This window comes from Schistocerca cancellata, chromosome 2 (assembly GCF_023864275.1).
Source record: "Schistocerca cancellata isolate TAMUIC-IGC-003103 chromosome 2, iqSchCanc2.1, whole genome shotgun sequence".
Classification (NCBI taxonomy): domain Eukaryota; kingdom Metazoa; phylum Arthropoda; class Insecta; order Orthoptera; family Acrididae; genus Schistocerca; species Schistocerca cancellata.
The window spans coordinates 381959046-382031134 of NC_064627.1; the positions used below are offsets into that span (position 1 = coordinate 381959046).

Below are 72089 nucleotides of genomic sequence, written 5' to 3' on the forward strand. Positions count from 1 at the left end.
TATTATTACTGCATATGAGGCACCTGCAATGTTAGCAACAATTACCAAATATTGTAAAAGCTTTATAGGAGATTTAAGATCCTGCACCTGTTCCCAAAATCCATGAGCACTGAAGACATAAGTTCAATCTGTTATAAATATGGACAAAATTCTCAATCGAAATCACAACTACTGAAACATGAGTTATAAAACAAGCAAACGAATATACCGCAGAAATACAATAAAAGATACACATGTAGAATAAACTAGAAACATAATTTACACCAGTTACTAACATTAGCACAGAGTGTGTCTAGAGACAATGAATGTAGCTCGGACTAACACGCTCTTACTCAAAGCAAACCTATTTTGCAAATAAACTGCGAAATTTTCACAGTTAATAGAAGACCAAATACTACAAGAATGTACAAGTTATTTAGAGAGATATTCATACTAAACAGTAATCATCTGGGTATTCACAAGCAAATTCTGGGCCTAACACAACTTGCAGTGTTTTTATACTGATCTGGAGATCTAAACCATAACAAGTGCTGATCATTCAGATAAATGTTTTTGTTAAATGGACTAATTTCTCTATGTTCTACAACATGTGCTAGTGCCCCACAACCATATACTGCTACAAAAAACTCTTCCCCCTTGTGTTTTGGTACATGCAGAAACTACTCCATTTGTCAAAATAACAATTTTACGTGATTGACTAGTCGAATATGATTCACACTGCCAAATCAGCATATTAGAGGTAGAAGTTTCATTTGGCTTGGAGTTTACCTATTTATACTCATATGATTACGTTTTGAACGAGTATCTCTCCAGCTATAGAAACAAGAGGATTATGTACAAGGACACTACAGAGAACAAAGATCGATGTGTTCGTATTTACTTGGATGAGAGGTAAATTCATACCACCTAAGGAAAATGTATTACGACAGCTGAGTCTATGTCTATACAACAGGCACTTCTGAAAATCAATTATCATCTGGAGGACCAGATCAATATCCTCTGATTCTAGATTGGTGCTTGATTTATTAAGATATTTCTGCAGTGGACAAAACAACGATCCAGTGGCATATGACATCATGAACCCTGTATTAAAGCTCACAACTGCAGAACATTGTGCAACAATGGCTGCATTCCTGGAAATGAAACAGCACAGAAGCTGACCAAGGCAGTCACCCTAGATGGACTGAGAGAACATGAGGAACACTGCTGATCGGTTATACCTCTTCATACCAGTAATTATGCATAAGTGGAATGTCAGTGGCAAGTCAGCCAAATAGATTGGTAGAGCGTATGAAAACATTTAACTCAGTGTTGGTATCTAAGATTTTGTAGAAGAAATATGTTACACAATTTTTGGATTATTCATAACATGACTAATGTTAACCATAGATGGCACAGGAAGCGTTTACATACTACTGGCTTACTACAACATCTAGTCAATATAGGCTGCCTCTGCTGAGTTCTTTAACCTTGCTGCTGTGTCTAAAATACTTTGGAATATACCTCCTATTATACTCGGTTTTAGTTGAACAACAGGCCTTATTCAATGTATATTGGTTCAGGTAGCTATATGTTGATCATTTATGAGTCCCTACTTCTATGATATGATAAATAAAAAGAGCCATTGCCGATTGCTTTACAGAAATCCTTGCCTATGACTGTCCCTTCAGAAAATTAATAATGATGTATTTGTTTTCACACTTTGTGTGGCCAATATACACAATTTTTGATCCAGTATTGGGTTAGATATAGCCAGCAGATGTATCTGTGCCTTGCGAGGTTACACCCCTCCATACAGAAAAGCTCTTCATTGTGAAATGTGAGTTTACTGAGAACTGTAACAGCCAGTGGGCTGACCAGCATTCTAACAAAGCAGCATTTCGACAAGTATGGACACACAGAGAACTAAACTAGGTATAGTGATGTTTAATTTGAAGCTGTTTGTACAGAATCTCGAAGGTCAAACTCCATCACAAGGCTAGTACTGTGAGAAATCTAGAGTTTTATAGTAAACTCAAAGCAGTCAGCATTCAAGTAAATTTTTCTTCTACAGAAGAATTATTCATCACATTTTTTCCCTCTGTGACACATTTTGAGCGGAACAGACAATTGCATCAAAATGTTCCACAATGTATTCAAATGGTGGCATTCAAACATGCCATCGATAACATGGAACAGAATGGAATGAAATGGGATGTCACGATCAAGGTTTCTTGGGAAGAAAGTTTTAATGTTGGTGTTGGTTGCCGTATGCCATTATCTATTAACATCTGAAGTCAACCTTTTTCTGTCACACTCACTCATGTTATAGTTGTAGATTTAGTACTTTTGTTTATTCTTAGTCTTTATTTTATTATTTTACCTTGCTTTTGCTACAAACTTTGATTGTTCCATAATGACTCAGATGTGTTTTTCCATTGAATGTTCGTCTATGAGAGATGCCAGATACCTGAAAGCGATAACTGATTTACGTGTTACAATAACTGAATAGAGCTGATGGCTATGCTATGTACAAATAAGAACATAAATTGATGTACCAATTTCATTAAATAACATTTTATTAAGTGAAAAAGTCAGCTCTATTGAAGGAGAAAAATGTAATTTTGTATGATGTTGCTTGCTGAATGTGGGAAAAAATATAATGGATAAGCAAACAACCTCATAGATAGGGCAACCACAGCTCTGAGCAATAATCTTGGGTATTAATAAATGGCTGCAGTTGTATTTGGTTGTTTATTTTTAGATCACTATATGTTTCGTGGCACTTAGAGCCACATCTTCAGGTGAACAATAACTGAAACATTAGAGCCAAAATGCACGGAACTTGGTACCAACATTTGTCGTCCATCAAAATAAAACCTCACTAAAAGGCAGAAATATCATTGAATAAACCAGTAGGATGCTTGGAATCCAATCCAAAATGGTGAATGGTGCCACTTCCAGCATTTTTTATTCAATGACACACTGTCTTTTAGCTGTGTTTCATTCTCACAGAGATAAAATGTTGAGTACCAAGTTCCAAGCTTCTTACCTCTAATGTTTTAATTATATTTTCACCCGAAGATGTGGCTCCTAGTGCCATGAAACTGGTAGTAATATAAAAATGAAAGACTAAATACAGCTGCAACTATATATTTATATGCAAGATAAAACATAAGGTGAATGGGCTATATGTATTCTCTTATAAATATTGTTTGATGTGTTTGCATGTCTTGTGAATCATGTGAACAGTGTCTGATGATGAATTTCGCAGTTCGAAACCGGTTACGACGCTATTTATTTAAATAAATAGCCTTATTAATAGTGGCTTTTTGCTGTCTTCTTCTGTGTAAGAATCAGTCTACATTAATTGTACACAGACACGTCTCACTATATCAGTTTTAGACAAAATAGCAGTGGTATTTCCGCAGTAGTTGCGATTTGTGATTTCTTGCATCTTTGAGAACTATAGATACCTAGTTCAATGCGGATAATGCAGGTGTTTGTATTCTGTCTTGTGTGAACACTTCATTTAATGATGACGAGTAAGACGTTTCGTTCCGTTAAGTTCTGTTGATATGTGAATCTGCGTTTGGGAGGCCTCTGGAAATTATATTTTACGAACTGAGTTCAACAAATTACTTTCAGTTCTATTTGTGAATAAAAGTTAAAGTGATATTTTATTTTATTTTTGTTTTTCGGTCTATCTGGTAGACGATCATCGATTCGTACACAGCTGTTCGACCACCATCGAGAAGTACGTTGACTTGGTATTATGTCGTTGACATTCACTTCGTAAAGACATACTTTGGATCAAGTTTAGCCATCAATAGGTTTCTTCTTCCTGAGTCCAATCGCGGACGTCATTCCTTGTTTAGAAGATGGCGGATTCTAAGTTGTATGATTTATTAGGTGTGAGTAGAAATGCATCTGAAGTTGAAATTAAAAAGGTAGGTAGTTGTAGAAATATAAATATTATGTTCTTCTTTTAAGGATCACCTGTCTTCTAGTACTGGGTGCTGTGTGGAATCGTGTTTTTGATACTATTTGTTCAGAGGCACGAACAAGTGACTTTTACGTTGGAATAATAATTTGTACCCACTTAATATTTTAAATTTAGAAATTTGTGTTAACGTTTGCCATTTACCTAGTGCTGGCCAGTTAAGCACTTTTTCATGTGAAACGCTTTATGTATTTATTGGACCCAGATCTTTTGTCAGACACGATGATTAATTAAATAAATCTGTTGCATCACATTGAATCGTGACATGCTGTTTCGTGAAGAAGTATTTGTGTTCATTGCGTGGTGGACCCTTGGTCGTACCTTACATATAGTTTGTAAATGCGTTGACGATCTAGAATTTTTTCATAATTGACACTGAAATTTCAAGTGGTTATTTGTGTGCCAGAGTTGCCTCTTAGCATATTACGAGAAAGGTTGTGTAGTGTTCTTACCTACGTGCAGGTGAATTTTATACTGATAGTTGTAAATTCTGTGGCACGAAGGCACCTCGTCGGAAGCTGATATTCCGTATGCATCCAGGTAGCGAAATTGCTTAACGAATGTGCAAATATCACATGGTCACGAAATGTTTATTTTTGAAAGTGCTGTAGTGCCAGTAATGCAGTTAGATCATAAATGAGCGTGGAACTACCACTGCCGGGTTTTACATGTATTTGATACATTATGATGAGGGACACTTACAAACCAGTTTCATCAGGGTTGGTTGAACTGTACCCATTTTGCCTTATTAGTGGAGAACAGAGCATTTGCTTCGACCTTTGTATGTTGTAGGCCTAACCAGATTCTGTGCAATATATCTGAAGAACAGATAGAGATATATGTTCACAATCAGGTGTTAATTTTCTTTGGTTGCACTTCTAATGGAGACAATAATTATCCTACTTCAACATGTTTAATGTGTTGAAAAACCTGTAGTGGCAGTGAAGAAGTCAAGTTTCAAAAGCTTAACTGAAGATTTGAGACTTCTTATACTTCACAGTAAGTGAAAGAAATGAGCAGAAAATTTAGGCCCATGTCAAGTCATTGCAACTTACATCTGCTATAAGTGGAATGGTAATTGCTATGAGAATTGAAGTTTTATGAATACATACCCATAAACTAAACATAAATTGAGAGATAAATAGGAATCAGGGACAAGATCTGTTGGCTGCAGTAGTTATCATTAATCTAGTGCAGTACTTCCACAGACTGTGACAAAATTAGCGCCGGCCGCGGTGGTCTCGTGGTTAAGGCGCTCAGTCCGGAACCGCGTGACTGCTACGGTCGCAGGTTCGAATCCTGCCTCTGGCATGGATGTGTGTGATGTCCTTAGGTTAGTTAGGTTTAAGTAGTTCTAAGTTCTAGGGGACTGATGACCACAGATGTTAAGTCCCATAGTGCTCAGAGCCATTTGAACCATTTGACAAAATTAGCAGAAAGTTACTGCTTTGCAGAATTAGAGTATCTTCTGAGAATGGTTTGCTGAGTTTACTTTTTGTACCTTTCAATTCTTCTTGTGCCACTCGCCTTAGCAATTGAGCAGTACATCAACTGCATGCGAAAATTAACTTTCCACATTTTTAAAAAGTGGCTATGGATCTCAACTAAAACTTAAACTGCCTTTTTATAGTTAACAGAACATTTGCATAGACAAGAGCAGCTGATGCACCCATTGAAAAAAATGAAGTATTAAGTCTTTTGAATGGATGGACAATAGCTACAGATGTTACGAATGATACAAAACAATTAGCTGTTCATATTGATATGCAGAAATGCAAAACCTGTCCTACACATAGATTTGTCAACACTGTAGGAAAAGATAGCTTACTTCTTATTTACAGATAACATGCTAAGCTGCAGACAGGCACAATTGACACTTACATGTGAGCTTTTGGCCACAGCCTTTGTCAGGGCAAGAGCTGCCAAACTTTGCAGCTATATGTGTGAGTGAATGTTTTTTCCTCCTTTTCTGATGAAGTGGGTAAAAGCTTGTGCAAGTGTGCGCAATAGATTGATCTGTAGTGTGACAGATGGTAGGTTGGAAGATGATTGTTAGGGAGTTGAAGGCAATAGTAATCTTTCATTATACACATCTTATTTTGTAGTTAAATTTGCATCCCTGGTGAAAATAATTTTTTTTTCCCAGTGAGGTCTGATATTTTAGTGATAACTGTTTTACTTAAAACATTTGACTTGGATCCAGTTATGGCGTAGTAGCCATATATTATCTAGGAAATTTATATTTCTGGTTTGCTGGAATTGGCACTTAATGTTTCTCGTTACAGACTAAAATAGGAGCAATGGAAGTTTCGACCCTTTTGCTCTACAGTACATAGGTTATTGTGTATTTTGAGAGGCAGATTATTTGTAGCTACATTGTCATGAAAGGCTACCTTAATTTGTAGCCACAATTCAGTATTTTCTGCAACTGTATAAGTGGAATTACGGTTGTTAAAAATTGTCCGCAGATAGTGGTCTAGTGACTAGTGTTGCTGCATCGGGGTCAATTCCCAGCCGGGTTGGAGATTTTCTCTGCCTGGGAACTGGGTGCCCCGGGCGTTCGGTAGTTACATTCTTGTTAGGATTTTACCCAATTGTTTCCTCACTGTCAACTGTCTGCCTCTTTGTCAGTTGTTACTGGTGAAAAGCTTGTAACATATCAGCTTATTCTCATAAAACCGCAGGGCAAGTGCACCACAAACACAACACTGCTCGTCTCTTTTTCATGCTTCTCATCGACAAACATGAGTTTCTGAATAATTTGGGTCCTGGGAATATAGGGGCTGGAACGGCACAAACTGCTTGTTTTTATGTCTGTGAAATAGATTTGTTGTTTATGTTGTATGTATTAAAATCCACGGAGAAGAAATAAAAACTTTAAGATTCACCTATGTCGTCATAATTCTGTCAGACGGCAAAGACGAGCAGTTAAATGGAATGGACAGTGTCTTGAAAGGAGGATGTAAGATGAACATCAAAAAAAGCAAAACGAGGATAGTTGAATGTAGTAGAGTTAACTCTGGTGATGCTGAGGGAATTAGATTAGGGAATGACACTTAAAGTAGTAAAGGAGTTTTGCTATTTGGGGATCAAAATAACTGATGGTCGAAGTAGAGAGGATATAAAATGTAGACTGGCAATGGCAAGGAAAGCATTTCTGAAGAAGAGAAATTTGTTAACATCGAGTATAGATTTAAGTGTCAGGAAGTCGTTTCTGAAAGTATTTGTATGGAGTGTAGCCATGTATGGAAGAGAAACATGGACGACAAATAGTTTGGACAAGAAGGGAATAGAAGCTTTTGAAATGTGGTGCTACAGAAGAATGGTGAAGATTAGATGGGTAGATCACATAACTAATGAGGTATTGAATAGAATTGGGGAGGAGTTCGTGGCACAACTTGACTAGAAGAAGGGATCGGTTGGTAGGACATGTTCAGAGGCATCAAGGGATCACCAATTTAGTATTGGAGGACAGCATGGAGGGTAAAAATCGTAGAGGGAGACAGAGATGAATACATTAAGCAGATCCAGAAGGATGTAGGCTGCAGTATTTACTGGGAGATGAAGCAGCTTGCACAGGATATAGTAGCATGGAGAGCAGCATCAAACCCATCTCAGGACTGAAGACCTAAACAACAATGACTTTATCGAATTTCCTCTGTAAGAATCAAACTGAGAAGTAATTAACAAGTTTTTCTTACAACAATAAATCCATATGGGATATGAGTTGCAGTTGCAGAATAGTTCCCCAAGTAGAGATTTTCCTTTCCTCTAGTTTTGTGGATGGGTGTTAATGGAGTGTGTTTTTGTTGGGAAATGTAACTGTCAGTTCAGTACTGTACAGTAACATAGCCAGAATAGTTACTAATTTTGAGCAATTTAGAATGTAGGATATGCATTTACCACTAGTCCTTCCCTGCTGTCATATATGTAGATATACTACTGAATGTTGTGGCCAGTAATTTCCCTGTCATTTGTGTCATGGAAACTCTGGAAATAGTTAAGCATTTTGTTCAAATTTTTAAATTCCATGGCTGTTTGATATTTCTTATGTGATATGGAATGAAGCCAATAATTTTTCACAGGGGTGATGTAGTTACCTATTTAATTTTACTCTGATCTGTTGTAGAGGAAAATATTAAATGTTAATAGAAATGGGTATTAAATGTGTTGGGTACATTTGTGAATTTCTTTGTAATGAAAATTTTTCATGATGCATGGCAGTGTTTTGTATTAGACCCATATTGTTTGTTGATTATGATGGGATAAACTGTTTAACCTCATTGGTACTAATTGGGTCTAAAAGCTATTACACAAAGAAGCACTCTTCTTTCATATTTCAAATCTATCATACGAGACATAAGTTGGGTTATATGTCCACTTTCTAATCTAAAACTTAACAACCATATGAAATGAATGGTTGTGAAGCAAGCAGATAATATTTTCCTGTGTAATTTAATGCAATGTTGCACCAGGAACCTGTGTGGTTATGTCAGATGAAATAGTTCAGTGGCTGTTGCACTGTTGTTTAACGCCATTCAGGATATTTACAAAATATAAATACAAAATAGAAATGGTCCTGAACTGTCATTGTCTTTAGTCAGTAATATCTCTTAAATGTTAGTCACTACAGACATAAAATCTCAAGTTGAGTGTGTAGCTGTATAGATAACCTGCATGGTGACACTGAAGATATTTTGCACTGGTGGTCTGTACATAATTTCTAGCAACTTTGCTTGCACATTTGAAAGTATACTGTTGTGGCACAACATTAAAGTTATTCTGTGTGATATCATTTAACTTGTAGGGTTTGAGACTCAACTATAGTCATTAAGTCTTTTCACTGGTTCTCCTGTAATAAAGTGCTCTTCACTGTCCAGGCTCCAGCCTTATAAGCTTAACGGGTATGTTGATATTTCATTGGTTCTTCAGTTTCACTGTGCTTTGAATGACCTGATGAAATTTATTGTTCTGTGTCCACAGCTTTTTTTTTCCTGCATTATTTTGCTATGCTGGGAGCATTCACATGTGTAATTAGTTTGCAACTCTTCCTAGAATTGTTTATCTTGTGAACATTTAGTGGAAATGTAACTAGTACAGAACAAAGGTCCTTATCAATGAAAGCTTCTGACGAATGGCTTTCTTTCAACATTCAAATGCAGACTGTACCATGTCATTGAATGAGGTGTGTCTGGATCTATCTATTATGTGTTTTCCCTGTTCCATCCTGATTCACTGCAAGCTTTGTTGCCACATGCTTCACTGTATACCTCTATCAAAAGCTCGTTAATGATTTTTTGCTCCAATTGGACTTTCTTTTAAGCAAAGTCAGTGGAAATGTGTCATGTGGTGATTTTTAATATGTGCTTTCAATCCTAGCGTGACTATCAATACTGCAAAATCTTACAATCTGCATGGTCTCATAAATGAGGCCACTAGAATAACACCAGTGTCCAAGACAGCTTTAGACCAAATTCTTGCAAATAGAAATTAACTTAGACTAACACTACAAATCTACAATGTAGGACTCAGTGACCACCGAACTGCCATACTGAATGTTGATGTAAACAGATACCTCAAACTCAATGTTGCCTAAGTTATTACAATCAAGAACTACATGTCTTTATAAGTAAATTGGAGATATGTAGTGAATAAAGTCAACAAAAAATTTGACATCTCTTGACACAGTGACTCACCATTTTGAAGAGGCATTTCCACAAAAATCACTAAGGAAAAATAATGGTAAGGGAAACAAGAACAATTACTCCAGCTGTGAAAACCTCCTCCAAAAATACTTCATGTGTTTTACATAAAACAGTGACTCCCCTCAACTAATCAAATAATATAAAACACACATAAAAGAAGGTTGTAATTATCCAAGCTTTTGGAGCCAATGACTTCTTATCAGGCAGAAGGGTTGATGGGGAAGGAAGAGGGGTGAAGAAAAAGGACTGGAGAGTTCTGGGAAAAGGGGGAGATATCAGGAAAGTCACCCAGAACTGTGGATCTGGGGAGACTTACAGCATGGGAAAGAGTCTTTCCTTCTCATCCCTGTGGTAAGTCTCCACTGACCTGCAGTTCTGGGTGACTTTACTGAAATTTACCCTTTTCTTAGACCTCTCCAGTCCTTTTCCATCAAACTGTCTGCCTGAAAGAGCAACTGGCTCTGAAAGCTTGCCTAATTACAACCTTCTTTTGTGTCTTCTGCTGCTGTTTGGTGAGTCGATTTATCACTCTAATTAAATAATTCTGTCAATAATTTTGTTGTTACAAATAATATAAAAGCTACACATGCCTCCTAAGAAATGATAATCCAGGCTAAGAGAATGCACAGTGAGTACACTGTTAAATCCAAAAACAGAGTAAGAGCAATGAGGACTACTATAAAAAGATGAAGAGGGGAAAACAGTTATATAAGTGAAAGTAGAATTTAAACAGTGATGAACACATTAGATTCTTTGCGGACATAGCTGAAAAATTGGTGAAACATAATCCAGGCACAAAATGTCGACTACCAAACCAACTAAAATCCACAAGTAAATATTCACTACCAGTAACAAGAAGAGGATGCAAAAGCTCTGAGTAAAAAAACTTATTCAGCTGGCATTGATGATATTCCAGCAACTCTCATCAAAAATTGCATGCATACTACTGCTCAACCACTAATTCTCCTCTTGACTGATTTTTCTGGGTAAGTACATTCCCAGAAGCACTGAAATTATCTGAACCAATCCGTATTTCAAAGAAAAGGTAATGATAGATGTGGATTGACAACTATATAGGCATATCACAATTTCATTAATTTCCACAACTACCCATACCCCCAATTATTACACTTATTCCAAATAGTCATTATTTAAAACTCTAAAATTGCAAATGTTTTGCATGGGTCACTGGTTTGGAAAAATTGTGCATAAAAAACTAGTGGGCTTCGAAGGTAAAAGGTTTATTGAGTTTATCCCAACATGGGTTTAGAGATAAGTCGACAGAAAAGGCAGTATATAACTGCATTAATATACTAGATCTGTTAGTTATGAAACTACAGGCATATTTCTAGATCTCTCAAAAGGTTTTGATGCAGTGGATCAAGAGATATTGCTGGAAAAAATTGAACAGTATGGTATCAGAGGACTTGTAGACAAATGAATTGCAATGTCTCAAAGCAATCCTGTACAGAAAGGCAGCATGTAGTACACTAACAACCAACTCAAACTTCTGAAATTGTCTACTACTAAAACTGTTAAACAAGGTGTCACAGTGCTGTATTGAGACTTTAACTATTCCTCCTGTATATTAATGTCTTGAGCCTGATCGTAGATGCACGCAAAACCACATTATTTGCAGATGACACAACTGTACTCCTCGAAGGAGAGAACAGAAGCAGTTCAGAAAGATGTGAACTTGACTATGGATTAACTCTGCCACTGGTCCGTATCAACAGATTAACCATAAACACTAAAGACACACTCTGTGAACTTTCACACCACACCAAATGCAAAGCACTGGCAACAGTTAGTAACCAACAAATAGTTAATCTACATTTATACTCCGCAAGCCACCCAATGGTGTGGGCGGAGGGCACTTTACGTGCCACTGTCATTACGTCCCTTTTCTGTTCCAGTCGCGTATGGTTCGCAGGAAGAACGACTGTCTGAAAGCCTCCGTGCGTGCTCGAATCTCTCTAATTTTACATTCGTGATCTCCTTGGGAGGTATAAGTAGGGGGAAGCAATATATTCGTTACCTCATCCAGAAACGCACCCTCTCGAAACCTGGCGAGCAAGCTACACCGCGATGCAGAGCGCCTCTCTTGCAGAGTCTGCCACTTGAGTTTGCTGAACATCTCTGTAACGCTATCACGGTTACCAAATAACCCTGTGACAAAATGCGCCGCTCTTCTTTGGATCTTCTCTATCTCCTCCGTCAACCCGTTCTGGTACGGATTTCACACTGATGAGCAATACTCAAGTATAGGTCGAACGAGTGTTTTGTAAGCCACCTCCTTTGTTGATGGACTACATTTTTTAAGAACTCTCCCAATGAATCTCAACCTGGTACCTGCCTTACCAACAATTAATTTTATATGATCATTCCACTTCAAATCGTTCCGCACGCATACTCCCAGATATTTTACAGAAGTAACTGCTACCAGTGTTTGTTCCGCTATCATATAATCATACAATGAAAGATCCTTCTTTCTATGTATTCGCTATACATTACATTTGTCTATGTTAAAGGTCATTTGCCACTCCCTGCACCAAGTGCCTATCCGCTGCAGATCTTCCTGCATTTCGCTGCAATTTTCTAATGCTGAAACTTCTCTGTATACTAAAGCATCATCCGCGAAAAGCCGCATGGAACTTCCAACACTATCTACTAGGGCATTTATATATATATTGTGAAAAGCAATGGTGCCATAACCTGTGGCACACCTGAGGTTACCTCAACGTCTGTAGACGTCTCTCCATTGATAACAACATGCTGTGTTCTGTTTGCTAAAAACTTTTTAACCCAGCCACACAGCTGGTCTGATATTCCATAGGCTCTTACTTTGTTTATCAGGTTATCAGGTGACAGTGCGGAACTGTATCGAACGCCTTCCGGAAGTCAAGGAAAATAGCATCTACCTGTATCTAATATTTTCTGGGTCTCATGAACAAATAAAGCGAGTTGGTTCTCACACGATCGCTGTTTCTGGAATCCATGTTGATTCCTACAGAGTAGATTCTGGGTTTCCAAAAACGACATGCAATGTTCTAATATTCTTCAACAGATCGACGTCAGAGATATAGGTCTATAGTTTTGTGCATCTGCTCGACGACCCTTCTTGAAGACTGGGACTACCTGTGCTCTTTTCCAATCATTTGGAACCTTCCGTTCCTCTAGAGACTTGAGGTACACGGCTGTTAGAAGGGGGGCAAGTTCTCTCGCATACTCTGTGTAGAATTGAATTGGTATCTGTCAGGTCCAGTGGACTTTCCTCTGTTGAGTGATTTCAGTTGCTTTTCTGTATTCACGTCAGTCAGTCCAAGATAACCAGAGTTAGAACAAAAATGCTGAAAAGGTAAATGTCAGAATGAGTACTGGCTGCTGTGCTATGTGTGTCCTGAAATCATGTGGTAGCCAGTAAACAGTAACAAATGCATACTTATTCATTCATACTGGCTCACTTAAAATATGGTGTGATTCGTTATTTGTACAATATTTGAATGATTGCTGCATCAAATCTTCAATATTCTGTAATTGAAATGTGTTGTGTGTGAAACAGTAGATGGTGCCCTTCAAAGGGTAGTGAGTTCAATGTTAACATGGTTGCAACTCAGATATGAAAGATAACACTGGTTTGTCGTGTCCTACAGGTGGAATACGTTAACACACAATCAGCATTAATGCAAGCTAAGTTGGTAGCAAACTTCTCTCCCCCAGTGTTTGTTAGATGTAGATTTACATACTTTTGCCTTACCTTAGATGCTTTTCAGCAATGTTAAATTTTGACCATATCTACTGCAAATTCAGTTGTCTTTGTTGAGAATAAAATTACTGATAGTTACTTAAAAGCACGAAGGAGCAATATGTAGAGTTCAGGAGTTGTTCATGTTGCTCACCTGTGGGTCAAGAGAAGTGCACATTGCTCTGCATGCTCATTCTTATTAAATTGCACATTTTTATCTGTGAAACAATTTAGCATAACATGGAATTAAATTTGTTTGTAGAGGTGAATAAGACATCATATAATAACCTGTTTTTAGTGACGGCTTGTTTCATTCATTCATAATATGCTGCTTGTCCATCACCATTCAGTGTTGTATTTGAATATTTTGTAGTGTGTTTTATCAGCAGTAAACAGGATTTTGATTTTTATTCCCAATGCATCACATCTTGAGAAATGTTTAAAGTGGTAAATTATATGGTGCTTCCTTGTCTTCAGTTTAATGATATAATGAATGCTTAATGTAATGAGATTTTTGCATCTTTGAACCAGAACCTTTTTCTTGTGCTTAAGGCTTCTTGTCATTCAGAATTCTTTTTATATAGGTACAAGTAGCATAAGTAAGGGAATGTGAAAGTTACTTTGACCAACTTGGTTATTTGTCAATAGATTTTCCTTTCTCGAGTTTGACATTTTGTAAGTGATCAGTAGAATTTGTTTGGAATTATGCAGTAAAAATCAATATGCTACACTTTAAAAATTTCCATTCTTTCAGTTAATGTTCGGCATTTTTCCAGATAACATTTGCGGAGGGATTGCAATTCTGTCTGGTTGGCTTCATACATTATTGACCAGGGATATATCTTTGTGTGTGCTTATGGGTCTTAAAAATATGCTGCAGATTGTAGTGGTGCAATTGTTTCCATTTTATGCCATGTTAAACTGCTCACAAGCTGCCTTAGTAGTTTGGACATCTGCTGTATAATTGTTTTCCTTGAAATGCTCTCCCAGTAATGAGAATGAATTTTCACTGTGCAGTGGTGAGTGGAAAAGTAATTGTGGAGACAATACTGCAAGCTGTGGCTAAGCCAAATCCCTGCAATATCCTTTCTTCCAGGAGCCCTAGTCACTTCTGTGAAGTTTGAAAGGTAGATAAGAAACTGTTGGAGCTAAGTGTGAGGACAGGTCATGAATAGTGCTTGGCTAGCTCATCCTGTAGAATATTTTGTGCAAAAAAGAAAAAGTTCCAGGCTAGAACCCCAGTTTGGCACACAGTTAAATCTAGCAGAAAGTTTTTGTTGTGTGCTTTCAGAATTAATCTTTTTCTACCTTAAGATGGTAACTTGGTCTGATTTTTTTTTTTTTTTTTTTTTTTTTTTTTTTTTTTTTTTTTTTAGTACTTGTGCAGTGTTCTCTAGTATTTAGGATTGTTTACACAACGAAAAATATTTGTGATTTTGTTTCCAGTGCTTTGTTGGCTGCAAAAAGGTACTATGTCTAATAAGTGGTCTTTGGGATATTCTTATATTCAACTGAATTTTTTTACAGCAAATTTCCTCATGACAGTCTCACTTCTGTCTTCAGTGTAAGAATAATCTGAGATCATTTTCCATTGTTTTCCTTGTTTTCTATGTCATGTAAGTAAATTTGAGATTGTGTGGATGAAATTGTACTAAGGGCATATGTAGTGGTAATTTTAACATTAAGGGAAGTTAGTTGAGTTGTTAGTATTTACAGTTGAGATTATTTTGGTCTTTTTAATTTAAACTTACAATATAATGAATATAATAGAGGGAAACATTCCACGTGGATTGGAATGACTCCTTACCCTCTCCCTTAAAACCCATATCCTTTTGTCTTTCCTTCTCCTTCCCTCTTTCCTGACGAGGCAACCGTTGGTTGCGAAAGCTAGAGTTTTGTGTGTATGTTTGTGTTTATTTGTGTGTCTATCGACCTGCCAGCGCTTTTGTTAGGTAAGTCTCATCATCTTTCTTTTTTAATTACAATATAATGACCAGCAGGAGAAGAAACTAAGTTTCTGAATGGGCTATTAATGTCTTTGGAATATATGGGCAGGAAGAACACAACTTGTTTAATTTTACACTTGTGATGCAGGTTTGTTGTGCTGCATGTGTCAAGTCATATATATGACTAAACTTTCCTCTGCAGAAATCGTGCTGAAAGGGAATTAACAAATTCTTGTTAGAAAAATGAATCAATATATTATATTTGGCTATAATCCCAACGAGTTAATTCCACAAGTAGAGCTTTTCATTTACAGTACTTAAACTTTATAGATGGTTCAGCAGGAAATATGTTTTGCCTGCCAAAGGTAAGTACTAGTCAGCCATAAGCCTCTTTGTGATTTTATAAATGAATGAAATCATCTTTCCAGGCATACAGAAAGTTGGCAAAGGAATTTCATCCCGACAAGAATCCAGAAGCTGGGGACAAATTCAAAGAGATTTCATTTGCTTATGAAGTATTGTCTGATTCCAAGAAACGTTCCACATATGACAGAGTTGGGCTGAAGGGCATGCAAGAAGGAGCCCATGAAGGACATGGCTTTTCTTCAGATGATTTGTTCTCACAGATATTTGGTGGTGGTCTGTTTGGTATGGGGCCTGGTATGAGAGGCAGAAGACGTCACAGAGGAGAGGATACCATACACACACTAAAGTGAGTGTGATTATTGATTTACTATGGGAAACAGTTAACTGTTTCTTTGTGTTGTGACAAGATTTACTTTAATTCATTGTGAAATACTCTTTTTTATAACAGTATCATTATTAATGTTGCTTCAAAGCAGTTAATATGCTTACACTTACATATGCATTTTGATCCTCCTTTCTTCAGCTTTAATTGCTAACAGGTCAGAATAGACATGTTAATTCATTGTAGAAAAATTTTGATATGTTGTTCACCTTGAGTTGTGATTGAGGTATAATGATAGCAACAAAACTGAGTTTTTGGTCCATATTTTGTGCCTATTGGTAACTGTAGTCATTGATCTTGAAAATAAACTGTTCAGAATTAACAAATGAATTACTGAACTTTTCTAGCATAAGAAGTTTTATGGACTTGGGGTAATAGACTTGCAGAGTTGTGACAGCCACATAAAAATACTGAAAAATTGCATAGAAGAAAAGTGATGTGTGGGTTTTTGGTATTTTAGCTGATGGACTTTATCCATAGGGATTTTTAGTTTTTCTCAGCTACTACTAAACCCCCTATTTAATAAATGGTGATGTATTATCACATACGTAAGAACATCAGTTGTTATTCACGGCAAAAAGTTAAGACTGTCGGATACACTCATTACGCAAAGATAGGGGATCAAAATTTAGAATCTTTTGAGCGTATCCACATTATTACATCAGGAATAAACATGCAAAAGTGAAGATTTGAAGCATTCTGTACAAATGTAATTAAAGGTGCCTTTTCAAATGTGGAGTTAAAAAAGTTCAAATATGAAACCAGAAACAAATTTTGCTGTGCTAATGCAAAGATTGTAAATATTTCTTTGTAAATAATTAGATTAGTGTGTGTGCTAACACAAAAATTTAACATTCCATTTGTAATTTCATTATTTTAACATCAAAAGCTTAAGTAGTTGCAGTATCTTAAAGAACATGAGAGAAAATACGGTGGAAGTGTAGATTGGTACTAATGATTTCCATAATGAAATGGTGTTCAGTACTTATCTCATTGTGATTTGTACTGTTACAGGGTACAGCTAAACTGTTTTAATTATTTTGGCTTGATGCATGGGATTTTTTAAAATCAAGATACAGGTTTAAGAATCTAATGATGGAAAGTCTAAAGCACATGGTCCTGCACTGATTTTAGATTATTGATGTAACTTCAAAGCACCTCTGCTGTTCTTGCCTGTAAGGTATTTTGTTATGCAAGTGTAATTTGGTAACATTAAAAATGATTAGTCTGGGGATGAGATTGCTGGTTTGGCAGAAGTTGAATCTAATTTTTAAAATACTTTATGATGGTGCCTTATCCTTGTATTTGAAGTGGAAAATGTGTGCTTAACCATGATTAAGTATAAAATGTGACTTAATTGAACAGTAAATTTGGTGAATAAGGGTTTCATTACAAAATGTTGCATACCAGGGTGTGTGTTGGTTAACATTTGCATAACAAGGTGATCGATATATAAATTCTACATTATAATGCTGTGTAATCTTTAGAGATGATGTGAAGTTTTTACATGAGCCACATCTTCTTGTAACTTTGTCTTTTCAGTAGGTGAATTGTACCATGTAATATAAATTTAAGTGAACTTTTCGGGCTGAGTTTGCAAAAATTGTGCAGAAAGGTCATTGGTCAGTTGGCTTGTCTAACAAAGGAAGTTGTGTGTGTCTCATCAAATTTGGCTGGATGGCAGTGTGCACTGCCATGTGCTTCACACAACTATGAAATTTGTGCCTGAGCAGATAATGTTTTTGGGTGAATGAACATCATAAATCAAATATCCTTGGTGATTTTCCATTCCCCAACAGGAAGTAAAGGCTTGATGTCAAGTAATAGCATTGGCAGTTTCCTTACTTTTTTAGTCTTGTTCCATCTAGCAAGATAGATTTATAATTTTGCTCACTGTCCTGTAGCTTGATCAGGTCGTCAGTGACAATGTCAAAGATTTTGTCAAACTTTAAAATAGTTCTAATTATAATTCTCCCAGTTCCCTGATGTTCTTCCTCAGTGAGTTTTTCAGTTTTGTCCTTAGTTGGCCAGTAGTGTTGTTTGCACTTGTCATGGCCAGTTATTGCTGGAATCTGCTACAATTGTCACACTTAAAGAAAACTTGACAAAGTACACTCTGCTGCCATGTTCATAAAACATGTCATTTGGAAATTAAAAAAAAAAATTAAAACTTCGCAGAAGTATGACAATCCTAGTAGAGTACATCTAAACCATAAATGTGTAACCAACACAGCTCTGAGGTGAGGTGAACTCAAGGAGTTTCTGTAATAACTAGCAACTAGCAACTAGAATTTTAGAACATGTCTGTTGTAGAATTTTAGAACATGTCTTTTGCTCGAGTATCATGTCGTTTTTGGAAACTCAGAATCTACTATGTAGGAATCAACATGGATTCCGGAAACAGCGATCGTGTGAAACCCAACTCGCATTATTTGTTCATGAAACCCAGAAAATATTAGATACAGGCTCCCAGGTAGATGCCATTTTCCTTGACTTCCGGAAGGCGTTCGATACAGTTCCGCACTGTCGTCTGATAAACAAAGTAAGAGCCTACGGAATATCAGACCAGCTGTGTGGCTGGATTGAAGAGTTTTTAGCAAACAGAACACAGCATGTTGTTCTCAATGGAGAGACATCTACAGACGTTAAAGTAACCTCTGGCGTGCCACAGGGGAGTGTTATGGGACCATTGCTTTTCACAATATATATAAATGACCTAGTAGATAGTGTCGGAAGTTCCATGCGGCTTTTCGCGGATGATGCTGTAGTATACAGAGAAGTTGCAGCATTAGAAAATTGTAGCGAAATGCAGGAAGATCTGCAGCGGATAGGCACTTGGTGCAGGGAGTGGCAACTGACCCTTAACATAGACAAATGTAATGTATTGCGAATACATAGAAAGAAGGATCCTTTATTGTATGATTATATGATAGCGGAACAAACACTGGTAGCAGTTACTTCTGTAAAATATCTGGGAGTATGCGTGCGGAACGATTTGAAGTGGAATGATCATATAAAATTAATTGTTGGTAAGGCGGGTACCAGGTTGAGATTCATTGGGAGAGTCCTTAGAAAATGTAGTCCATCAACAAAGGAGGTGGCTTACAAAACACTCGTTCGACCTATACTTGAGTATTGCTCATCAGTGTGGGATCCGTACCAGATCGGGTTGACGGAGGAGATAGAGAAGATCCAAAGAAGAGCGGCGCGTTTCGTCACAGGGTTATTTGGTAACCGTGATAGCGTTACGGAGATGTTTAACAAACTCAAGTGGCAGACTCTGCAAGAGAGGCGCTCTGCATCGCGGTGTAGCTTGCTCGCCAGGTTTCGAGAGGGTGCGTTTCTGGATGAGGTATCGAATATATTGCTTCCCCCTACTTATACCTGCCGAGGAGATCACGAATGTAAAATTAGAGAGATTAGAGCGCGCACAGAGGCTTTCAGACAGTCGTTCTTCCCGCGAACCATACGCGACTGGAACAGGAAAGGGAGATAATGACAGTGGCACGTAAAGTGCCCTCCGCCACACACCGTTGGGTGGCTTGCGGAGTATAAATGTAGATGTAGATGTAGAACCAGCAGAGCTCCATGATGCATACACGTGATGGCACGAAAATAGTGATACTTCCACAATTGCTATAGATGGAGTTACTTACAGTTGAGTGTCTATACTTTATAGTTCTGATTTTTATTAGTTTCCACAATTCACTGCAAAATTTCATGACGTTTATTATGTCACCTTGTGAACTTGTTCTAAGAGTTAAGAAAACAAAATTTTCTTGATAGTTGAACATTGTTACTTCATATTTTAATGGCTTTTATCATTGTTGTTCTCACAGTGTATGACCAGTGTAATAATCAGCAGAAATCACTGCTTCAGTCCAAATTAATCCATTTGATTGTTCCAGGGTCTCCCTAGAAGATCTGTACAATGGTAAAACATCCAAATTGCAGCTTAGTAAGAATGTCATCTGTACAACTTGCGGTGGGTAAGTACTAAAAAAACTGATCTGTGAATTTCATTTGTGTTAATGGTTTTATATTATCATGCTGTTTATGTTAAAGGAAAGGAGGAAGAGCAGGTACAACGCATACATGCCGAACATGTGCTGGTTGTGGTTTTAAAGTTACCTATAGACAGTTGGGACCTGGAATGACGCAGCAACTGCAGTCAAGATGTCCAACATGTGGTGGTGAAGGTAAGCACTCCAACCTTGTAACTGCCATTAATTGAAGCAGAAAGAAATTTACAGCTAATGCATTTAAAGTATTGCCTTTAAAGTACTGAACTCATCAGGAAAAAGGTCTTCCGAAAATGGTTGAAATTCTCTTTGTTACTTAGTGTAAAAGTTCTGGAAGTGGTTAACTATTCTAAACTGAATGGTGTATTTTATATTGATGGAGTATCTTCAAAGATTTCTGTATTGTATGACAATATATGAAAAGCCTTAGACTGGCCAATTAGTTTGTTATTGTGGTAGGACATATTCTTTGTTGCCAGTGCTCAACAGTATACTTCGTCTGCTTACTTCATAATTCAGAACTCGAGAGTTTGACACCCACCAGCTCTTTACAGGAATGGAAATTTGGACAAAATTGTAAGAAGGCTCAAAGTTTGATATTTCACACATCTGCATACATGTGATGGGCAGTATCCACAGAAGCACCACAAATTTTCTGCTATTTTCCTTTTAATCTGTTATATCAGCCTGTAAAATAAAGTGTGATTTTTAATTATGACAATACACGAATGTTTGTAATCAGTTGCATTTTACAGGTGAGGTCATACACGAGAAGGATCGTTGTGTAGCATGCAGGGGTAAAAAAGTTGTGAATGAAACAAAAATACTAGAAGTCCATGTTGATAAGGGAATGAAGGAAAGTCAGAAAATATACTTTCGTGGAGAAGGGGACCAACAGGTTTGTTATATAATGATTAGTAGCTTTTCTTATTTGTTAATGATATGACAATAATTGTTTTTAAATTTCTAGCCTGATGTTGAACCAGGGGATGTAATTATAGTTCTTCAACAAAAACCACACGATAAATTCCAACGAACTGGTGATGATCTAGTTATCACCCATGCACTTTCTCTTACTGAAGCTCTCTGTGGCTTTGAGATGACACTTAAACATCTTGATGGGCGTGATCTTGTCATAAAGCATCCTCCAGGACAGGTTATTAAACCAGGTTAGTAATGCTCCATAACTTTTCCCTGAGTATAAAAACAAATAAAAGCTGAATCAGTTATTAAATTGTTTGGAAGTATTAGGTTCTTGGACTTACTGTAATTCTGTATTAATATTTGGCACTGTAATTATGTATTAATATTTTACATAGTTGTTTGTATCAATAAAGTGAAAATGATTGTATTTCATTGACAACAAAAATTGTTTGCTGTGAACTTGACTGTAAATCATTGATACAGTTCTGGAAAATGTTATAAATTTTGAGATAAAACTATCAATATCATTCAAAGTATTGGAAGAAATCTTGGCACTTCAGTGTGGAACCGAGCGACCGCTACGGTTGCAGGTTCGAATTCTGCCTCAGGCATGGATGTGTGTGATGTCCGTACATTAGTTAGGTTTAAGTAGTTCTAAGTTCTAGTGGACTGATGACCTCAGCAGTTAAGTCCCATAGTGCTCAGAGCCATTTGAAGAAATCTTGATGCAAGAGAAAAATGAAATGCCAAGACAAAAAAGATTAAAAAAATTAGGATGATGGGAGCAGCAAACACTATAGTTTTTGGAACTAAATCAAATGTTCATAATCATTGTGTTGCTCTGTAATAAAATTTTCAGGTGGACCGCACGCATCTAAAAGTTTCCTCCTCCACTGTATTCTGTCCATTGCTGCTATCCACCATACATTCACATCTATTGACACGTAATTTAAATCTTCATGGAGTCCATCCCTCCAACTCTTCTTGGGTCTCCCTGGCAGTCTCTTTCCTGTAGGTGTGAAATCCAGGAGCTTCCGAGGCCATCTGTGATCCTCCATCCGGGCCACATGGCCGGCCCACTGCATTTGTTTGGCTTTGACAGTTCCCGCTATGTTGGGCTGCTGGTATAGTTCAAGCTCGTGGTTATATCTGATCCTCCATTCCCCTGTATCTGCATCCAGAACCGGACCAAAGATCTTCCGAAGCACTTTTCTCTCAAAACAAGGAGCTTATGAAGTTCTATTTCCAGATACTCCATGTCTCACAGCTATATAGAACAGGCTGGATCAGGGTTTTGTACAGTCGAATCTTGAATGCCTGGAGAGATATCTGGACCGAAGCAGTTGTGCTAGGCTGTGGTAAGATCGGTTTCCTGCCTGGCCTGCCTGGCATTGATCTCTGCTTCACATGACGAGTTCTCAGTGAAAAGTGCCCCTAGGTATTTGAATTCTTGCACTCTTGTAGGACTGGTCCCCAACCTGCAGTGATTGTAGATGATCAGCATTCTGAAAATGACCACGCGTCATAACGAGGTACTCTGCCTTGGCTTTATGTTTAGCCCAAATTTGCTGGCAGCTTCCTTTAGTGCATTGGTCATTTGCTCCAACTCCTCTTCCGACCTAGAGAGTAAACAGATGTCGTCTGCATAGGCTAAGTATGCCAGTCTCTTTCCTTCGATTTCAATCCCTTCGTTCTCTTGGAAGATCTCGCGTCAGACAGATCTTTATCAGATTGATGAGTTTCTGATTTGCCAGATCTTACAGTTGAGCAGGCTCTTGCAATGTATGCAATCATAGGCCTTCTTAAAATCAACGAATAAAATATGCAATCTTTACCATATTCACCCAGTTTCTCAGTGAGCTGCCGGAGACTGACGATGTGAGCTACTGTTGACCATCCTGGCCGGAAACCTCCCTGGTACTCCCCAATCACCGATTCTGCCACTGGCTGAATTCTATGTATGAGGAAATTGGACAGGATCTTATAGCAGACATTAAGCAGGGCGATTCCTCGATAGTTGTCACATTTCAGTTTGTCGCCATTCTTACGTATCTGACAAATCGGAGCTTTTTTCATTCTCCTGGTAGTTCTTCTTTGGTCCATATTGCATGTATCAGTTGGTGTATTTTTTCTGCAAGTTTCTCTCCTGTCAGGATCATTTCAGTCTGTATTCCATCTTCACGTGGACTCTTATTCTGTTTAAGGTGTCTGATTCTGGTTTTTCTCATCCAGGGTAGGTAGGGGATAGTCTGCATTGGCTGTAATTGGGGACTGGAAATTAAACTGCAGTTTGGATTAATCACAATTTAGCAGCTGTCGAAAGTACTCTTTCCATCTCAGCTATGTCCCTATCATTAGTCAGGATCTTATCATGGGAATCTTTGACAAATTTTACATACACAATAATTAAAATAATTAAATCTTCACTAATTGAACAGTTTTGGAACACATACACTGGGTTATCACAAGAAAACCCATTACAGTTATAGCACTAAAAATCTCTTCTTTCATCTTGTTATTCATCTGGCTATAGTAGTTCGGCATGAGAAGATCCCCGACAGCTAACTGTGCTGTTTTCAGCTTTCAGCAGAGAAGAAAGGCAGTTGCAGCCAGAAACACGAGCCACCTACAGGGCTGTGACAACACTGAATCATTGCTGTAGACTGTTTACAAAATAACATGTGATTGGTTGATGTAGCTGTGCTGCCATGCTCAGCCCAACTGCAGGTGCAGGGGATTTTCCTTATTACACTGACTTGTTTTGAAGTAAACAGTTAAGAGAGTGCTGTGTCTTTAAATTGCCGGTCAAATGGGTCCCCCTTCACCGCACTATGCCCCCCCCTCCCGTGTGTGTGTGTGTGGGGGGGGGGGGGGGTGCCTGAAGGTTGTACATACGTACACAACTGCTTTGTTGACCAGTGTCATTCTAGCAGTGAACAGGCATCACGAGTGTAACAGTGAAGTTTTGCGAACGCAATAATGGCAAGAGTGAGTTATTCAGTTCCACAACGAGCATGTATCTAAGATTCGTATATGTGTACAGTGTCCGCTTGTCATGTTTGGAGATTGTTGAAATGGAAGTTTCGAGGTGTTATGGTTCAGTCATGATGCAGTCACAAATTAGTGAATAAAGTTTGTAAAAAGGGAAGTGCTTAAGAACTGTAAACGGAAATGTACAGTGCTCACAGAAGCTTGTCTCGAAGGCATTGCATATCACCTGGAAAATTCCCCTAAAGTCTTGTAGATGTCTTTCACAACAAACGCACGTCGTGCACCTCTGTACGAAGAGGTGCTAAGCTGCTAGTGTTAAGGCCTTGTAAAGTATCAATAGTACAATTTCAACCTGGTGATCCTGCACACAGTTAAGTTTTTCGAATGGGTTTTAAAACAAGTGCATGATTGAGAAATGGATCCTTGGCTCATTCTGTTTTCAGGTGAGGCGTGTTCCATTTACCCGGGTATGTTTGTTCTCAAAACTACTGGCATTGGAGTGCAGATAGACCTGTGGTGCTTTGTGAGGAACCCTGTCATGATCAGAAAAATGGGTGTAGTGTGCAGTTAGTGGTGACAGAATAATAGGCCCATTTTTTTACTGACAGTTAACGTCAAAGATATGTGCAATACAATTTGCAACTGTTTTTTTTAATGGCTGAGAGAAAGAGAATGAAGCTTCATATGTTTTCAACAGGATTATGCAAGGGCTCATACTGCCAATGTTCCTTTGCACTTAATTCTTAATGTATTCAATGAGAGTGATTAGTAACAATATCTGGCCCACTAGAAGTCCTGATTTACCTCCATGCGATCTTTGTGATGTGCACTGAAGGACAAAGTGTACACAACAAATCCTCACCCTATAGAGGAACTCAAGGATAATATCCATGAATCAGATAATTCAGTATCTTGGAGAGTATTTCATCGTGTGATTAATAATACCTTCAGTAGATGTAAGAATTGCTTGGAAAAAATAGCAGGCAGTTCCAGCATCTCCTTTGCATGATATGGACGAGTACAAAATTTGTTTGCTTATATTGTAAATTTAGTCGTCCTACCTCAGCAGTAGACAGGTGACACGGCCTCTAATCGCTGGCAATGGAGCGCTTGCTGCGTGGTATCTACTGCACTGCATAAGCAGTTGTCAGATAAATAGAACATCCAGTATATGCATTGTGTGTTTGTAAGTTGTGCACAACTATTGTACTGAGTTATACTTCTGTAGGGCTTCTGTAGTAAGGCATAATTATTTTAGAAGTGAAGTCATCAGATGTATGAATGATCTGCTACCATATCTGTAAAACTTTAGGATTCACGGGAAGTGATGTACCCCTGTAACTTAAATTGCTACTTAAAATTCCAATGTATCAAAACCTTTGAGTTGGTTAATACATGTATTGCTTTAGTGTTCCAATACTTCTGTCTAGTCTACTTTACTAGCTTTGTATTAGTTACTTCAATGTTTTGATTATTGATATTACTTGGTCCAGATTTTTTGTTGTATTGCAGTGATTTCAGAAAAACAGCAAATTTAGAATCTATACTGCTGAATATTTTGTTCTAAATTTTCTTCCGGGTAATGTGTTTAAATAGTGCTCTTATGTTTTACAAAACATGTTTTGTTTTACACGCTTAAGCATTTCTCTGATGTTGGTTATTTTTTAATGGAATACAGAGTGAGGTAGCATAGTGGTTAGCACATTGGACTTGGATTTGGGAGAACAAACCGTGTCTGGCCATCCAGATAAGGGTTTCTCCCTAAATCGCTTGAGGCAAATGCCGGAATGGTTCCTTTGAAAAGGCAGTCAATTTCCTTCTGTCCTTTCTAATCCAAGCTTGTGCTCTCTCTAATGATCTTGTTGTCGATGGGACATTAAACACTAATCTCCTCCCTTTTTTATGGAATATTAGTTTTCCTATTCTCATTTTAAATACTCTCCTGATGTAATGGGACAGTATGGATTTGTATATGGACATGTACATAACCATCCTTGACAACTGTAGTCTGGAAGTAAAATTAGACTAATAGCTATTGTGTGGAACATTGCTTGTTTTTTATTCTCCTGTTCCTTTGTGCATTGTGTGTCTGTATAATTACAAATGACAGTTTACCATTGATGCTTTATCTACACTAAAATCCACTACCTTTCTAAACAACTAAAATATTTTTTGAGGTTGGTTATGTATTCCATTTAATAGTAACTCCTTGGTGTAGTAATTTTAAATAAGGAGTTAGTGTAAGGTATCATCATAGCTCCTTTGATTATTAAAACAAAGCGTGTGAAAACATAGAGCACGTATTACTAATAAGAGCAGTCACTCAAAGTACTTAGGGCAAATGCAGTTTTGGCTGTTAAGTAGTTTAACAATTGTAAAAATAATCTTTTTTGTTCTGAAAATATTGTGATAGTTTTAAGATTACACAGTACTTTCACAAAGCAAAGATTAAATGTGGCACTGTTACCTGGCAGTCTGGTGTGTTATCGAGGCTCACTGCAGGGATACTGTAGTCATTGTTGTCTTCCTTTCAGAGACTAGATTAGTTTGATGCAGCTTTCCATTCTTATCATGTGCAACTGTGTTCATATTTGCAGAAAGCTACTGTGACCTGTCACATGGCGAGGTAAACTTTGTACTCAGCAGTAGTTGGAAGTAATCAGGTCATGTTATTAGGGGCAGTCACACTCCAGCCAGTGTAGTTTGTGTTGTTACCTGACACTTAAAGCTTGCTTTAACAAAATTAAACTTATATTGATCAGAATGAGAAAACAGTGACATTGCAGGTGGGAAATTTGTGGAATGAGAAAGGAAAATGGTGTGCAAATTATGGCAGGAGGGAGACACTGCACTATTGATGGAATTGAAGTGTGTGTCCCAAAGAAAAGATAAAGCAGCAAAGTCCTCACAGTAAATGACATTGACAGTATGAATAAATTTTATTACACAGCAGTTTCTGCATTGCTTTACAAGAGAATAACAAATTTGCAAGGGCTTCACAGCTTATGGTGTACAGAATTGGACTTCAGATTTAGCAAAGAAACTGAAGAGGGCGGTTGTGATGTGGTTTGAGTTGCCAACTATCTTGCACTAAAACCATTTGTCCTGGTTGCCATTCATATGAGAGATGTTGAAATTATGGATCTACGTGTCATTCATTAAAACAGAATTGTACAAGATAGTGCATAATCAGTTAGTCTGGTGGTAAAGGAAGTGCCTGGGCCAAAACAATTTTTTTCCTTTATTCTTGCCTTTTGCATTTGACAAGAACTGAGAACTACATTCATTACATTGGATATGAATTGAATGCAACAGGCACATACAATAATTTTGTTGTATGATTAATAATTTTTGAGTGATAAACATCAAGAAAACATTGGAAACATAAATTGTTATCACACCACGCACATTATGTAAAGAGGCCCTTATGCATTAGTTTTTCATAAGTTAATTCTACAGCCGTGAACTAGTGTCTAACTTAATCAGTCTCCTCCCTTATTTTGGGTCATATACACAAAACACCTACAGTGTGGCAGCCTGATCTTCTCCACACTCATCTTTCACAATTCTCAAGAAGAGTGCTGTTTCAGTGGTACCATTTTAGTGATTTTTGTCTGGTTACTGAAGGTTATGTCTCCTGCATAAAGACCCACCAACCTGAACAGCTATAGTGTGACATAGCTGACACCTTAAGCTACATCGCCTTCCTGTCCTTTCTCCAATCCCCATTCCATACTCTTGTCCACCCATTGTGAATTGTTTTGTGCATTATACTTTTGCAAAATGTTACTTATATGTGATGTTTCATAGATATAATTAATTTTTAGATTCTGTAATTTTGTCTTTAATACTTAAAACGTTTTATGTAACTACAGGAAACAAATTTACATTAGAATAGCTTGCTAGCAACAATTAAAAAACAGATTGTTAGCCAGTGTGTGACTGGAACTGTGTATTGTGCGTGCCTGTCCATCCTATCCTGAGGCTTTGCTCCTCAGTTCAAATTTGTGTAATAGCAGTGATGTGATCCTTTTGCAGTAACAAAACATGGCAAAAAGTGCTGCAGCACTCTGTTAAGTGAGAGCAGCAAAAGTTTAAAAGGTTCAAAATGTTTTCCAAGGTCAGAAGTATTAAACAAGCCAGAATGAGGTCCATGAGAAACTGGCAGTTCCTATAGGCTCCACAGAGGCTTTGTACAATGATGGTAATGGAAGGAAACTGTAGTATGATCCTCTCAAGTTTAAGTGAATGGCAGCACCCTGAAATTATATAATTGTACTGAACACACAACTTTGTGCCTCTAATATATCCCCGTTACATTCTTGATTTCATTTCTGAGTCAGCACATGATTATAGGAGTTAGCACGACGTTTTGCTGCTTCCCCATTGGAAGTCTCTTAAAACACTTGAATTTCATATCTAGAGCTCAAATTTTGTACAGTTCTATCAGTAGGGAAAACATTTGCAAGATTTCTTTCAAATGAGGACCACTGTTCCACTATTTAGTGACCCACATTCAACCCTTGGACTCTTTATCAGCAATTTTTATCTCCAAACTTCAATCATTTGGTTAACTGTTTCTTACTGCATCAAGATATCTTGCCCACCTAACCCTTCTTAATCACATTGTGCCATGAAGCTCTTTCCAGAAATTCAATGCAGCATCTCTGAATTAACTGCTCTGTTTACCCATGTAATCTTGACCTGTCTTTTGTAGCACTACATTTCAAAAATTTCTACACTTCACATGAATTCTTTTGGATAATTGGTTCAGTGTTTACATTTTCTCCCTTTTCCTTTCCTTCTGATGGATCCTTTTATTCCTATTATCAGTCTGTATCTTGTATGCTTCTATTTGTAAATTGACTGCTCCAACAGCAAAACTTGTTTAAAACTTCATTTCCTGATTTAACTCCCTCGGCATCATGAGACTCTTTGACTGTTGGAATTGTTAATTAACCATATTTATCCGATTAGAAGAGGGTTTTCCCAAATTCTTCATTTGAGAAATGCTAGGTCTTTTATTCAGATTCAACCAGCTTTGCTGAGGTTAACATTTTTACATTGTTTAATAGTGTAATGGGGTTATATTACATTTATAGATGGTGTCTTGGCTTTTGAGTTCACCTGCATATTTATTTTGAAGAATTCAGAAGGTCAGGGATGGGTAAACGATAATCACATTTGAACAGGCTCAAAATTGCATGTGGCATTTGATTTGTGTGGTGGAGCTATTGCAAGATATATGCCAAAAACTATGTACTAGCCACTTAATTGGGTTTTGTGTGTGATTTACTGAAGCTGCCAAACAGTTAATTATGATTATGACCGTGTGCTTAATGGATGAAAGGCTATCTATTTTTCTGCTGTGGTTTTGGGGGTATTTCAACTGAGTGTCGCTGTTCTGAGACGGAATAGCTAATGAGTGAAAGTTTGTCTATTATTAGAGACCATAAAGGTTGCGATGTACAAAGTGATATGTATTTTCTACTAACACACAAATTCTGAGTCAGTTGCTACCTTCGCCTTACATGTCTAATTACGGTTATATCTTTTACTGGTTGCTGATTTTATGTACTTAGTCACATGCAATGATGATGGTTAACATTCACAACAATCCTCACCACAATCCACGGTTGTCGCTTGCCGACGCGGTTGACATGAAACACCTAATTCGGCACTTGTCACTTTTGGTTTCATACCACCTGTGAATCGGTATCGATGAGGGTGAACCCCACGACGATCAGGGGGATGCGCTCATTTGTTGTCATCTGGTGAATTTACCGTTTACTACTCACTCGACCACCATTCTTGCCTGTCTCTCCAGTACGAGGTGCATTCAAGTTCTAAGGCCTCCGATTTTTTTTCTCCGGACTGGAAAGAGATAGAAACATGCGCATTGTTTTAAAATGAGGCCGCGTTCATTGTCAATACGTCCCAGAGATGGCAGCACCGTACGGCAGATGGAATTTTACCGCCAGCGGCGAGAATGAGAACTGTTTTAAATACTTAAAATGGCGACTTTTCCTTACTTGAACAGCGTGCAATCATTCGTTTTCTGAATTTGCGTGGTGTGAAACCAATTGAAATTCATCGACAGTTGAAGGAGACGTGGTGATGGAGTTATGGATGTGTCGAAAGTGCGTTCGTGGGTGCGACAGTTTAATGAAGGCAGAACATCGTGTGACAACAAACCGAAACAACCTCGGGCTCGCACAAGCCGGTCTGACGACACGATCGAGAAAGTGGAGAGAATTGTTTAGGGGAATCGCCGAATGACTGTTGAACAGATCGCCTCCAGAGTTGGCATTTCTGTGGGTTCTGTGCACGCAATCCTGCATGACGACCTGAAAATGCGAAAAGTGTCATCCAGGTGGGTACCACGAATGCTGACGGACGACCACATGCCTGCCCGTGTGGCATGTTGCCAAGCAATGTTGACGTGCAACGACAGCATGAATGGGACTTTCTTTTAGTCGGTTGTGAGAATGGTTGATATGTGGATGCCATTTTCCAATCCAGAAACAAAGCGCCAATCAGCTCAATGGAAGCACACACATTCACCGCCACCAAAAAAATTTCAGGTAACCGCCAGTGCTGAAAAAATGGTGTCCATGTTCTGGGACAGCGAGGGCGTAATCCTTACCCATTGCATTCCAAAGGGCACTACGGTAACACGTGCATCCTACGAAAATGTTTTGAAGAACAAATTCCTTCCTGCACTGCAACAAAAGCATCCGGGAAGGGCTGCGCGTGTGCTGTTTCACCAAGACAACGCACCCGCACATCGAGCTAACGTTATGCAACAGTTTCTTCGTGATAACTTTGAAGTGATTCCTCATGCTCGCTACTCACCTGACCTGGCTCCTAGTGACTTTTGGCTTTTTCCAACAATGAAAGACACTCTCCATGGCCGCACATTCACCAGCTGTGCTGCTATTGCCTCAGTGATTTTCCAGTGGTCAAAACAGACTCCTAAAGAAGCCTTCGCCGCTGCCATGGAATCATGGCGTCAGCATTGTGAAAAATGTGTATGTCTGCAGAGCGATTACGTCGAGAAGTAACGAAAGTTTCATAGATTTCGGGTGAGTAGTTAATTAGAAAAAAAATTGGAGGCCTTAGAACTTGAATGCACCTTGTACTACAGCTCACTCGACACTAGTCTGCCTCCAGCAGTGCTCGACAATACACTCGTGTCTGCTACTGACCTGGGTGTTGGACAACAGTCTGTTGCTCCGCTTAAAATTTGATAGTTTTGTGAAACACAGGTGGAAATATCACTGACTTGTATCATCTTAAATACTCTTGTATTTGAACAGGCTTGCAAAAAGTTCTCAAACATGTATGTATGCTATATGCAAATATTAATGCTGCTTTTTAAGTAAAGGTAACATTCCAAGAAATGGAAATGTTGTCCTTCAGAAACATTGATTCTGAACCCAGCTCAGTATTTTATTTAATTGACAAACTGTAACGATTCACTACATAGATGGCAAATGAGAAATTAGTGCTGTTCAAAAGTTAAAATACTGGGTAATAACATTAGCAGCTTTTAATCAACTTTAGAACAGGGTGGCATTCAGGTGAAGTAATACGCAAAATCAATGGAGACTGAATGTCTATCAGTTGAAATGAATCGTACTAAATGAACTGATTGTTAGACAATAAATTAAAGCGGCGAAACCCATTGTGGAGATAGTACCAACATGTCGCTAGATGGTGAGAAAGTACCAACACATTGCTAGACGGTGAGCAGAGTGAAAGTTCGATAATTGGACTAAATTGTGACTGCGATCTTCTATTTATGTATTAGCTGGTGATGTTACATATGACCAGGCTAGAATATATTGCAGTCCATATTTTTCAGTTGCAGAAACACTGTGGAAGAGTTGGAGGGGGAACAGTGATACCAGCCTGTTTGAGAACTAGATAAATGCGGGGAGGGGAGCAGTGACTGGCCAGAAAAATGTCACAGAATGAGATTTTCACTCTGAAGCAGTGTGTGTACTGATTTGAAACTTCCTGGCAGATTAAAACTGTGTCAGACTGAGACTCGAATTCGAGTCTCGGTGGGACACAGTTTTAATCTGCCAGAAAGTTTCAGAAAAATGTCATGTTCCCAACAGTGGGAGTCTGTACCATATACTTTTGCTTTTTAGGAGTGTCTATCATGTTTAAACTGCAGTTTGCCTGAATCCATTTGTATTGTAATTGAATTGACTTTAAAATTAGACAAAAATTCAACAATAGTATTCATTTCTGCAGGAGACTGTAAAAGTCTAGATAGGGTTCGGTGGCACATGTGGTTCATGCTGCAGTGTTGCCAACACTCATCATGTATGGTGGAAATGTCAGATGCTAGTTCTAGGCAACTGATGAGTGGTGGGTAGACAATATGTTTGGAAATAAGATCATTGTAACACTCTCCAAAATCTGATATGTATTCGGACAGAAAAATCTGTTCTCAGATCCCACAGTAACCACAGCCTCAAAAATAGCCACGCATTTGTAATAACTAGCTGAATATTTGTGACAATGAAGATAGATTCCACAACTTTGCTATTAGTATTATTAATACTTTGTCAATAAAAAAATTTGTAATTTTGACTAGTCAGAATATTTTAAAAATATTTTTTTCTCAGGAAGGCTTTTGGAAAAAGGGGGTGCCTTATGATTGTTACCATACTCGGGTAAATACGTTATCTGTGCAGGTTTTCATTAATTTCTGCCAGTACAGAAGCTTCGGTGCATTGTGGTATTCTGACTTGCTGTTGGAAAATGACTCTTTTTAATATTCCATGATTGAGTGCTCATGGAGTTATGTTAATAGTGGTGAACTACTACTGTATTTCAGTATTAAGAAAATATTCTTGCATAGTATTAAACAGAAGCAGTTGGCATAGTGGGTCGTTCGTTTTATTGAAAATCTCTTAATTTAAAGTACAAAGCTTGACGAAATTTGAAGTTAGGTGCTTCTGAAATTTTTTTATGAAGCCTACTTTCCAAAATAATCCATAAACTTACTCCATTGATTTTTAAGTTCTTTATGGGCATTGCTTTACTTTATCTCTGATTTTAATTAAAGCATCATAACTGTTTCAAAAACAAGGAGTCCTAGGTTACAGTAGATGTTTTCTTAAATTCTTAATGTGATAGGATGTATTTGTTACTTCATGTTTGAAGCTTGTGAGAGTTTTGGGTGGCAGTTCTGTTAACAACTCACATAATGTTCTTTGTAGTGAAGTTAATACAGCAATGATTTTCTAAGTAATAGGGGAAATTTATGGAATATGTCAACTCACCTAGGCCTCCCAACTCGACCATCAGATTTCGTTGTAATTTTGTTTCAACATTCACGCATGTCCCTGATGACCATTGGTCAAGTGTAACGTGTCAAAGCAATACGAGCCAAAATAGTCACTTATTTGACTACATGCATAAGCTTGCACAGAGTGTGTGAATTTCCAGCGAGTTTGAGTCGTTATGTCTCGTGCAATATTCTATTGAAAGACTTTAAATTTGGCCATCTTCAACTGAATGCATTCTCTTAAGAATAATACGGGATTTTGAGCCATATTCAGCCAGAAAATATTTGGCAAAATGCCCATAAAATAAACACCCAAAAAATATTCAAACTTTGTTTTCTTTTATCTCAGGGCTAAAGGTATTAAGAATGTGAAACTCATGTAGTAACTTGAAAATGCAAGGTTCTGAAATATAAAGTTTTGTATGTGTACCAATTTCCAATGCTGAATAAGTGCAAAGTAAAAGATAAGAAATACAGATTTTCTACCTGATTTTGCAAAAAACTGTTCTGTGAAACATATCAAACTGGGCTCATGGAAAAACACTATGGTCTTAACTGCAAGAAAGTAATTTGATTGTCCAGTAAGGGCCAACAGTTCTGAGTAATTTGAATCAGTTGAGTGTGATGATAGCGGCACAAAAAGCATAAACTTAAAGATTTTTTTATCTTGTAATCACATGCTGAACATGAAACTTAACACACAGTAGCTCTGTAGCACAAGGATGTGGAATACAAAATTTCATTCACCTATTCTCAAGAGTCTAAAAATTTGATTTTCATGAAAAGTTGAAAATAGGGTATATTAAACACTTTTTACAAATGCCATTTTTTTATTTAAGCTTCAAACCAGTCTCACTTGAATCAACCACAGGACATTGGATTTAGTTTCCCACATTTGCTAACAGTGCTTCATAAATTGAGGGAAAGTAACCAGAAAAAATTGCACTGCAAATAAAGCTTTTACTTTGGCATGGTAAATGTGAAACTCTGGACAAAACAACTTAGCAACCTAAGGTATTCCATATAAAAAATTGCTCATGTACAGCTTTTAAAATTTCTACAAAATCAGTTCAAATTAAAAACCTGGTTTTTGTAAAAGTTACAAAAAGATAACGTGTAAACTATTTTTAGTGAACTTGTTTTCCATAACTGATTTACAACTAATCAGTTGGAAAGAGCATGTTTTCAGGCATTCACAATATCACATTAGAATGTCCACTGTGCACTAACAATACATAAAAATGGTTAAATTTTAGGACTGTATCATGGCAACAGGCTGCATTGCAACAGCCTGTTGTCCATATCTTATTGTGTGTGGTTCCTATTTTTAAATTGATGAGTAATATCTTGTCATATTGCATTGGTGCATGATGCCATTGTCACTACCAGTTCAAGAACATGAACTGGCAACCCCATTGCCATGTTGGTAACACAAGGTAGCTGTGCAATACCAGCCACAGTTTGGTTCTTCATCCTAATTGCCTAGCCCGTATTTTGATATCTTAATTTGGTATCCCAGTTGCCGTGGTGTTACCTGTCTGTGTGTTGAGCCATTTATTAAGTACTTTATCACAGATTGTCAAGTCTGTGCCGGCCGCAGTGGTCTTGCGGTTGTAGGCGTTGCAGTCCGGAACCGCGGGACTGCTACGGTCGCAGGTTCGAATCCTGCCTCGGGCGTGGATGTGTGTGATGTCCTTAGGTTAGTTAGGTTTAAGTAGTTCTAAGTTCTAGGGGACTGATGACCTAAGATGTTAAGTCCCATAGTGCTCAGAGCCCCCCTTTGTCAAATCTGTACGAGTATCTCAAATAGGTGGCAAGGAAAAAGTAAAGTGAATTTTGGTTTTAAACTTCTCAGCATTGCAGTTTGCATTTTTTGAGATTTTTACCTATTTTTTTTGCAGTCAAATTTCTGGAAATTGATACGGTCAGCCAGATGATACTGAAGAATCACGGTGGGACAAACGCAGTATAGTGAGGTGTTACTTTTCAGTATACAAATAAAAAGAACGTACAGCAAAACATGGTCAACGAGTTTTTGAAATATAGCTTGTTGCTATGGTACATTGCATTAAATTTGCCCATTTTTGGGTGTTTGTGCACATTTCAAAACCATGATTTTCTGGATGCTTGAAAACATGCTCTCTCCAACTGTGATTAGTTTGAAATCTGCTATGGAAAACAATTTTCTAAAAGCAAATCGATTGTGATAGGTTTTTTGCAATATTTACGAAAATGTTTTGAACTGATCTTGTAGAAATCTGGACAGTAATATGTGAATATTTTGCATTGGGAAATCTTATGTTGCTAAGTTGTTGTTGTCTAAAGTTTCACATTTACCATGCCTTTAATCGAAGATATGTAAGAAGCCGAAGTAAAAACTGTTTTGGAAGTGTGATTTTTTTCCTGCTTCTTCGCCACAATTTATGTAGCTTTGTTAGCACCAGTTGGAAAGTAAACCCATTGTCAAGGGTGGCTTAAAACATGTTGTTTCAAACGACTGGTTTTGAAGCTTTTTTAAGAAAATGGCAACCATAAAAGAAGTCAAATATATCTTAGTTTTACTATTTAAAAAAATCATGTTAATGACAAATTTGTATACTACTGGAAAATAGTAAGTTAATGAAATTTGGTATCCCACATCATTGTGCCACAGAGCAATGGTGTATAAAGTTAAATGTTTAGAATGCAATTACTCTGAGATACAAGAATCCCAACTTTGTTTAAAATTACCTAGCATTGTTAGCCCAAGCCGGATAATCAGATACTTTCTGTGGTTAAAACCATGGTCTTGCTAATGAACCCAGTTTGGAAAGTCTTATGGAACATAGGTTTCTTTGCAAAATCAGATGGAAAACATTTTTAATTTTTGTACAATATCTTAAACTTTTGCATTTAATTTATTCAGTATTTTCAGTAGTACATGAAACACTGTATTTGGGAACCTTATGTTAGGTTACTACATGCCGAGATTCATGTTTGTCATGCCGTTAGTCCTTGATATACAAGAAGCCAAACTTTCAATTTTTTCTTACAATTTTGCCAAAAAATTTCTTGATTGAATATGGCTCATAGATGGCCACTTTCATGTCTTTCAACAAAATATTACCAGAGGTTTAACAACTCAGTTACCAGAAATTCATGCTCAATTTGCTCAAAATCATGCTTGGAGTGAAAACAGGTAACTGTATCTCAGCCAGTATTGCTTTGACAAATGTTAAACTTTACCAATGTGTGAATGTTCACATAAATTCATAAGGTCGAGCAGGAAAAGTGTTCAGAAATTAGGTGATTTGACATAGTGGCCCATAAGCTGTTTAAAGTGAATGCATTGATAAATGGTGTTCTGTGCTATTCTGTTCATACCTTACCAGGCTTCTCATAAACACTCTTCAATAAATCCTCAGCATTGAAGAAGCAGTGAGGTAATTCATTAGTACTGTTCGTTTGTTCAAACATTTTTTGTTATTTAGATCATCTTCATTCCAGCATTTATGTCAGAATGAATGACTAGAAAGTGTATACACACCAGAATTTGTTTCCAAAATATTCAACTATGTCTGGCAGCTACTCAAAAGGAAAATACTTTTGATCCCAAACATTTTGAAAAGTTGCAGGTGCCAGGCAACATATAAAATTAGCCAAACGTGAAACAAATGGCTGAGCATAGTATGCATGATCTTGATTCATTTAACTTGGTTGATATTCTGGGTAATTTAGTATTTGGAATATTTGGGAAACTAAAATAATCTGGTGAGTACTGAAGTAGTATTTGATACAGTACCACATACATAAAAATCTTGACAGATCTTTAAGTGAAAGACAAATTTAAGATTTTTTTGTGGGAAATTAAATTACAAAATTAAAATTTTAATTTTCTGCGTATTTTGTGGTTATGAAAATAATTGTATTGTAAATAGTTCGTACCATTTTTATGGAATAAGATGTACCTTAATTTTTAAGTCATTTTTTAAAAATATTTTTACCATTTTTATTACAATTCTTAGTTTATAAAACTTAACTGACCTTAAAATAAAACCCATGGAAATCTTCCCATTTTGGCCATTTTGTATTCAGTCCTTTATTTGCACATTTTTTAGCTCCTTTACAAGCCTGCCAATTGCAAATGATTTTTTTGTTGGTGGAGGGCTGAAATTCCACTAAGCCTCTGTTTCCATGTTCTTCTGCATATGCTTTACTTTCAATTTACAGTCTACATCTTTCTCCATTTTGAAACTGGCTACTAACAAAAATATTGTATGGTTACCAATAACACACACAACATTTAAGTTCACTGGCGCCATAGATTGCAAAGAAGCATCTTAGCCTAGATAGTGTTAGAGGTTCGTGATAGCAGGGTGAGAGGGTGATAATTACAGCAAGCTAGTGAGTCTCCACAATTCATGTTTGTTGTATCAGTGCACTGTTGGTGCCAGTTAAATCCAATGTTTCCAGATAGGTTTCCCATGACACCAAATATAAGGCCTTTTTAAGACTGGTGGGAATTTGAAATCAAACACTGGACACTTTAATAATAAAATTTGGTAATTTCATGTCGATGACTCAAATGTTGTAAACAAATAGTAGGTTGACGATTTTAGTAGTAACAGAAGTAAATGATTAGAAAAAGAATCACCAAAGTCGGCAGGAAAAGTTTACAGCAATATTTTACATATTAATGTCTTCCGAATATTGGCGATGCTGTTCATGTTTATACACATTAGCTGTAATAAACATGATTTAATGTTCATAGTTAACTAAATTCTTAGTAATGAAGCATTCAATAAAATGTTCTCCAGCTCCCAGCAATGTCAAGTGGTTAAAATGACAAGAGCATTTGTCAAAGCACTCCTTGGCAAGGGGAATGATTGCTGATAATTCACTGGTATGGCCTATGTATTCTAGCTGCCAGCTGATGTCACCTTTACCCATGGTATACCATGTGTGGGCATATTTCTTCCATATTTGTAGGTGCATTGAACATGGAGGCAACCTATGCCATGGGTGCTGATGTTGTGGAAGTCTCAGAACATTTAATAAATTACTAGTGCCATGAGGTTTTGCATTATTGCATAATGTATTGTAGGTTAATTTATGAGGAAATTAAGTATGCCATGTAACATCATTTAATTGAAATAATTTCTTGCAGGTGATGTAAAGGGTATTGAAAATGAAGGAATGCCACAGTACAGAAATCCCTTTGAAAGGGGAAACTTATACATAAAGTTTGATGTACTGTTCCCAAGCAATAACTTTGCAAATGAAGTAACATTGAAGGTAAGGACACTAGTGTTTCTAGCTTAATAAACTTAGTCTGTCTGCTCACTGTGTCTAAAATATGCAGTTATTCTTATCATAATTACTGTGGTTCCACAATTACTTGGACTTAGGTTACCAAGAACAAAAACTCTTGTGAATTTGTCCTGGAACTCTCAACCACAAAATTAGTTTAAAATGAAAATATTTTAGTCATGTCCAGCATAAAAAGCTTAGATTTTATCAGTTCTGTAGTTGAATGATAATGGAATGAGTCAGACTAGCAGGAGGTCACAATAACATAGCCAAGTTGAATGTCACCCAGGTGCAAATTACAGCTGCCAGAATTTCATGGTTCAGTAGATTGTGTATAACTCATCAAGGGAAGGCTTCGTGGGTACCTCATTTTCTAGCTCTTTGTAATCTAGTCCCCAGAGTACATTTTTATTGTATTTTGTTTACAAAGTGGTAACTGTCAACTGAAGACAGTATGTTCAGAAACTAATAGATGATTACTTTTCTCAGGAACTGGAAAAATTGTTACCACCACGACCTACATTCCACATACCTCAAGGAGAGCACGTAGAAGAAGTTGATCTCAATGAGTATGATCCAAATGACCGCAGTTCGGGAGGATCAGGAAGACAGGAAGCCTATGCAAGTGATGATGAGGAGTATGGTCCTGGTTCTGGAGGCATTCAATGTGCCCATCAATGAAGATCTCAAAAATGTCTATAGAATCAAATTGCCATTGCAGCAAAGTTGATTCTATTGTGACTTGATTGAAATTTTGTGTGCATGGTGTGATTGAGAAATGTTAATGTAAAATCTTATCAAATGAACTATGTACACACAGAATTTGGTGAACTGCCATCCATTAGGCAGTGTAATTAAATGTAACTCTTTTAAAAACTGCCTCTTTTGTTTAAAATACCAGTTTATTGTTCCACTTTGGGGTTTTTTAGTCAATTTGAAATTCAGTTTTTACAGTTTGTATGATTGGTCCAATGTATTGGATTATAGCAATTTTGGCATGTGGCAAATGCACATTCTCAAATTAGTAAGTGTAGAGTACATTAGAAAAAATATTTATGTAGGTAGTTATATCTTGAAACACTCTGAAGAAATAGTGTATAGACTTGAGCAGCTGAAAAAAGTAATTTCTTAACAGAATAAATCATATTACTGCAGCTTCTGAAGTCTCTACATTAATTTTCAACATTGTCTGTTTTCTTATTTTATGAAATATGAGCATATCCCGACTTTAAGGGAAAATATAATCAGAATATTGAAATTTGCAGGAAGTTTTGTAGGATGGCATTAAAGTTTTATGTGAGTAAAATTGATTCTTGGCTGTAATTTTGTTTCATTGATTCTATATTTGTCTCCATTCCTTGAAATATAAGATCCTTCCATTACCGTTAGTTTACTTTTGCTTTAGAATAATTTGATGTCAATAGGATTGCATAATAATGATTATTGAGCCAAATTGAAATTAAGATTGTTTCAGTGTGCTTTGACAAGAGAATTGGATTATCTGTGCACTACTGAAAGCCACAAGTGGTACTTAAATTCATATCCTAAAGCAAAAGAAGCTTAAATTAAGCAAATAAACCTCTCATAGTTGCGGCAACAACACTAAAAAAATTATGCACTGGAAAATAAATGATCTGGAGTTGTTTAAATTTGGAAAAATGTGTAAAAACTGTGTTCATGCGATTGGCAGATTTTCACTTTACTTCCCTTGTGACTGCCCATTAGGGAAATGACTGTGCAACTGAACAAATTAAGAACAAAATTGACTGCTTCAAAATGCAATCAATTTTAGTAAAGGGGTATAAACATGATGAAATTGAAGCTACTTAAACACTGACTTTGTTTTACAATTGCACAAAGTACTTTTCAGTGGAGTATTTTAATTGGTTACACATTACACTAGGAAACTGTCCCCAAGATGTTTGTACTTCAGTATGTTACTGTGGGTGAGATGTGTGCCCAACAAATCATACAGGAACTAATCGGTGGAAAGCAGTAAAGTTGGTGGGACAGTAGCAAGTCTGTTTTCTGGCAGAAAGTTTATGGCCAGTGTTTTCAGGGATAGTAAAGAAATTCTTATCGATTATCTCGCATAGGTTAAAATACCTTGGGAGTATTACCCAGTGCAGAATTCTAAACTAGCTGAATGAAAAAGTAAAACAGCATAGATTTCAAAAGGAAAATATAAGTTTCTAAAATTTTCAATTTATGCATCAGATCTGGCACACTTCTGGCCTGCTCCATACGATCAACAATGAGAGAAATTTATATTTGGTATAAGTCGAGTCCGGTGAAGAGATCATGGTGTCAGAATAAGAGGTCTGTTCAAACAATTTCATTACTTTGTCCACAGAATGTTCCTACATTTTGTTGTGCATGGTCTCCTTCAAAATACTCTCCTCCGCAATTAATACACTGCTCACAATGCAGTTTCCACTTCTGGAAGCAGTCTTGATCTGTCTCTTGCTGGATCGCACGAAGTGCCATCTGCAAATTTTTTGTTCTCATCTATTGTTGCTAATCTTCGTCCTTCTGCGGTGGAGTTTAAGGTTTGTGGTGTTGTGTTGCGTAATCGTTTGATCACTGCGTCTCGTCGTACTGTGCACTACAAAAGTTCCACCTACCTCAGTACGGTGTCTGATCACCAGCCCATTTCTCTGCTTACGTAGATACATCCAGACAATGTTAAAATCAGTGTTGAAGAAAACCACTGCCAATATCTGTTCGCAAAGTCTGCGTAAACTATGGTAGCAAGCTATCTTGTAATATGTTGCAACAAATTTTGGGTGAAGGGAGATTGCATCATCTCTTTAGAAAAATAGCAAAATTCTGCAACGATTTCTTTTATTTCTTTACGTTCAAAATTAAACACTTGCCATCAGCCCGTATTTAATTAAAAGAATAATCACTGTCCTCTGCTCACAGTTCATGCAACCCATTACACACGCAATACGGCCAGAAGTGTACTTAAGTCTGACCTGAATTATTACGTGATCTATAATATGAGTCCTTTTCAGTGGATTTCTAATAAAGAAATTGCTTGCCAAGTATTCCATAGACGAATACGAAACGTGCCACGCGTTATTTTACAAAGGCCGAAAGTTCACATGCGGTTTTCTTTCCAACAAAGCAATCCAGAAATTTCCAAACTACACAACTCCATAAATGAACTGCTATTACGGCCACACAATCTGGACGCAAGAAGTCAATTATTTCTTCATTTTACACATGATGAAGTCAGAAGCGTTAAACATGACCTGCATGTCCAATAGCTGACTACCAACCCTTGTTCAGTCTGCTTCTCTCCTAATATACCTACCTAGCAGTGTGCAGGAACTGGTTGATCAAAATGATCAGAACTATCATTAAAGATTATTCTCGTGCCAAAACTGTCCTACACCAATCACTATTCAGTTGCATTTGTCATTTCAATGTGCAAATATTAATATGTTTAACAAAACCAAACGAATAGAAAACTAATCGTGAAATAAATTTAGAAACTTATTACTCTGCAAACAGCTATTCTAGCTGCCTCCGTACAAAAGCAAGGACACTTAGACATACATCAGCAATGTGGGGTAAAACACAACTTCCCCCATGACAGTTACATAATGGTGTATATAATATAATATTGAAATTTTACACACTCACTTTCTCATTCATTCCACAACAACAAAAGTTGTTAATTTTTTCTTGAATTTTTTCCATCAATCGATACAAAGGAGTTATATGCTAGCACCTGTTTCTGTCCTTCAAAGTACTCACCAGTGTTGTGTAGAACCCACTGCCAGCGATGTGGAAGGTGTAGTATACCATTAGCAGAGCCTGTTCTGTTGATGGTGCGAATGGAGCGGTCTACTGCCTGTCGAATCTCTGGAACGGTTCTGAAGCAAATGCCATGAAGTGGTTCCTTCACCTTCGGAATCAAATCTGTCACAAGGACTTAAGTCCGGGGAGTATGCTGGATGTAAAGTACTTCACAGCCCCATCAACTGAACAGAGAAGCCAAGCTTGCGCTGCCGCTTCTTTTGCAAAGCTGGTCGCAAGTGATGCTACAAAAATGAACAGTAATACTGTGCATTGACGGTCTGCCGTGGAGGAACGTAATGTGTTAGGATGACACCATCAGTCGTACACAAGAATCGCCATAACTTTAGACCGCTCCAGTTTCACCATCAACGGAACAGGCTCTAACGGTATACTACGCCTTCCACATCACTGGCAATGGCGTCCACACAATGCTGGTGACTACTTTGAAGGACAGTAACAGGTGCAAACATGTAACTCTTTGGTATTGGTTGTGAATAAGTAGTTGTCACTATTTAAGTTCCAACCCTTGTATAGAGTGCTGTGTACTTTGCAAGAAATGGGTGCAGAAGATCACAAATTATTTTTCAATAACAAAACTGGATTTTTTTTCTGCTTATCCATTAACTAGACGTTTAGTTTTCTTGAAGTTTCCCATTGTTGAACAGTCTGGTTATGGGGCTCCAGTGTTAGTAAATAATGCGTACTCTGCAGACTTTTGTGTTACAGGGGGGAGGGACTGGTATGTTACTTATAGGGTCAGTGGTTGTTGGCCATACTGCCAAGATTATTCACCGTGTTTGTATCATAACTTTAATCTTACTTAAAGTAATATAGAAACTACTTTTTCTTGCTGCTTGTGCAGCCAGCCATCAAATTCTGAAATGGGCCGGTGTAAACAGAACCACAAAAATAAAGCACACTATTTTTTTAGTCATGCCCAAATCTTGTTCATCAATAACTGTTTCTTCATAAGTGCAGAGTGATTTTCTCGTGAGATGGAGAGAAAAAAAAAGCTTATCTGATGTATAATAAATCACTAGATGTAATTCTCCTACATAAAAACTGTTTCGACAAAATATTTTAAGGACCAGAAGGAAAGGAAAGTTATTGCAGTGGATGCTCATTGCTCATTTCTTCTTTACGTACTATTGTGTATGTAAGTCTGCCAGCCAATGTATCTTAGATCATTATTTGCAGAGTTGGGTCAAGCTAGCATGAGATTATAATACTGCGATAAACATCATTTCAGAATCACTAAGTATTTGAATCTCTGTAGTAGTTACATGTTAGAAATTGTTAGTTGATGCATGCTGTGTTTAATGGAATAAACCTAACCTTGTTAACCCCTTAATGAGTGACATCTGCATGGTGTACCCTCGTGTTATTCAAAATCACGCACGCAAGCAAACTCTTCTGTACATGGAAATGTCAGCGAGCAGAAGCGTGATATGTGACAAAATTCATATCATCAAGTTCTCTTTTCAATCTTAACTTTGGACTGGAACTGGCTAAGTTAGAATGTTTTAAGTTGAGTGTTATAATGTACATTATTATTTTTCAGGTGAAATATAGTATTTTTATGTAAGAGTGACGAGTACATGTTTCTCCAATCTGAGAATGAATATTCATTTATGCTATGTAATAAAAGGTGCTTTACTGTATTAATGTGATAAGTGCTTGAGTCTCTTCTGCATTATTATTTGTAAGATATGTAATTATACTATTATATGACCTATTGTAGCTGGAAATTTATTATTTCATTTGAGTATCGATGAACAGTCTAGAAATGAGGCAGAATTGATCATTTTAGTAATGTTTATATATATTACTTTTCGCTGTAAACACTTCACAAAATAAAAAGTAAAAGGAAAGAAGGAATTGACTTTGATTGGCTGGATTACATTTTATAACCTGATGTTGATAATACTGAAGAACTTCATATTTTTGTTTCGCTCATGGCGAGTGCACGTTTTCATTGGAGAGGGCATGCTCTTGTTGGTCCATTATGCGACAGGCGCTATACTTAGTGTTAAATAGCCTATTTGTTCTGCACAGTCTACAGAAAAAGGGAATCTGATGTATGTGTATTAAAAACTCAAGTATGTTAGTTTTATGAAGAAACCATTTGGAAAGGAAAAAAAAGGCAACTTGTTACAACCAATTCTGTTTTCATTTCACCTTTCCAACAAATGTAAGAAAGGTAAGATGAAATTTTCAAGACACATTCTTTCCATACATACAAACAAAATTATAAGTATACAAATGCTTTGTTTCCATGATGCCAACAGACTCTGACACAGAAACCAAGATGGCATTCTAAATACACTTCTAGCTATTAAAATTCCAGCAACATGAAGGTGGCATGCAACGAGCATCATATTGTCATGAAGTGTACTAAATTCTTGGCTACATAATTTTTTTTAAGATTGTGCAAATCAGAAATTACTTTAGATACTAAACTGAAATTCATATTATCATTAGCTATTATCATTACAAACAGTTATTTGAAGATTTATCGGAATTAAACAGTGAAAAATCCATGATGGAATAACGACAGTACTGAAAAAAACGCACACACGCAATATTGTGTCTGGCTGCAAAGCCAGGCTGAGCAGATGCACATGGTGGGAGAAGCAGTAAGGGTAAGATGGCAGCTAGGGTGGGGAGGGGGAGGGGTCTATTACATACAGAGATATGGGGGCAAGAGTGTAGGAGGAGGAGTTGTGCAGGGATGGATGAAGAAATTGTGTAGGTTCTGTGGACAGCAGACTACCACTGTTGTCCCTGTATGCTCCTAAAAGCAGCACCTTTCTGTCCTCCACCCATACCCACTGTCCCTCCCCACCTCAGCCTCCTTACTCCCACCACCCATATTGCTATCTGTAATCAGTCATCATGCACAGCTACTCATATTGTGATGTAAGCAGCCAGAGGCAGCAGTGTGTGTGTGTGTGCACGTGTGTGTGTGTGGTTTTTTTTTTTTTTTTTTTTTTTTTTTTTTTTTTTTTTTTTTTTTTCAGATGTGATTCTGACAGATTCCCTATCAGTTTTCTATTTTGCAACATCTCAGTTTTCTCATTTAGAAACTGTGTTTGAATATATGTCGTTTATGAGAAGATTGCGGTGTGCCTCATGTCAGAATTTGACTGCATCAGAATTGTGCCCTTTTGAGACAACAGTTTATCATTCCCCGATATTGTCACACATTGATCAGCATGCCATGACTGTTATGCGAATATGGAATCAATGGATCAGGAGCACCATACTCGATGCTATGCAGGTTCTCAACAGCTTCACGTGACTAGTTCCCAAGAGAAGAGATGTATTGTTTACTTGCCTGTATAGCTACATTTTCATAACTGATTCAGAAAATGGGTTTGTTTGTAGCAAAACAAGTATCCACACAGACAGTGTGACAGGAGCTCCTCAGACTGTTAGATGGACAATTTTTGCCGCTTCCAGAGAGGCACACTGACAGTGGTGTACCCAACAACACTGCACACAATAGTAGCACCATGTAGTCTTCCAAATCCTACATACAGTGTCATGCTGTGGCAGAGGCTCCAAGGAGAGTCAACACTGCTATTTTGCATTTGTCACAGTTGTGTGAGTGTGGGACCTTATGTCAATTTATGGGGTGCTGCTGGTTAAACAACACTATCGCCTATGGTTTGCTCCTATAATTTGAATAGCAGCCATTACATTTCTCATATGATAAGGCCAGTGACTGAACCCTATCTTCTAGTTCCCTGTGATGTTACCTTTCACCAAGATAATATAAGACTGCATGCTGCCCTCACCTGTCTCAATACAGAGTGTGCTCAGCTGTTGCCGGGGCCAGAAAATTCTCTAGATGAAAACATCTACCAACAACTTGCTTGGCACATCTCATCAGCCACTACGATTGGTGAACTCTGGCATAAAGCTGAAAGCGCATGGAATGATGTGCCCATATAATCCAAACTCTGTTCAAATTGATGCCCAGCCCATTGAAAGCCATTGTTGCTGCCAGAGGTGGCAGATCTGTGTAACGCATTTCATACCCTGTGACTCCCCAAAACACCTACAAATGTAATCATGTGTTCGTGTTAAATTGTATACAGTAAGTACAATTTTTTTATTTACTGTCTTTGCTGGTACGTACAGGTCCAATGTGTTTCCTGTGATTAATATACAGGGTGTGGCGTGGGAACTTCCTTATTTAAAAAAAATCATGGAGTATTAGAGACATCAATTCAAGTATGTTTTCTTTACAAAGAGTAGCATCTAAAGTTTTGTTCCATTAAGTTTTGAAAATGATATCTTGAAGGTGGCCTCCATTCTGCTCAACGCATTTAGAGAGTCGAAATCGGAAGTTTCGGTCCACTTTTTCCAATATGTCTCTGTCGATGTTGGCAACAGCAACACAAATATTGTTCCGTAACTCAGCCAGGGTCTGTGGACGATTGATATACGCCAAGGATTTGAGATAGCCCCATAAGAAAAAGTTGCATGGCACTAAATCTGGCAAGCATGCTGGCCACTGGAGATCACCCCTCAAAGAGATGAGATGATAGGGGAAGTGTTCGTGCAACATGGTCATCGATGTTCGTGCCGTGTGAGCTATGGCGCCATGTTGTTGGAACCAGACATCACCCACATCCATTTCTTCAAGTTCTGGAAGAAAAAGCTGTTCAATCATCTGAACATAACACTCAGAAGTGACCGTCACTGCCTTATCGTTCTCTTTGAAAAATTACGGGCCAATAATTGCCAACTTTAGATAGTGTACACCTAACAGTCACACATTCTGTGTGCAGGGGCTGGTCATAAAGTTCTCAAAGGCTCGTGTCACTCCAAAACTGCATATTTTGTTTATTCATGCAGCCAGGCAAATGAAAATGTGCCTCGGCACTGAAGAACACTAAGGCTCATCGATCAAGGCTTCACACGCATTTTTTGTGAAAGAAAATCATGTGGATGAAGTGTGTGCTCCACTGACACTTCATACAGTTGAAATTTCAACTCTTCATGAAGAATTCGTTTCACTGTGCATTCAGAAATTGCACAGGCAGCTACGTGTTTGTGTGCAGATCACTTGGGGTGAATTCAAAATTGACATCATTACCCTCTCAATGTTTTTAGGCATTCTGGTGGTTCTTGAAGGTCCTGGTTTCTTTTTCTGCACACTTCCAGTATCCATAAAGGTGTCTACTCACATAACCATTGATTTCCTATCAGGAACACAACCTGCAGGCACGATGTTGAACTGTTTCCTGAATGCCCGCTGAGTTCTGATGACCGAACATCCACTCGAAAAGTAGGCTGCAATGGCAAACACGTGCTCCTGTCTTGCCCACTGCACGATTGCTACTAAACTGACCTTTTTTTTTTTTTAAAAAAAAAAAAAAAAAAAGAAAGTCTCCCACTTTTGATTGCACTGAAACCCATGCAACAATGAGTAACAGCTGCTGTGTGCCATGCATTTCAAATAATGAAGTTCCTGCGCTGCATCTTGTACTATGACTAAGTCAAGGTTATTGAAATTTAGCAATGGGAATGCAAAAGTTTTCATGGGTTTTTAAATTATGTCTTTCATTGAATAGTCAGTTACATCCATGTGAGTTTGTATACTAGTACATTAGTGTGGATAGTATAAGGTTTACAAGTTTTAAAGAGTTTTGCTGTAGTACTCATCTCGCCAAGGATACTCAAATTTGTTAAAAAATTTTGTTGTAACAAAAAATGTTCAAATTTCATTTGTCAAAGTAAATGTAATAGAAAGCTCAGCTTTTGGGTGTTTGTTCTCTAGTAGCTTCTCTGCAACATCTGTAAAATTTAGCTTTTAGGAATGGACGGTTTTTTATGTAATTGGAGGCAAAGTTTGCTACTGAAAATTTTTCCTTAAATTTTAATGAATTTCAGTCGCACATCTCAGAAAGCCCTCCTTCAATTAAGTTAGTGAGACATTCATTAGAAAGAACACATTTTCCTTTACACTGTACCTTAATTTCATTTGTTTTTGGAGATTCCCAAAATCCTCCAAGATACATTCATGCAAATTTTCATGAACAGCAGTAGAACTTACTACTTTTCAAATAATGGGTGCACTGCCTTACAAAGACAGTCTGTTCATTGTTGCATTAACCAAAAATTGTTCAAATAGTTCTGAACGCTATGGGACTTAACATCTGAGGTCATCAGTATCCTAGAACTTAGAACTACTTAAACCTGACTAACCTAAGTACATCACACACATCCATTCCCAAGACAGGTTTCAAACCTGCAACCGTAGCAGTTGCGTGGTTCCGGAGTGAAGTGCCTAGAGCCTCTTGGCCACTGCGGCCGGCTTGCGTTAACCTTTTGCTTCTCTGTTGTGCTAGCTGTTTCTTCACTACGGCTCAGCTCTAGATGGAGAAAGAGATACTGCTACTGCAGCAGTACTCTTAACAGAAGGGTGTGAAACCATATTGTAAGTTCGCATTATCCCAAGTAGCACAATGTAAATATGTTGTATATTTCCAGATGATTTTATTTTCCACTGGATTTATGTTGTTATCTAGATTGGTTCATTGTAAGATAAGCCTACAGTACTGTTTTACTTATCTGTAGAAAAAAGAAATCTGCTACATTAATGGCATTGCAATGAACATAATTTTACACAATAAATTTCCTCTCTCCAGTGGAGCATATACTGACTTGAAACTTCCTGGCAATATCTTTTCAAGTAGTTGATTCCCAGTCCAGCACTGAGTGGACATGGTGATCTTTCCCATCCATTGCTGCTGTTTCCTGAAGGGGTTCCATTATAAATCATACATTTGAACTTCCAACTATTAATAGACCTACACACTTTTCAGTGTACTTCCACGTGACATAGGACAAAGTCGATTTCCCAATAATTTCAGTGGAAAACAGCACTTCAAAGTTGTTAGTTATGGGGTGGTTGTAATACCATGAGTTCTTTCTGGTCCTTGACTGCCCTGTACAGGACCCCAAGATGCGTCACCAACATATTATTCACAGTCAAGTGAATAGGTAGTGATAGACCCCGTACTGCTTGCAGAGGACATAATGTTCACAGGAGAGAGAGTACTTGAGGTACCTTTGATACCACTGGTACATGTCTCTCAGCAGCTTTCCAGACACACTAATTTGTAGCAGCTTCTAATGATGTAACTAAGTGCTTAAAATCAGCAACTAACTCATCCCATGTCCAAAAACAGAATTTGCATTGGGTCTGCATTGTGGCTAGTGTGCTGGCGTTAGTAAGACTGTGCGGGCTGTTGTGAGCCGCTCCTGGATAGCTCAATGAGTAGACCATTTGTCCACAAAAAGGCAGAGATTCTGGGTTCAGGTCTCGGTCTGGCACACAGTTTAAATTTACCAGGAAGTTTCAATGTACATTTAGCTGTTTGTTTACCAAAAAGGACCAAATAATTTAGAAATAGGTTGTACTGTTCTATGGGTGTGAATTACATATTATTAGGTTTTTTTCTTGCAGGTTTGAATTTGTGCTGCATTTCAATTTGAATAAAGTCAATACCTTAAGAACCATGTAAGTATTTTAAGTCAAGCGCAAAATTGAAAGTGATATGTGAAATTTTTATAGAACAAAAGGAACTTCTTTAAAGTCACTCTAACCTGCAGCTTGTTGGTAAAATGATAATTTGTCTTCATCATAAAGCCTTACTGCTCTCAAAATATGAATTTCTACAGAGGTCATGCACTAACTGTTTGCCAAAAAGAATAATCATGTTGACAAAAGTGTCCACCTGATTGAAAAGAGAAATACACTGGGAAATATTGGTAAACATGTTTTGCCTGCTTAATAACTGTATCTGTCAAATTGAGCTGACTAAGTTGTCAAGTGCTTCAGATTCACCCCCTTCAGATGAAGGTGCACATCTGAAACAATTATTTTCCGTTCATTTGTGTCCACAGTCCTGCAGTGCCTTGACTGGATTGTTATTAACCCTCAAGTGGGTGCACCTGTGTATGTATGTAAAATGATCCAAGCAAATGAATGACCCAGACTGCTTGCTAGCAGCACAATCAGGCAGTTGTGTACAAGATACAAGTGTTGTCCAGAAAGTAATGCACTGCGTTTTTTTCTTCAACAATTCTTTATTGGACACAATGAGAATCCACACACAAAAGAATGGTGTTTTACCTACACACCCTATTTTTCCACATAATCTCCATCCCATTCTATGGCCTTCCTCCAATGCAAAACAAGAGTGTGTATGACCTGTCAGTATAAATCCTTGCCCTGGTGGCAGAGCCAGTGCTTCACTGTCTGAATCGCCTCCATATCATCCTCAAAATGTCGTCCATGAATGGTGTCCTTTAATGGCCCAAACAAGTGGAAGTAGTTGCTTTGAATTTTGACTACTGTGGAGAGTGAGAATAATCTCATTCCAACAACTGTTGTTTTCTTTTGGTCTCAAAATGGTGAACCCATGTTTCATAACTTGTCACAATCTGGGAAAAGAAGGCTTCCCCCTCAGCTTCAAAATGTTGCTACAAATAAAGGCAAATGTTTTTTTCTCTGTGATTTGTGATCTACCATTAGACACCACAGACCGATCTTGCACATGCTTTTGAATATCCAAGAGTGCGGATAATTGCGTCCACACTTCATTTGCTAATTGACAAATACAGCACCAACTGCTGGATCATAATGCATCTGCCCTCATACATGACAACATAAGCTTGCTGCGACATGTCAGGTGACAGCCGTGGATGGTCTCCGCAACCGCTGCAAATCATAGAGCTCTGCCAAACTGTTTTCTGATAACCTCACCCTCTGTGCCCAGTGACTAACTGTACTTCTGTCAACAGCATATGCTCCATAGACTTTGCACAAGTTTTTGTGAATATTCCCCACAGTTTCTTTCTCAGCAGTCAGGAATTCAATGATGGCACGTTATTTGTAACATACATCACCTACAGACGCCATTTTGAAACTGTCCTGCAGCTACACTATCTGTCGGAAGTGATGGAAACTTGGCGTGCTAACTCAGGAGGCTTCAAATAATATACACATAACATTTCGCATTCGTAGCATTGTTTTTGGCTGAGAAAAAAAATGTGATGCATTACTTTCTGGGCAACCCTCGTAGATAGTAATCAAATAAGTGGTTGGCTGAGATATGATGCAACTGTGCTGCTTCAAGTGGATTATTACTGTGCGGTACCACCTGTCTGTGGCAACTTGTTTAATTAAACAGTGTATCAGCTCGTATTATGTAAGCTTATTTTATCATTGTTTAGTTCAACTAAGATGAAACTGTGAATTTGCTCATACATGTTTGTTTACCTTGGTAACATAAAGGCAGCTATTCTTAACATGTATACAAAGCATGCAATGCACCTGCTCGTGTTACAAATATCAGTGCACCTGCTCAAGGGTTAAACATATTTAGTTATGATTACACTTTTGGCTAATGTGTCATTCTCAAGTAGCAGTCTTAATGCATGTTCACTCTTCTTACGGCCACATTGTCTTCTTGTCAGTCATGCATACATATCTCATATGTTTATCAGAATAGGGTTTCTTATCATCTACATAAATTAATGTAGCACTTCACCTAATATTCGTATCAATTCCATATCATACTGCATTCATATTTGTCACCAAAGTGATACATCCTTTTATATTGACAAGGAATGCTATTCTGTTGCTCATATATAATATGTTAACATGATTGACTCAGGGATGGGTCCTCTTGAAGAGAAATGAAATGCATTGACACACTTCATACTGGGCTGTTATTGGAGAATGATACATCCCAAATTTCAGTTGTATATAAATAAGTACATTTAAAAATGTTTTCATTTTTATAAACATGTGATACTCTTGGCACTGGTTTGATCTTCCTTGGCAGCTTAAAATAAAAAAGGTCAGGAAACGCATCTCCAAGTCTGTCATGAGCAGAACTCGATAACTATTACAGTATCTCTTGCAACCATTTTTCATCTTGATGAAATACAGCTGTCCTCAAGTTATGGTAAGTTAATAAAGAATGTGAAAATTGTTCTGACTGCACTGACTTCTTGTAATAACTTAAAGCGAAACTTTACATTTCAAGTCAAACTTAAAAGAAGAAAAATAAAAATAAAAACAGATTCTAACAGTGGCACCAAACAGTTGGTTCATCAGAAAGTCAGCTGCAGAATTAAGAGATTCTGAGAGATTGGGGAGAATAGTCAGAATATTCAGAGATGAAGTTGGTATTCTGGCTACACCAGGAAGAAAACACATTAAGCAATGTTCTGCCTGATACTGTAAAATAAATAAATAGAGCACTTAGTTTTTCTGAGGATGACTAATTCAGCAGACTTTTTCGAGGGATGGGTAAAATACTCTGTGTCATGAAAGTGGCGAGACTGGACTGAGTAAAGATTGGGAATTTGTACAGGCACTGATAACAGTGCAGTTGGTTGCCCCACAGACCAAACATCATCATCATCATCATATAATGTCAGACTAATGCTGTCCACAATGATTACACATTTCAAGTGCTCTGCCAGCACACATCACTGAATCAAAACATTTCAGTGTATGGAGGTGAAAAAACTGTCAAGAAAAGCTTGCATTGGAGTTATACCTTTCCATTTTCTACAAAGATGTTGATACAGAATAAGATGTTGAGTACAAACAGTGTGCATGACCATCACTTGAGGAAAAATCAACTGCCTACTGAAGAGTTCATAGTGACTGGACCTGAAGTCTGATGTAATAATAATTCAATTAGATTTTGCTGAAATTGATTCATTTTTCTCCACCAATTTGTTGAAGGTTTCCAGTGAAAAAATACTCAGTCAACTTTGTATTAAATAGTGATTTATTTTGTCGAAAATGTACAAATACTGTGCAAAAGCACGTGCATTATGAGAGCCTAAAATCTGACGCAGTAGTTGTTCATGTTTTTGTGACGACTGGTGAATTCACATAAAGTATTGTACTTTAGTGATGGATCTGCTGCTCAGTAAAAAATCTTTGATTTGTGCACATTTTATTATTGAAACCTGACAAATAAAGAAATTATTTTTTGTTGCCAAAGCTCATATAAAATTATATAGTGTGGGCTAAAAATACAGATTTTCTTCTGTGTCCACAGTTGCTGGAGTGAGAGAAAATCAAATGTGTTTGTTCCAATTGTCTTGCAATAGATTCAAATGAAATGAGTTTCTGGAGACTTGCTGTCATTTGTTGCAAAAATTTTAGACTCAGTAGACAATCCACCAGTTTCAATTTTGCATCCAGGTCAGTATATTGCCTGCATTGATGACAGCTGGTTGTGGGTTGTAATATTTGTGCAATTTCACTTTAACAACATGATTCTCTGCTCACTTTTATGTGTTTTTGTGGCCTTTCACATTTGTTCCACTGGCCACCCAGAAGAAACATTTGCTAGATCCTTTTTTTGCGTCATCAGTCTTCCGACTGATATGATGCGGCCTGCTGCGAATTCCTCTCCTAGCCAACCTCTTCATCTCAGAGTAGCACTTGCATCCTGTGCCCTCAGTTATTTGCTGGATGTATTCCAATCTCTGTCTTCCTCTACAGTTTTTATTCTACAGCTTACCATAGTACCGCGGAAGTTAATCCCTGATGCCTTAACGTATGTCCTATAATTCTGTCTCTTCTCCATGACAGTGTTTTCCATATATTTCTTTCCTTTCCGATTCTATGCAGAACCTCCTCATTCCTTACGAGTCCATCAAATTTTCAACATTCTTCTATAGCACCATATTTAAAATGCTTTGATTCTCTTCTGTTCCCATTTTCCACAGTCCGTGTTTCACTACAATAAAATGCTGTGCTCCAAACATACATTCTCAGAAATTTCTTCCTCAAATTAAGGCCTATGTTTGATACTAGTGGACTTCTGGCCCTTTTTGCCATTGCTAGTCATCATGGGTTATTTTGCTGTCTAGGTAATAGAATTCCTTAACTTCATCTATTTCATGGCCATTAGTGCTGATGTTAAGTTTCTCACTATTCTCATCTCTGCTATTTCTCATTACTTTGGTCTTTCTTTGATTTGCTCTAAATCCATATTCTGAACTCATTTGATTGTTCATTTCATTCAGCAAATGCTGTAATTGATCTTCACTTTCACTGAGGATAGCAATGTAATCAGTGAATCTTATCATTGATATCATTTTGCCTCAAATTTTAATTCCATTCTTAAATCTTTCTTTAATATCTATAATTGCTTCTTCAGTGTGTAGATTGAACAGTTGGGGCAAATGACTACATCCTTGTCTTACACCCTTTCGAATCTGGGCACTTTGTTTCTGGTCTTCCACTCTTATTGTTCCCTCTTTGCTCCTGCACGTATTGTATATTATCCACTTTTCCCTGTACCTTATCCCTATTTTTCTCATAATTTAGAATGTCTTGCACTGTCTGATATTGTCGAATGCTTTTCCAGGCCGACAAATAGTATGAACTTGCCTTGATTCTTCTTTACTTTTACTTCCATTAGCAATCTCAGAGTCAGATTTTCCTCTCTGGTGCCTTTACCTTTTTTAAAGCTAAACTGATCGTCATCTAACACATCCTCAATTTTCTTTTCCATTCTTCTGTATATTATTCTTGTCAGCAGCTTGAATGCATGAGCTGTTAAGGGGGGTAGGACATCAAACGGGCCGACTTGGAGCAGGAGAGGCACCACAGGACATTTTATTTTCTACTGTCTATACATAACAAAATAATTTTTTTTTTAGATATGAAATTTCATCATTTTTTCACTTACTGTTGGCTGCATTTGTTGCTATAGGTATATTTTTCTTCACAAGTAAGAGAGATTCTTTGGTGAATTTTGCACAGCATACAAACCATACTTACAGGTGTATGAAACTCTAGAATTTTCCAAATCTATTAAAAACTGTGGTAAAAATTAAGATAATTAACTACAAAATTTGATTTTTTTCTAAACATAAAGTTTAAAACAGCTCATTCATTTTTTCATAAATTAAATAGATTCTAGAGTTTCAGACACCTGTAAGTATGGTTTGTATGCTGTGCAAAATTCATCGAATAGTCTCTCTTACTTATGAAGAAAAGTGTACCTATAGCAACAAATGAAGCCAATAGTAAGTGAAAAAATGATGAAATTTCACATGTAAAAAAAAATATTTTGTTATGTTTTTGAACTTCTGCTGCTACAAGTGTGAATCCTGAATACTTCCTGGTCATGCCGACAAAGTTTTATGAATTTACTTTAAAAGTATATACAGTGGAAATTAAAATGTCCTCTGGTGCCTCTCCTGCTCCATGTCAGCCCGTTTGATGTCCTACTGCCCCTTAAGCTGATTGTGCAATAATTCTTGTATTTGTCAGCTCTTTCAATTTTTGGCATTGGTGTGGATGATATTTTTCTGAAAATCAGATGGTATATTGCCAGACTCATACATTCTACACACCAATGTGAGTAGCCATTTTGTTGCCATTTCCTCCAATGATTCTAGAAATTCTGATGGAATGTTATTTATCCCTTCTGCCTTAATACATGTTGAGTGTTCCAAAGCTCTTTTAAATTCTGATTCTAATAATGGATCCCCTATCTCTTCTGTATCAACTCCTGTTTCTTCTTCTATCACATCAACCAAATCTTTCCTCTCATAGAGGTCTTCAGTGTACTCTTTTCCCCTATCAGCTCTCTGTTCTGCATTTAACTGTGGAATTACCATTGCACCCTTAATGTTACCAGCCTTACTTTTAATTCACTGTAGGTTGTTTTGTACTTTTTGTATGCTGAGTCAGTTTTTCTGATAATCATTTCTTTTTCAATGTCTTCACATTTTTCGTGCAGCCATTTCATTTTAGCTTCCCTGCACTACGTATTTATTTCATTCCTATGTGTCTTGTGCTTCTGTATTCATGAATTTCCCTGAGAATTTTTGTGTTTCCTACTTTCATTTATGTGCTGAAGTATTTCGTCCGTTACCCATGATTTCTTTGCAGTTACCTTCCTTTTAACTATGTTTTTCTTTCCAACATTTGTGATTGCCCCTTTTAGAGATCTCCATTCCTCTTCAACTGAATGGCCTACTGAACTAGTCTTTATCACAGTATCTATAGCCTCAGAGAACTTCAAGCATATCTCTCCATTCCATAGTACTTCTGTATCCCACTTCTTTGTGCACTAATTCTTCCTGACTAGTCTCTTAAACTTCAGCCTACTCTTCATCATGACTTAAAATTGTTATCTGTGTCTGTATCTGCTCCTGAGTATGCCTTACAATCCAGTATCTAATTTTAGAATCTCTCTCTGACCGTAATGTAATCTTATTGGAATCTTGCCGTATCTGCCAGCCTTTTCCAAGTATATTGTCTACTCTCGTGATTCTTGAACAGAGTATTCCCTATTACTAACTGCTGCAACATTCTGGTACAAGATGCTACATTTGGTGTGTGTGTGTGTGTGTGTGTGTTTTTCTCTTTACTGATGAGGGCTGTAGCTGAAAGCTATGTGTGAGTGACTTTTGATCTTGCCCTGTCTGCAACGTGATGTGTCTTCTTTATGATAAGTAGCAATCCATCTTTTCCTACATTGTTGATATTCCTACCTGGATTTTCCAATGTTTGAACCCTAATATTTGATTTGAGATTTTTTTTTAAAGTGGCTAATTTTATGTATAAAATGAAACATTCTTTGAGAACATAACAAGGTTCAATGAGGGTCAAATAAACAAATATGTTTTTAGTTATAGTAGGGATTAACTTGCAATGGAGGAGGGATATAGAAAAACACAATGTAGGATACAAATTGGAAGAGGCATAAGGGGTCACATATCATACTAATAGCCATGATCTTAAAGGTAATTACTGACGGTCATTCAAAGGTTGATTTTTGTTTCATGGAAGCCCCTATTTTTGACATCAGATTTGGAAAGAGTGAAGAGAGATTTGAACTTAAAGTCTAATTAATGTATTTTTTGCTAAATACAAGGTGTTAATGTTACTTTGCATCTGCAAGTCAGAACAAACTAAATAAAACATAGATCATTGATTTCAAATCGCTGAGCGAGCCCCCACATCCCTCATTTCTCAGGGTGCTTGTTTTAAAGGGCTCCCATGCCTTTCATTTTGTACCCTATCTACAAAAGCTCTCCAGATACATTCCACCACGTTTTCTCTTGTTGCTGGCTGGGTAAAAATCAGAGGAATTCAGATCAGGTGGACAAGAGGGCCACGGAATGGGGCCTCCATGAGTAATGTGATGGTGCACCATCCAATTGCATCCATATTCTTCATCTGGCCTCTAAGTCAGCATCTTCAGGTAAGCCTGATAAATTGCCTCTCAATATTTCTAAAATATTGTACTGATTTACATTTCCATTAAGAAAGTAGGGACCAAACGTTAAAGCTCCAGCAATGTTGGTTGTCAACAGTTTTACACCAATGTGGTTGGACATTCGACCAGAAATGACAGTTGTGCAATTCATCAATATTTTTAAATGTTGCTTCATCTGAAAACATTATTGGTGTGAACAGCTCTTAATGATGTACGACACAGCAGCAAAATGCAAGGTGTTCTTTGAACTTCTGAAACATTAATTCTTAGGTCAATGTGATATGGAAAGCAATTCTGAGTAATGTTGACTTCAGTAATCCTACTTTTGTTTGAATTTACCATGAACTAATATGAGGATTATTTAGCTGGATCATTGCAAGAATGGCTATGACACAATTATTGTTTTCCCCATATTCATGATGATGATATACACAATTTAACCATCCATCCAGTGTTCTGTCAGCAAGATCACAAATAGTGACATTTTTTGGGTGTTGTCTGTTAGGAAAATGTCTAGCATAAAGTGTGGCCACGTGGATGTTAACACGTTGGCACTCTTCTAAAATTGTAATCATGCCTATGATTTCATTTGGAGTGTAGTCAGCCATTGTAGCTGCGTTACTCAACCAAATAAAGCAAATTTGATGAATTGATCACTAAAATTAACACTGAAACAAGAAAAGTGTTCCAGCATGCAGACATGGACAACACACATCTCTCTACCTGCACTCCACAAGGGTCAAGCGCTGCGGCCCCACGTGACTACCCTCTCATCCACTCTGCCAGTGGCGCTGTACAAGAGCACCTGAATAGACTGTGCAATGATCTACCGCAATATGATCACATAATGGTATCTAATAATTACTTCATCTGATTCAAATTTAGTAAGTAAATCAGACTATTACATGCATAAATCTTCACAGAGCCGTGTTCCAAGATACTTACACTTGTCTACTCTTTGCATTAAAGAGCTACTGAGTCATACATTTGCATTTGTAAAGGAATTGGGCTGTCAAGTGACAACCATTTGATTTTATATCCAGACCTAAATTGCTGCTGTGATCTCCTGCCATGTTGATAAAGACACCATTAACCTATGTACCTTTTTCTGTATTACCAAGATACTCTCTTAGTACATGCTGAATAACAGAGCAGAACTTATCTATATTGGACTCCTCTACAGATATTAATCCTGCCATCCTGGCCCAGTCATTACATCAGAGTAATGTGCTATTAACCTCTGGAAAAATAAAGAAAAAAAACTTGTTCAGTCACTGCTACTTGGTTACTTTTTGTGCCACTGTCAGCAGACATATTAGGCTCACACTAGCCTTCACTGTCTAGCCTCAGCTGGACACTTTCCATGTTGCAGTGACTTCAATGCTGGAGAACTGCATCTCACAAGTCATTTATGAGTCTTCCTGAAATCTCTTGAAAACAGATTGGGAAGGACAGTTCTTTGGAAACATTGCCAAAGTCCCATAGAATGCTCAGTCAGAGTTAAAGTAAAAACTGAATGAACAAAGTTTTAAGTCCCACAAGAAATAAAATTGTCTAAGTCTCGCATGTAGCCTTGTGAAAGTTAAACAAGAAGGTATAAGTCCACAAGTCTGCTACGACAACAGTCTCCATCTTCTTTGGTGTGAGGCAGACACATAGGTAGTAGTAAAGCTGGTAGCTCATGGGGTTGTGAAGTTTGATGTGAACGCCAGCAACATTGTGGCCCAGTGAGTTTAAAGGACCACTGGAAGGCATGGATCTTGATGACAACTGCTACGAGCGCACTGCTACATCTGCATGCACTGGTGCCATGCTGTCTACATTGTCTGTCCTTCTATTGTTGTGTCCTCCTGTATACTTTTGGTGACTCACTGGTGGCATCCTCACTTGGTTGACCAGTTTTTTTTCTGGTTCTTAAGTTGTTCCCAGTCTTGTTGGACTCAAGTCACTTTATTAACACAGTTATTGACCTTATTATCAAACTTAATTTGTGCTGTCTGATTCCAATATAGATACTCTATATAGTGGATTTCTTTCTAATCTCTATCCATTCTTTTGAGAATTTTCGTAAGTTTACTTTATACTGCACCTCATCAAAGGCTTTTTCATAATCAAAATGCCTACATTTTATCCTGATTGTAGTATTTTTTCACCAGAACTTGTAGCTCAATTATTGGTTCTCTTATGCCTAAACATTTCCTAAACCAAACTTTGTCTCAATGAATTTCTCACATTTTTCATATAACCTCTGATGAATGACTCAGAAATATTTTCAAGCAATGGTTCATAAGACTAACGAGTCCATAACCATCACATTATCATGCATTCCTCATGTTTTGTGAGGGAATGAAATTTGATAATAGCCACTGGAGAGGTTAATGACAGGTATCATAATTTTTATTAAAAATTTTATGTAAGGCTCTAATACTTCCTTAATCAATTTGTTTAAGGGGCTCCGGAACGCCCTATACTTGCAATGTTAAAATAACGCTTATAAATTACATCTTTCCTCACAAAGTATTTGAGGTAGGAAGTTGAACTTTTTACAGATTATTTATTGGAATATGGGCTACAACTTAACACAGGGATTTTACAAAATTTTAGTTCAGTTATTAAAGATGATTTTTTTTCAATTGTAATGAAAATTCACAACATTTTTATGCAATTTTTTATTTATATATTCAAAAATATACAGTTTTTTGGAAAAAGGCTGTGTTAAATTATGCAGAAGGTACTGTGTAACATTTACTGAAAGTTTGAAACAAATATGTTTGGAAGATCCTTAGAAAACATGTAATTAGTATGAGAAAATAAAAGTTTTGGGAATCGAGCGACAAAGATTGGATTAACTTTTTAGTGCATTCCAGGTCCATAGGATGGATTATCTTCATCCTCTGCAAACTCCTCCTCCAGCTTCCTCTTGTTCCTCCTCCTGTTTACTCTTGCTAGACTCTTTACAGCCCTGTCTGCAGCCCGAAGGCGTTCCTTGTCTAAAGCAAGCATCGCTCGTACCATGTTAGAACCTATCTTCATTCCCATATTTCTAAATACCTTGCACCTTACAATGTTGCCATGATTGAAAGTCGCAACAGCATCATACACACCAAAGTGAAGTGTTTCTATTCCACCAAATACAGTCTTGGGGATTCTCGACCATATAACACTATTTACACTTTCATTGAGGTTTTGAGTTTTTCCGTGAATACACTTTTTCAACAGTTCAGGTGCTGCTAAGTCTCTGAAAATAGGTTAGCCACAACACATACTTTATCTCACATCACTAAAATGTACCTGATGAACACGGACGTTAATAATAACACCATTTGACAGCAGTTTAACAGCGCCACAGTGGGTCACGCCCTTGTAGAACACATTTCAAAAAAAATTTAAAAATAGTTGTAGTCTTCGGAATTGAATAAATTATATATCTATTAAAAGGCAATAGTCTGCAGATTCAGAAAACGCAAAAAAGTAAAAATTGAACTTTTCATGATTTTGAGCCTTTCCGGAGCCCCTTAATAAGTTCCAATGGAATTTCATCAGGTTGTGTTGCTTTATAAGTTTCTGAGATTCATATGGCTTTCTCAATTTCTTAATTCATAATTGGAGGTTCTGTTAATTTATCAATCCTAGAAATATAAACATTTGGTCTATCAACTGAAAATAGGTTTCTGATATGATCTTCCCATGTCTCCTCCTCCTCCACAACATCAAAAACTATTTTTTTATTTTTGCTGACTGTCAAGGAGACTTGTTTTACTTCTGAATATCCCAGGGGTTTCTATTAGCTTTTTATGTAAGTTAAAATCCTCATGTGAAGCTTGCAAGCTTTTGACTTCTTCACATTTGCTTTGTAACCATTCATTTTTTGTTGTTCTAATCTTCAACCTTACAATTTTTGATTATTATTGTAACCAGTTAGATCTTCTTGGGCTTAATGTTTTCAGCATTCATCCATCAATGAAAGAATTTCATCAGTTATTGATTTCTTTTTTCAGTCTCTTGCTTTATTTCCTAGTTTATCTTGAGCAGCGGTTATCATAAAGTTTTTCATTCCTTCCCATATTTTGGTAAAGTTTTCTTGACCAGCCAGAGCTGTCACTGATGTCACTATGTTACTGCTGATATTCATGCCCACTTCACTTCACTATTCAGGCTGTCTGAGCTTTTCATAAGCTATGTGTGGGTGGGTTTTTTGTGTTTTACAAGTTTTGTTTTTAGAGAAGCGATGAGTAATATGTAGTCAGGACAGGTGGATGTTCTTGTGACTGCACTGATTAAAATATAGTATATAGAGTTATGAGCTATATTTTATTGGTTGGCCACTGGATATTTCCATGTACACAGGCATCAAGGTGGTAATTTGACCCAAGTATTAGTGACTTCATGTTTTCTTACTGGCAGAAATGTAATAGGTAATCAACTGTCTCATTTTGTGCTCCTAAACCAAAAGGTCCTACCAGATCTTAAAACTTGCCATTTCCTAGTCTGACATTCAAGTCTCCCATATTAATTTCATGAAGTTTTGTACCTCCAACAGTAGAACAACTCCCTCTATCAGACCACCATGTGTAAGTTCCTTGTGGTTGTTTTCATTGTGGATCTACTGAAAACCGTCCCCCCCCCCCCCCCCCCCCCCCCTCTACCCCAAGATCTAATTGGGGATCTGTTTAAAACTCTGGGGCATGTAGAAGTGAATGTACCTATGTAGTTCTTTAGGAATTCTGTATCAATGGTATTCCATTGACTTCCCCCAAAAACTCATCCACTTCTAACATGGAGACAGACCCTATTAACAGCCTCTCACTTTGGACCAGATCCTGCTGTTCCCCTTGATCCATGGGAAATATTTGATTTCCCTCCTGCCACCCATGTCTGGGAGGCATTCCCCTATCTGCCACCTGGGGTTGTGCCCTTGAGAGGTTTCATTCTTCCGTGAAGGAAGATACGATTAACAAATGATAAATGAATTAAATGGAAAAAGACATGCATCTAGCTGACCCATCAACATTTTTGTTTCCTTAGAGGGGAGGTGGCATACATCCAGGCAACACTGAATCTACCAATGCCATTCCTGGTTGCATATGGTAATTAGTTTCAAAAAGTCTAAAACACTCAACAGTCAGAGATGATGACTAAATGAGTCAGCAAGAGCCGTCTATGCAATTCAATACAGCTGCTTTCGTGACACCAATACTCCAATAAACACATAAATGGTCTCTGAATTGCACTATAGAGATCCCTGTTACCAAAGAACTGTCCATCCCAATCTGTTTTCAAGAGATTTCAGGAAGACTCATAAATGACTTGTGAGATGCAGTTCTCCAGCATTGAAGTCACTGCAACATGGAAAGTGTCCAGCTGAGGCTAGACAGTGAAGGCTAGTGTGAGCCTAATATGTCTGCTGACAGTGGCACAAAAAGTAACCAAGTAGCAGTGACTGAACAAGTTTTTTTTCTTTATTTTTCCGAAGGTTAATAGCACATTACTCTGATGTAAATTGAAACAAAACATAAGTTGCTTCTTGGAATAGAACAACAATACTTCAGGTGGCTGAAGGCCAATTTGTAGACAAGAGAATCAATAGAAATACAGTACAATATAATACCATATTTGACTTAGTCATAAAATATTGAGTGTGCTCCGACCACCGTTGTCCACACATTAGCCTTAGATTAAGAGCAGAAAAATTTTGTAGGAGATAATTTTGCAAATGAGGCTTTTCTGAAATAAAAAACATGTGTCACTTTGCAAAGCATCTGTAGCACCAGATTAGAAAGCAGGTGTATGCAGAAAGAAATTGATATACTAGAGGTTAAGTGCAACTTTGTTGCAGCTACTGTAACCAGGACATTCTTCAGGTGACAATTCAGACAACAGGCCTCAGATGGAAATCTCAAGTAAATGCTTCTATAGGAGTGCCGTTGATGTTCTAGGATTTATTGTTTACTGCTCAATCAAGGGATTTGACTTACAGTACGCAGGAGGACAAAGGCAGGTTCTTGGAATTTCCAACTAACTTCCTAATGACTTTGCTGTACTGAGGCTTAATGGCTGCAGTATCAGCAACCAATATGACATCTGTGCTTCGAAAGTGCCTCACTCATAGGGGACAATTTTCTGGAAGACAGCAATGCTCCTAATGTCCACCATGAGGCAACCCAAGTGGCACTAGAGGCTGCAGGCTGCAGGCTGCATGGACCTATTCTCTACTTTGTATAAGACATTGGACAAGTCAGTTTTTTCCATATAAAGAGTTATATGATAATATGTTATATAACAATATTTTAAGAAGGAAAGATGCTACTCACCAGATAGCAGAGGTGCTGAGTTGCAGATAGGCATGACAAAAAGAGTTTCCCACTCCAGTGATTGGAGAGCTGTTTCAGTTTTATGCAAGTGCGAACATTGGAAGTATGATGTCTACTTTCAAAACTTACAACTTCCTTTTGCAGAACTATTTCTAAACATGGAGGAGAATCCGTATACATCAAACAAAATCTAGATTATAAGATATTAGAATGTGCTTGTAAATTAGGAAAAGAGAGTGTGTTTGAAGATGATGATCAGTGGTTTAGAGCACTAAACAATGAGATTAGGATGTCTGAGGTTACAGCCATAGAATTAACCACAGTGAAAGTAATAATTTTGTGTATTTATAGATCACTAGACAGCACTATTAATAAATTTTTTCCAGTATCTTGATTTTGCTTTAAATAAACTCAGAAGTTCAAAGAAACTGTAGTATTGTGCTGCAATTTTAACACTAGTTTTGTAAGTACTAGCACAGAAAGAGAAAACTTTTTTAATGTCAATCAAAGTCATAACCTGCAGGAACCTATAAACTCTTCAACCCACATTAAAACAACTAATGGAATTTTACTTGGCCAAGTCTGTGCCCTCAGCCAGACATACAATACAGGATGTAGAGATCATCTGGAGCAGCTACCAGTAGTGCCCCTCAGATGACCTTCATCTAAGAATTAATCTATTGTATATCAGAAGAACCACTGCAAGTAAAAAATACAAAATCTTTTCTGTTGTTGCCATCTAATGAATTAGTAAATTTAATACAAATGACAAGTTCAACCATTTCATAACAAAACTCGGTGAATATTTTTACTTAGCCTTTCCCAAAAGAAATTCAAATGCAGAAACCCCAATGAACTAAAGAACCACTGAACTAAACAGCGATCCAGAATTTCTAAATTATTTAAAAAAGTATAAATTAGTTCAGAAGCCAGTAATAAAATAGACAAAATTAAGAGAAAATTGCTGATATATCAGGGAATAATCAAACAGGACTTATGCTTTATGGAAATCTGAGCAGAAAAATACTGAGAAGAAGGAAACTCATAACAATATTGCTTTATCACATGATGGCAGCCTTGGTACTGACCCAAAGTTGGTTGCAGATCTATTCAATTTGTAGTTTGCCACAGATGAAAAGGATTTAGTGACTGAAATTTTTGGAAAATTAGATTTGAAAGGCACTGAAAAACTTGCAAATCTGGAAGTCAACAAAATGTCCCTCTGTTGTATTAGTCAAGATGAGCTGCAAAAAAATCATACACTCATTAAGATACAGTCATTCAGCAGGTGTTGATGATGACCCTAATCACAAGATAAAAATATAAGCAAACATTATTCTCACACCCTTATCAGACATATGCAAATTTTCACTGTCAAAGGGCATTTTTCCGGATCTACCAAAAACTGCTAATGTACTACCTCTATATAAGGAAGGAGACTCCCAAGAAATGACAAATTATAGACATGTGGCACTATCATTTAGCTCTTCAAAAATTATTGAACATCTCTTTCTAGCTTAGCTAAGAAACTCCTCAGTCAGAATAATACATTGAGATGACAAAAGTCATGGGATGCCTACTAATACTGTGTTGGATCTCCTTTTGCCCAGAATAGTGCAGCAACTTGATGTGGCATGGAATCTACAAGTAGTTGGCAGTTCCCTGCAGAAATATTGATCCATGCTGCCTCTATAGCCATCCATAACTGAAAAAGTGTTGTCAATGGAGGATTTTGTGCATGAAGTGGCCTCTCGATTATGTGCCATTAATGTTCGGTGGGATTCATGTCGGGCGATCTGGGTGATCACATCATTCACTCTAAGTGTCCAGAATGTTCTGACATTACACATTCTCATCCATAAAAATGTCATCATTGTATGGGAACATGAAGGCCATGATTGGCTGCAGATGGTCTCTAAATGACCAAACATAACCATATGCTGTCAATGATTGATTCAGTTGGACCAGAGCACTCAGTGTATTCCATGTAAACACAGTCCACACCATTATGGAGCCACCACCAGCTTGCACAGCGCCTTGTTGATAACATGGCCCTATGGCTTCATGGTGTCTGCACCACACTTGAACCCTACCATCAGCACTTACCAGCTGAAATTGGGACTCATCTGATCAGGCCATAGTTATCCAGTTATCAAGGGTCCAATTGATATGGTCATGAGCCCAGGAGAGGCACTGCAGGTGATGTCATGCTGTTAACAAAGGCACTCACATTGGTTGTCTGCTGCCATAGATCATTAATGCCAAATTTCACCACACTGTCCTAATTTATACATTCATCATACACCCCTCATTGATTTCTGTGGTTATTTTACACAATGTTGCTTGTCTGTTAGCACTAACAACTCTACGCAAATGCCACTGCTCTCTGTCATTAAGTGTAACCCATCAGCCACTGTGTTGTCCTTGGTGAGAGGTAATGCCTGAAAACTAGTATTCTCAGCATGCTCTTAACACTATGGATCACAGAAAATTGAATTCCCTAATGATTTCTGAAACAGAATGTCCCATTGGTCTAGACTACCATTCTGCTTTCAAAGCCTGTTAATTCCTGCCGTGCTCTTGACAGTATGGATCACAGAGTATTGAGTTCTCTAATGATTTCTGAAACAGAATATCCCATGGGTCTAGCTCCGACTACCATTCTGCATTCAAAGCCTGTTAATCCCTGTTGTCTTAGATACTTTTTCACATGAATCATCTGAGTACAAATGACAGCTCTGCCCTCGCACTGCCCTTTTATACCTTGCGTGCACTGTATTACCATCATTTGTATTTGTGTATATCACTATCCCATAACTTTGGTCACCTCAGTATATATTATCAGTATGCCAACATAGTTTCAGAGTGGAGCATTCCACTGAGACTGCTACTTTTAATTTTGTTAACCACCTATTAAATGCTGTTGACTAACACTCCAAAATCGTATGTATTCATAAATTTGACAAAGACTTTTGATGTTAGAGATCATTCAGTTCTGTTAAACAAACTTTATTGTTATGGTGTGTGAGGTGTGTCAAGTGAGTGGCTGAAATCCTACTTAAGTACTCAGTCTCAGATTACAGAGGTCAAACGTGAGCATGGTAGCACTACACAGAACTACCTTTCAGAGCCATCCCTACTGTCACATGTTGTACCATAGAGCTCTGTTTTAGGACCATTTCTTTTTCTAGTGTTCATTAATGATCTGCTCTTGTGTGCAAAAAAGCAGCAGTACTTGCAGATGGCACCAGTCTGCTCACTGAAGCAAACAATAGAGAAGATCTTAGCATCTCTGCAAGTGTCCCCACAGCAGAAGTTTCCCAGTGGCTTTATAGGAACAGGCTCATTTTAAACCCATGTAAACCTGTTACTCTACACTTTCAGACCCAGCAAAATAAAAATGCAGAAAAGCCAATAATTCACATGAACAACCAGGAAATTCCAAATCTCACTGAGACAAAGTCTGTAGGCTTTTGCCTAAAATCAAATCTAAAATGGAACTCTCACATATCATTAAACAGAGAATTCTCTAAGTTAAAGTATGAGATCATAGTGTTATCCATCAATGCAACTCACAAAACTGCAAAAGCTGTATGTTTGTCTCAGGTACACTCACTGTTAATACCTGGTGTAATCTTTTTGGGTAATTCTTCTCATGCCTTAACAACACTCTTGAAGCAAAGAAAATAATCAAAATAATAAAAAAAGTAAACAATAAAATTTAATGTAAGCCTCTTTTTAAAGATATAAATATTCTTCTCTTCCTTACATTTGCATTTTAGAAACTGTGCTGTTTGTAAGAAAAAGTAGGATGAAGAATGAGAATCAACATAAAAGTTTTCTGGGTTTGGTACCGCGTGATAAGGTAAAAACTACTTCTGCTATAGAAAAGCCAACGTTTCGGCCACAATTGCAGTGGCCTTCTTCTGGGTCTAATGGTGCGTTCTAGCTATGCAGTGTCCTTTATATTTTGTTGTTAGTGTTCACTGCGCATGCCATTACGTCATAATTTTAAAAGGTAGTTAGTTTATTGGTCACTTAAGGAAGAAGGAGAGGGAACTTTATTTTAAAAGGTTATTGCGGTGGAGGGATAACGTGACCTCTGTTGTCTATTGGTTCTTGCGTTGTGTACCATGATTGGAGGTCTCCGTCGAATGAGAAGTCGGCTGCTGTTTACCAACTGCTGGATGTCGGCCGCGTGGCGGCAGTTACTCGCCGGTAGTGCTAGTGCCTCGTGTTGACAGTGCGGTCTGTTGGGCTCTGATTGCTGGCAGCCAAGATGGGGCAAGCCTGAGTCCATCCTCCCTGTTCATGTTGTTAGGGTGTTTAAGTATTTCGATGGCCTCTCTGATTTTGCGTTTCATCATAATTGGCTGCTTGGCCAACACACAGGCTTCGCTGAATTTTATTTCTTTCCCGCAGTCATGGTGATGTTCCGCCACTGTGGATTTGTTGTGTTGCCCTAGACGAATATAACACTCGTGCTTCCGAATGCGCGTTGCTATTGGCCTACCAGTCTCGCCGATGTAAGCCTCTCCACATTCGCATTCCACCTTGTAAACGCCTGCAGTGTGTAATGCATCCACCTTGTCCTTGGTGGAGCCTAGCACGTCCTGGATCCTACGACCACTATAGAAGACAGGCTGCACCCCAACACGGCGAAGGTGTTTGCCTATTTGGTCAGTAATGTTTTTCACATAGCGTAAGCGTACTGTTGGCTGCAGTTTGTCTATTTCCTGCTTATCTTTCTTGCTCATGTTCGTCGACAAGGCTGTGTTTATCAACTTATGGCTGTAGCCATTGGCTAAAAATGTTGTGCGTAACCTTTTAAGCTCAGGTGTGATGTTTTGAGAATCACCTAGGTGCTGTGCACGGATTGCCAAAGAGCAGATGACAGAGTTCTTCTGCGCTGGGTGGTGGTAGGATTGGGCGTGCAGATACCTGTCAGTATGTGTAGGCTTACGATATACTCTGTGCCCCAGTGTGCCCTCTGTTCTCCTGTACACTTTGACGTCTAGAAATGGGATAGCACCATTCTTTTCCACTTCCAGTGTGAACTGTATCTTCCCATGCATACTGTTCAGATATTCGTGGAACTTGTGTAGCTCCGTTTCACCATGAGGCCATATAGCGAACGCGTCGTCCACGTATCTAAACCAACGACGTGGTCGTAAAGGAGCTGAACCAAGGGCCGTTGCTTCAAAGGCTTCCATGAATATGTCGGCTGCCAGTGGAGATAGGAGAGCCCAACAGACCGCACTGTCAACACGAGGCACAAGCACTACCAGCGAGTAACTGCCGCCGTGCGGCCGATGTCCAGCAGTTGGTAAACAGCAGCCGACTTCTCATTCGACGGAGACCTCCAATCATGGTGCACAACACAAGAACCAATAGAGAACAGAGGTCACATTCTCCCTCCACCGCATTAACCTATTAAAATAAAGTTCCCTCTCCTTCTTCCTTAAGTGACCAATAAACTAACTACCTTTTAAAATTATGATGTAATGGCATGCGCAGTGAACACTAACAACAAAATATAAAGGACACTGCATAGCTAGAACGCACCATTAGACCCGGAAGAAGGCCGCTGCAATCGTAGCCGAAACGTTGGCTTTTCTATAGCAGCAGTAGTTTTTACATTATGACGCGGTACCAAACCCAGAAAACTTTTATGTCGACTAACTCTGGCCACGGAAGCCTATGCAAGAATGAGAATATCTGTGTCCCAAACATTGCTGTGCATGAGCACTACACTAGGTCAAGGAAAAATATTCATGAAACTGCTCCGGCGCAACTCTTTGTCAAAATGGTGCTTATCATTCAGGTGTACCATTCTACAATAAATTACCAGAAATTATTAAGAGCAGCACCAATAATGTAAATACATTCAAGAAAACTGATACATCTTTATTTATTAAAGAATTGTTGTACATTGTGTTTGACGAAATGGATAACAATCTAGAATAACTGTCTAATGTTATTATAGTCTAAAATATTGTGCAACATCTTCCATACATTGCATGTATAAAAGATTTACTGGACTAATAAATAAATATTTAAATTGCAAATTGTCAAATTATTCCCATGTATACAATACATTTAAATATTCTTCTTTGGATTACAAGCAGTGATGCTGTAAATATGACTTTAAAGAATTTCCGAAGATTTTGACCTCAATATTTGCTGTTATGTTTTTGGAAAGTTTGTTGTAAAACTTAACTTCCATGTGAGTCACCTTTTTGATACGGGAAATATTGATTTGAGTCGAAGTAAAGTTTTTCTTTTGTATTGTTTAATCACTGAATACTACAGTTTATTTTAAAGAATATAAGAGTTTCCACAATGTAGATATGTGGTAAAAGTGGAATACTGGGGGCCTTAAACAGTACTTTACATGAGTCTCTGGGTTTGCTTCCTAGCATGATTTTAATGGCTCCTTTTTCAGTTTAAGTGCGCTGATAGCTGCTTTAGAGTTTCTCCAAAATGTTATCCCATATTTAAGGTGATATGCATTATTTACTAGTTTCTCACTAGAGCAGAATTTTAGTGAGTAAAGAAGGTAGCAGATCTTGCTCAGTTTTGCATTCAGATATTCTATATGCCTATACCATTTCACATAGCTTTGCAACCATAATGTTAAGAATTTGGTTTCTATAGTTCATATTTGATAGAGATAAATGTACTTGGAAAAAACGTAATAGTAACAAAAATTTTAGAACTTGTAAATAAAATCTCAAATGTGCAGTGTGATGATAGAAAAATCATACCTCTCATGGACAAGAAGTGTGTGTTACCTGTAGACTTCAATGTGAAATCTACTGTCAGTGAAGCTACACTTATCCAAGACAAATGTGAAATTTTATTAATGCAAGTGAACACTCCGAATGTTAATAATTCACAGAAAGGCACAGCAGTTGTGGAACAACAAACACCAGAAATAAGTGAAACAGCAGCAGCACCATCATTATCAGCAGAAGCAGCAACAGCAGCAGAACCAACAATGACTGGAGCAGCAACACAGCAATGCTTAAGGAGGAGCCAAAGGAAAAATACACCTGTGTCATTCAGTGATAATTTTTTACGGTTTCAAGCCAAGAAGAAAATAAAAATGTGAAAAACCAGCCTGCTAACTCACAGATAATTCACAACAACATCCTATTTTAAACATTCAGGGTCTTGAAAATAAAGTTGAAATTCTGGAGGAGCCATTGCCACAGAATAAGTATTCTTTCTTATGTCTATCAGAACACTGGCTTAAACCAGAACAAATACAATACTATGTACCAGAAGGTTATAAACATGTAAACAGTTTTTGCAGATCTCAGTACTGTAATGCTGGTACTGTTATCTATGTTTCAAATGAAATAGAGTGTAGAGAACTAGATCTTAGTTGGGCATGTGTAGAGAAACACTTTGAAATTACTAGGATCATATGTGATATAATGAAACTTATCATAGTATGTATCTACCATTCCCCTGACTCAGATGATATAACTTTTTAGATAATTTAGACAGTGTACTCTGCTACATAACGAAATGGAAACAGTATGTAACTGTAATTGGGGGAGACTTTAATTCAAGCTTTGATGTAATATGTAACAAACCCAGTGTAAATAAGTTACTGAATATGCTAAGGCAGTACAACTTCCATCATGTAAATTCAGAACCAACAAGACTACAAGCATGCTTGGATAATGCTTTTGTCAACTGTGCTCATGATATGTACTCCACCAACGTAAAGGAATTTGTTTTCTCGGACCGCTCCATGTTAACAGTACAGTTAAGACATTTTATAAAAGGGGATGAGAGCAAGGCTGCACAAAACTTAACAAAATCTAATACCTTAATATTAACAAAACACAATCTCATAAAACTAACACACCAGCTGAGCATAACAAACTGGGACAAATTATTTCAAAACTGTGATTCCAGTGCCCAGACAGTTTATGAAACATTCCACAATTACTTAACAGGTATTTTAAAAGCCCATCTTGTTCAAAAGAAATACCATAAAAC

General features: G+C 37.6%; 1 protein-coding gene across 1 annotated transcript; it reads left to right on the plus strand.

Annotated features, from left to right (window-relative positions):
- Window positions 1–3772: 3772 nt before the first annotated feature.
- LOC126161788 (dnaJ homolog subfamily A member 2-like) lies at window positions 3773–39982 on the plus strand. The gene is made up of 8 exons (XM_049917861.1): window positions 3773–3929; window positions 15807–16090; window positions 20035–20115; window positions 20192–20325; window positions 20904–21046; window positions 21119–21317; window positions 38517–38644; window positions 39149–39982. The coding sequence occupies exons 1-8, from the start codon at window positions 3861–3863 to the stop codon at window positions 39338–39340; spliced, it is 1230 nt and encodes a 409-aa protein (XP_049773818.1). The 5' UTR covers window positions 3773–3860; the 3' UTR covers window positions 39341–39982.
- Window positions 39983–72089: the final 32107 nt, after the last annotated feature.

Excerpts from the sequence above, each read along its gene's own strand:
- LOC126161788 (XM_049917861.1), top strand. The coding sequence starts at position 3,861 with ATGGCGGATTCTAAGTTGTATGATTTATTAGGTGTGAGTAGAAATGCA. Across the intron at positions 20,116-20,191 it reads ATCTGTACAACTTGCGGTGG|GAAAGGAGGAAGAGCAGGTA; the intron begins GTAAGTACTAAA and ends TTTATGTTAAAG. Across the intron at positions 21,047-21,118 it reads GTGGAGAAGGGGACCAACAG|CCTGATGTTGAACCAGGGGA; the intron begins GTTTGTTATATA and ends TTAAATTTCTAG.